The sequence below is a fragment of the Xenopus laevis genome, chromosome 1S, assembly GCF_017654675.1.
Source record: "Xenopus laevis strain J_2021 chromosome 1S, Xenopus_laevis_v10.1, whole genome shotgun sequence".
NCBI lineage: Eukaryota > Metazoa > Chordata > Amphibia > Anura > Pipidae > Xenopus > Xenopus laevis.
The window spans coordinates 173,582,206-173,654,294 of NC_054372.1; the positions used below are offsets into that span (position 1 = coordinate 173,582,206).

The 72,089-nt window shown below is 38.5% G+C and overlaps 1 protein-coding gene across 1 annotated transcript; it reads right to left on the reverse strand.

The window, feature by feature from the left end:
- Positions 1-27,673: 27,673 nt before the first annotated feature.
- tbca.S (tubulin folding cofactor A S homeolog) lies at positions 27,674-49,339 on the reverse strand. The gene is given in 4 exon segments (NM_001091899.1): positions 27,674-27,954; positions 30,492-30,578; positions 33,107-33,212; positions 49,281-49,339. Coding segments are annotated over 4 exon segments (327 nt in total). The 5' UTR covers positions 49,334-49,339; the 3' UTR covers positions 27,674-27,873.
- Positions 49,340-72,089: the final 22,750 nt, after the last annotated feature.

Below are 72,089 nucleotides of genomic sequence, written 5' to 3' on the forward strand. Positions count from 1 at the left end.
TAAATGTATGTGTGTCTGTTTGTATAAATATATGTGTTTGTATGTGTATCTGTATAAATATATATATATATAAAAAAAAAAAAGGTTGAACTCGATGGACATGTGTCTTTTTTCAACCTTACTTACTATGTTACTATGTATATGTGTGTGTTTGTATCTGTATAAATATATATGTATATGTATGTGTATCTGTATAAATATCTATGTGTGTATGTGTATCTGTATAAATATATATGTGTGTATCTGTATAAATATGTTTGTGTGTGTGTATCTGTATAAATATATATGTGTGTGTCTGTATAAATATATGTGTGTATGTGTATCTGTTTAAATATATGTGTTTGTCTGTATAAATATGTGTGTACATATTATATGTATAACAGAAGCAGATATGTTGAATATGTACGTTTGTTGGAAGGGTCGGTGCGACTCCCCTGTGCAGCCTGCAGCCCACTGAAATCCCAATATAATGGAAAGCACAGGCTTATCAATCTGCGTTAGTCGCTTCCCAGAGATTGATAGAGCGCTTCATTTTATGACTTTTCTATTGCTCTTGATTTTTGTAGTAGTATAAACAAACTAAATCATTTCTTCCCAGACAATGGTGGGGACAAACAGCAGCCTCTATCTAGTAATCAGCGATCAGCAAGGAGATGACTGGGAAATCAGTGAGAGTTTGGAATATTACAGGCACTTCCCAGCCTTGCAACTGTAGCACTTATAGCCCAGACACTGGTAGTCTCGCCAGCCAAATCATATTTCATATATAAATTGCTTCTTTTGCTATGGCATCTCTGATGCACTAAATACTCTGGATGAAACTATACAGCACCGCATTAATGTACATTGTTGATTTGTGCATATATACATATTATATCTTAAGATATGTGTCTGTATATATATATATGTGTGTCTGTGTGTGTGTGTAGTTGGGTTCACCACCACACATTTTAATATGATAAAAGGGGGGCCACAGTTTTCTGTATGTTTATATCTGTATATATATATGTATATATGTATATAAACGTATTTTAAATATGAAGTTAAAGGATTAAGCTCACGTCACTTTTATGTACTTTTTAGCACCACTATATTTAAATGCATAGTCATCTGTTGACACAATCACTTTGCACTAATCACTTTGGAGTTATATTTTTAATGTGTGGATACTTATTTGTTGCAATTGCTTGACTGGCTATATATAGCACTTTACTTGGAGGGTGTGGTTGCCTTGAGAAAGGTCTCAGTTGGGACAGAAATGTCACGTTGGCTATACATGCTTTACAAAATACATGTTTTTTTTGATTTAACAATACCCTGTGGTTGCTGGTTGTTTTCTGCAATTATATATATATATAATACATAAAAGCCATGAATATCTTGTAAATTATATCCTTATAAATGGTGAGTTCTGATGCCATCAGTAATAAACGGTGAGTTCTGATGTCATTTCTGTCACATGACTCACTAAAATTTGTGTATTATAATAAATAAAGTACTCCCAGTTGCAAAATATGAGGATATTAGAAGTTACCACGGAGTTCCATGACCTGGTCATGAAACTCCTCGGTAACTTATAATATCCTTATATTTTACAAGAGGGGGTACTTTATTCACTATATATATATATATATATATATATATATATATATATATATATATATATATATATTTATATATATATATATATATTTGTCTCTGTCTGTCTGCCAATCTATCTGTAATATCATATCAGTTGTTTTTCTCACGTGGCCCAGCAAGCCTGATGATGAGGCCAGAAGACATGGAAAGGGCTAACCACAATAACTTCAAATGTTCAAAATGGGAGAAATGTCCTCAAAAAATCACTTTAAAGCAAGCTAAAAAGATTTTCTGTGACGGATGCAGCGATTTTTGCTCCATAAATACGTTTTAGATTGTAACACACATGTAGAGCTGGAACAAAGCAGAAATCACAGAAAATATATTGGCCGGGCCCTAATACAATTTATTTAGGCAGTTTACCTCTCATAAAAAATAGAGATTGAATTTTGTACAAGGGAATCTGCCAGGGACCTGGCTCAAGGAGATCGGATTTTTTTTCTTTCTTTCTATTTTTGTCCAATTTTTAACTAAGCACATATAATGTTTTAAAATGGAAATAAATCAATTTCCTCCCTCACGCTCTGACCCTGAACAAAGCTGAGGAACAGCACAGGGGAGGCTGTTGGCTCAACTGGGAAGGGAGATACAGGACTTGGGTGCTGTTAACTCTTTTTGTTCCTCACTGCTGCACAAGGAGGAAAGTGGCCGTTTGAACTGCAATCTGCAACGATGTAAGAACTACACCTCCCATCATCCCCTACTGACCAGCAAAAAAAAACAGGTTATATGGCTCTACTCAAGCGCTCAGTCCAAACAAATTAGTAAAGGGCTGATTATTTTTTATAATAATAATTTAAAAAAGAATATATATATATATATATATATATATATATATATATATATATATATATATATATATATATATGTCATAGTTGTAAACATATGTTTACTTTATTATTAAAACAATTCATTAACAATTAATATTTAGTTATTAACTCGTTTTATGTTTTCTGTTTATGATAGGGAGACAGTTAGAAGGAAAGCGAGTCTGAGCAACATATAGACAGACTAAGAGCCATGCAGAGAGAGAGGCATACACTATCCACCCTATATCATACAGTGTGCCTGGATACAGTAACCCAGTAACTTATACCAACTAATAAGAAGTTTAATTGGTGACCTGCAAATGCTACCTGCTGGTTGGTTGCTATTGGTTACTGCACCTGAGCAACACTTGCTGCCTTTTAGTACATAAGCCCAGTGGGTGCTAAATGGGAGATGTACAGTAATGTTCTTTTTCATTTTGAACAGTTTATCATCAAAATAAATTAAACAATATTTGTAAAGGATATATATATATATATATATATATATATATATATATATATATATATATATATATATACATCCTTTACAAATATAAATATATATATATATAAAACTGTTGCTATGGGTTACTGCAGTGATGAGAGCAGTGAAGATGTGAGCCTAAGAGGGGTACAGTATGTAAGGAAGGGAGATAGGAAGGGTGGGTGAGTACATTTAAGAGAGTCCCAAAGAGCAAGAGTGACACACATAAGGCAACTATGTTATGAAAAGAAGGATGGGGTATTGTGGGTATAAAATAAACTGGGAATTTATGGGTCAGGACCATTGAATGGGTCCCCATGAGGTTTCATGAATGTGTTCAGAATACAGTATAATACTGTAATATCACTTTCCTGATTCTAAGGCAGTTGTTGTCAAATGAGCTGAATAGCAGAACTACTGGCTCACATCTGTAAAAGGTTCAGACTGTTTATTCAGTTTTATTTGTCTCAAAGGACAATTCCTATCTGCAGCTAACTGTACTGTGTACTGCTATGGGTACAGAAAATATATCAGTAAGAATAGCTTGTTCATCTGTGAGTATGGTCACAGGGAACCACAGAGGGGGTACAGTGGGTATATCAGTAAGGATAGAAGGTAATAGTAGAGAGAGTGGGGGTCATTTATAAACAATGCCAAATTTGCACCTGGGCAGTAACCCATGCCAACCAATCAGTTGATTGCCTTAAGTGTTCAGCTTGCAGCTAGCTGAAAAAAACTAATCACTGATTGGTTGCTATGGGTATCCATCCGCCAGATAAGATAAAGTTATCTGGATCATTTCCATTACAGTTTTGACAATTGTGTTTTTCTGTTTTGCATAGAGGGTTGATCCCAATACCCATTAGTACTGGAAAGAGATTTTAACCCAGGGACTTCTGCTCTGTGAAACCCCAGTATGTGGGTTCCATTGCTGTTGCTCCTATGTATTTTGATCTATCATCTATGATCTATCAAATCTACCATCTATCTGCTATCCGTCAATTGAATCTATCTATCTATCTATCTATCTATCTATCTATCTATTAAATCTATCTTTGTATCTTCTATTTATCTATCTATCTCTCTATATCATATATGTATTATCTATCTATTAAATCTATAATCTATTATCTATCTATTAAATCTATAATCTATCATCTTTCAAATGTATCATCTATCTATCTATCTATCTATCTATCTATCAATCTATCAATCATCTATCTATCTTCCTACTCACATCTCTACACCTAATATTGTCTAGCCTCTATGATTGAGTTATTCGGTACACTTATCATCTATCTATCTATCTATCTATCTATCTATCTATCTATCTATCTATCTATCTATCTATCTATCATCTATCTATCTATTAAATCTATATTTGTATCTTATATTTATCTATCTATCTCTCTATATCATATATGTATTATCTATCTATTAAATCTATAATCTATTATCTATCTATTAAATCTATAATCTATCATCTTTCAAATTTATCATCTATCTATCTATCTATCTATCTATCTATCTATCTATCTATCTATCTTCCTACTCTCATCTCTACACCTAATATTGTCTAGCCTCTATGATTGAGTTATTCGGTACACTTATCATCTATATATCGGTTTACCAGAATTTAGCTGCTGAAAGAAATGCCGTAAAGTACTTGGAATACAGGAATGTAGACAGATAAATGGTGAGATCTAAAATGAGGTGAAATGGTAGAAAAGACTAACAGGGCTGGGGTTGCCAAACACAAACAATCCCATATATCTTGTGGGTGCTGTAAAGCTCCTAGTTAAGGAGGGGATTAATAGAGGGTGCAATGAGGAGAGACAGCAGCAGGTGCCCAGGAGCACCTAACACAAGGCTGTTTTGCGACTGAGGCTGTCTCCCAGCCTGATGCTGTCTCCCAGCCTGATGCTGTCTCCCAGCAGCCTCATGCAGCCAATTACACACACACTCTGATGTGAGACACACATATACTTCCTTTGAACAGGCTCCCAAGTTCGTTGCTTTCCTGATTTCTATTTACACAAGATAAATAATCATATATCAGTTATTCAGTTTGGTGACAAGTCTGGTAATTGGAATAAAGAGGGAACATCTCAACCTTCTTACTCCCCAGCCCCAGATACAGCACTAATAAGACTGCATCAATCTTTCCTCGCAAATAAATAAAATAGACAAACAAACAAATTCTCCTCCAACAAGTTAATGTGGTGCATCTGAGTGGAAAGTAGATATTTTCACGCGTTCTGGAGATGAGGAGTGACTTTTAATAAAATCACAAGGAAAAACAAATGAAATTCTGTTAGCAATTTCATGAGCTGCTCCTTTAGCTCTGCCTAAGCTGCTCATTCCCTCACTCACACACACACGCACACACTCTTTCTCCCTTACACTCTCTTGCTCTCACACACACAGACACACACTCGCAAACTCTTTCACACACACTCTAACACAAACACTCTTACACACTCACCCATGCTCTCTCTCACACATGCAACTTATTTCCACAATCATGTTGCTCTCACATTTTCTCTCTGGCACATTCTGTGTTACGCTCACACAGTGATGTAACTAAACAGAAGACCCTGAGTCTGATGAAGGGCCCAGGAGGTACAGAGGACCCATTGGGACATTGACTGTTAAGCAGTTTCAGTATATGTCTATGAAACATATCAAATTGCTAAAGTTTAAGGGGGCCTGAAAATGAATTTGCTTTGGGGTCCAGTTACGTTAAGTGCAAAAAATCAGTGTTTATTCATATTTGTGCATCCAACGTTTCAGCCCATATTTGGGCCTTTATCAAGGATGATAAAGGCCTGAATACGGGGCAAAGCGTTGGAGGCACAAGTATGAATAAATACAGATTTTTTGCACTAAACATAGGAATGCGGGTCCTTGATAAGTTCTCTCTCTCTCTCTCTCTCTCTCTCTCTCTCTCTCTCTCTCTCTCTCTCTCTATTTATATATAGGTCACAAAAAAATTTCCACCAACCCCATGTGTTTGTGATCAGTACATGCGCAGTACTTCAGTGGAGGGCTGTTAAAGGTTTGATGCCTAGGATGGTACCATCTAAGATTGCCACCTTTTTGGGATGAATTTAGCGGCCAGTGGAGGCAGGCAATGCTAACGGGCAGTGTGTGATGCCAGAGGGGGCGTGGTAATGACTAGGGTGGGTGGAGTTATGACATGATGGACACCTTTAAAGGCATCAGGAAATAGAAAATGTAAATGTCCGCTGCGATTATGGGCAGATCGGGCTACTACATTGCCACTAAATTAGTAATACCGGCAGCAGCTTTGCTGGTAAAATACCGGCTGGATGGCAACCCTAGCTCCAACACCTATAAACACTAGCACACTTACAATTCATTATACACACATACTGTATTTATGCATTCACCCTCACACATGTCCTATACCGTTACGTAACCTTTTATTACACAAGACATAATACAGGCATACAGCACCAGACCAGGCCGGACAGACTCCTTAGGCAACCCTGCCGGTCGAAGCACCCAACAGGTGCACACATGCTTGAAAAGGACCCACGTGCGAAAAGGAAATGCGCGTGTGCAACAAGGCCCTGCAGGCATATAGGATTACACATACTTGCACACATACACAATGACACGCACACAGACACACTTCCTCTTGTCTCTTTAGAACATCACTCAAAGGTAACTGTATTTTTTTTTATTTATTATTGCTTCAACCTGCGTGCACAAGTAGCGCTATAGAAATACAATTATACATTAAAATATAATGTATATACAGAATAAGGTAGGGAGCACCAAACATCACTTGGAGAGACAGTGGATGGTGTGCAGGGTCTGATATATAAGTCATAGGTAAGAGAACAGAAGGAACTGGCCCATATGATTGCACCACCCCATCCCACAATCCAATAACTCAATGAATACAAGAATAAAACATAACTTTTACTACATACATATAAAATGAAAGTCCAGGTAAAGCATTAAAATATGGGTAGGTCATGGAGATGGAAGGACCCTAGGTAGAGGATTGAAAATAGGCTGCTATACTGTCAAGAAAGGGTCTCAGACCTGCCTAAGGAAAGGATTAAAAATATAAAGTTATGTCTTGAGAATGGGTCAGACCCGCCTAATGGGTTAACACCAATGTATCCAGTGCTTAGGGTAGGACTGCATGGCTGTTTTCGGCACGATCCTAAGCGATGCGACAAAACGCCGGCGACAAAGGTGAGTGGATTGTCGGATGATGCTGCGTCTGCATCCGACAAATGTGTCGCGACGGATCAACGCTGTGACTTCATCCGACATTTCTCTTACTTTATTTCCATTGCATGCAATTTGTACCAGCGCGTCAGATCGCACTGAAAATGTCCGTACAGTCCTACCCTGAAACAGACTATCACGATAGTCTGAGGATATTTCTTTCAAGTGCAGTTAATGAACCACCCATTCACCCACACTGCACCCCTCCCAGTTGCATACATGGGACCTGGTTTCTATCCATCAAAAGAGTGCGCTTGAAAGTAATATCCTCAGACTATCGTGATAGTATATTATATTATCACTGCTAATAATAATGTCCATCAATGGGACACAAATATATTTTTAGACTTATAAATATTGACCATGCAATGACAATACTGAGAATGGTTACAGTAATGATGTCTTTATTAGTATTAACAAAATAAATTCTTCTCTTGGCAGTATTCATGACACGGCCATTGTGATCACACTTATATCCTCTGAATGACACGGTATTATTTCTACTAATAACAATAATAATGACAGCGTGAGGGACGTTCCTTCTGTTTGTTTTCCCAATTCCCATTAGGGAAAGGGTTTTTTGTGGGCCCCAGTGCAGCCGCTACCATTCAGGCTACAATTCAGGGACGTCCATCTTCCTTCAATTAGAGAAATCTGAAGAGAAAATCGATCTCCCATCTGCAGAAATGCCAGTTAAACACATTAGAGGGTTGTTGGGTGCGGCGGCGGCGGGAGATACGGTGACAGGCGGGGAATGACAAGGAATAAATTGTTGGATTTGGGAAGGGCCACCCCCCGCGCTGTTGGTCAGTGGATGACGCTCCCCCGCCTGTCAGGCTGCTGCAGGTGTGTGTGTGTGTCTCTCCGGCCGCCAGTTCCCGCCACTGCATCTCCTGCTCTAATTAGCGCTGCTGCCCTCCATGTGGGCTCCATTAAACCGTGATTTAGCCGAAAGAAATATAATTATGGCTGCAAATAAAATAATCAGCATTGAAGAGCGATTTCCTTAATGAGATGGAGCGCTTGCACGTCACGCACTGAAGGGGTCTCATTAAGCGCCAGTAATGAAACAGTTTGGGCGAATAACCGCCAAAATCTCCCCTCACCTACTGCTACTGGGAGACTCTCTCAGGCCTGGGACTCTCAGCACCCAGTCTGCAGCCTCCCAGTTTACACGAGCTATACAGACAGTTATTAGTGCTGCTGCTATCAGGGTTGTCAGGTTTAATTTTCAAAACCAGCTTCAAAACCAGCCCAAAGCTAGCCAAGAGGCACTTCAAAAGTAGCCCAAAATAGCCTAATATGTGGTGTGTGAAAAACATAAATAAATACATTTAGGGTCTGGCCACATGGGGAGATTAGTTGCCAGGCAGCAAATCTCCTCCTCTTCACCGCAAATAATCTCCCTGATCTGCCTTCCGCCAGCTAAATTGAAAATACGCCATTTTCAAATTTTCACTGATTTTCAATTTTTCCATGAAGTAAAATGGGACAGGCTTGTCATCACCAGGGTGTAACTACAGAGGGGGGCCCGGGAGATATAGGGACCCCATAAAGCCCTAATACATATACAATTTCAATACATATTGGTAAAACAGCTCAACCTTTAGATATTTTGGTGGCCAGAAGATTTTTGCTCCAAAATGGTTTGAAATTGAGAAAAGTCACCAGAAAACGTGAGAATGCTTAACAGTGATGGGAGACTGGGGTAGAGAGCCCAAAATCTGGTAACTCCCGGCTTCTATGCAAGTCAGTCCCATTGCATGCTGGGTATTGTAGTCTTACATTAAACTTGGCAGTTGGGTAAACAAAAACTACATTACCCAACATGCGAGACACAGGCTTGGTACATTAGTCCGCACTTAATAAACGCAAGGGGTAACCCTGCATAAAGTTCCTTGTGTGCCAGTGTTTCCCTCACTTTATGCTATATTGGAGGTCGCCGGACTCCTGACACTGGGCACCAGGGGTTCTCGTTATCTTATCTCCAGGAGTGTGCTCTGCCTCATCTTCCTTCTCTTGGTACATTAGAGCAACGAAAAACTTTGGCTGGTTTGCAAAGTACAAACCAGCCAAAGCCCCAAAAAGTAGCCCAAATCCGTACCTTGGCTAGTTTGTACTTTCAAAACCTGCTGGGCTTTAAATTTATAGCCAAATGTGGCTGGAAACCCGCCAACCTGGCAACCCTGGCTGCTATGCACATTATTTTATATACTATTATAATTCCACTTTTAGCGCCCATGTGTCTCTGCAAATAGAACTGCAACATCATTGGCATCAGCAGAGACCCGTGTAGGGTGTTGTTGGGGCCACAGTGCTAACAAAAAGGGGGAGATGTGTGTGTGTCCTAATGTCCTAATATGTACCAGTATGGGATCCATTATCCTGAAAGCACCCAAAAACAGAAAGGCTGCCTCCCATAGACAACATTTTAAATGAAATAATTCAAATGTTATCCGTCCTCTTTAATTATTATTATTATTATAATTATTTTAAACAGTATGGAAAGTCAAATTACAGAAAGATCCCTTATCCAGAAAACCCAAGATCCTGAACATTTCTCTGATGAAGCGCCCAATAGTGTGAAACGCATCAGGAGGGAGTGGCTGACATGAGGTAGGCAGACTGGGCGGGGAGACATTACATTGTGGTGTGTTATGCTAAAGGTTTTGTTTGGATGTATTAATGTGAATTTTTAGGGTAGGACAACATGGAAGATTTCCGCACGATCCGGCGCGTTGTGGAAAAACGCAGACGTCACGTCGGATGCGACAGAAATAAGGTAAGTAATAGGATTGTCGATGGTGCTGCAGAGTTGATCCGACGCGACACAACTGTTGGATGCAGGCGCATCGCGTCTTACTGTTGATGAAATGCACAAATAAATGTTTTAAGTAAGAAACTGTGCATGTTTTAATTTATATGTAACATGTGGTAGTGGACCCATGCACAGGTCTTGCTATTAAGATAGCATATACCCCAAAACCAATTTTTTTCTATGATCCTGAACATTTTGGATAACAGATCCCATACCTGTACTGTACATGTGTGTGCAAAAGCTGACGTGACGCTTCGGTCCTTGAGAAAGGTCCCTAATGGAACCGAAACGTCACATCGGCTTTACATGCACTTTTCAATACATTCGCTTTGATTGCAAGGAATCCCGGCTGGCCTTTTTTACTATATTTGGAATTATCTTACTGTACACCAGGGATCACCAAGAAGCTCAGTGCTGCCCTATCCAATATATGCTGTATATATAATATTCAAAGTAGCAACTTCCTTTTAATATATAACATGCCTTATGGAAACAGTAGTATTTCAGCAGTGACATAAAGTTTATTGGATTAACAGAACATAGGCAATACACATTATAACAAAATTAGGCAGGTGCATACATTTTGGCACCCCAACAGAGATATTACACCTCCTTTTGCAAATGTAACAGCCTCTAGACGCCTCCCTATAGCCTTTGATGAAAAAACAGTCAAAGATGTTTTAAAAATTACAAAAATATTTATTAGGACATAGTGGACAATGGCCTAATGCATTTCGTGCCTGCTGGGGCACTTAGTCATGTACCTATGAGTAAGTGCCCCAACAGGCACGAAACGCATTTGGCCGTTGTCCACTATGTCCTAATAAATATTTTTGTAATTTTTAAACCATCTTTGACTGTAAGAAATTTGCCATTCATACATGGAGATACTTGGACTCAGTTGAGTACAATGGGCACTAATATTCTAAATAACAAAGGGTCAGGGTTTGCGTGAGTGAATAATAAACTCATTATAATCACAAAGCAGTTATGTGAATGTCCCCCCATATACCGTTCCTGCCCGGGTGCAATGTTTTGGCAGCAGTATATTTGCATGGAACGTTTATTGTTTGTGTGCGAGCGAGACTGGAGCCCAGCAATATTTATGAAACCCCTGCTTGCACTTTTATGAATGTTACACACAAGTGACCAAGCTTAGGCTCATGGTACACGGGGTATTTTTTCGGATGAGAGTGGTTAATATTAGCCCTGTGGCTCTCGAAAAGTGCAGTACTAATGTGTGAGAAAAGAGCAGTACTAATGTGTGGCAGGTGTTTCTTATTCAAATGAATGGGAGGTGGCAGGGGTTTATAAGGGAGAATCCCTTCCCCAAGGCTTTTTCCACACTGTTACTATAGGCACCATCTCTCCCTACTATACCTGCTATTCCACAGTCACAGTCCCTTCCCAGAGACTATTATTCCCACTGTTACTATAGGCACCATCTCTCTCTACTATACCTGCTATACCACAGTCACAGTCCCTTCCCAGAGACTATTGTCCCCACTGTTACTATAGGCACCATCTCTCCCTACTATACTTGCTATCCCACAGCCACAGTCCCTACACAGAGACTATTATCCCACTGTTACTATAGGCACCATCTCTCCCTACTATACCTGCTATCCCACAGCTACACTCCCTTCCCAGAGAATATTATCCCACTGTTACTATAGGCACCATCTCTCCCTACTATACCTGCTATCCCACAGTCACAGTCCCTTCCCAGAGACTATTATCCCACTGTTACTATAGGCACCATCTCTCCCTACTATACCTGCTATCCCACAGCTACACTCCCTTCCCAGAGACTATTATCCCACTGTTACTATAGGCACCATCTCTCCCTACTATACCTGCTATCCCACAGCTACACCCCCTTCCCAGAGACTATTATCCCACTGTTACTATAGGCACCATCTCTCCCTACTATACCTGCTATCCCGCAGTCACAGTCCCTTCCCAGAGACTATTATCCCACTGCTACTATAGGCACCATCTCTCCCTACTATACCTGCTATCCCACAGTCACACTCCCTTCCCAGAGACTATTATCCCACTGTTACTATAGGCACCATCTCTCCCTACTATACCTGCTATCCCGCAGTCACAGTCCCTTCCCAGAGACTATTATCCCACTGTTACTTTGACAACTATTAACTCTGGAAACTAGTATAAAACATTAGAAACATATAGCAGAGACATGCTATATGAAGCAGAAACATAACACATCTGTGGGATCACAGGTCCTTCAGGGGACAGGGTTGTCCAGATTTAATTGTACAGGTATGGGATTCATTATCTGGAAATCCGTTATACGGAAAGACCACCTCCCGTAGACTACATTTTATCCAAATATTCCAGATTATTAAATTTTTCTATATAATAAAACAGCACCTTGTACTTGATTCAAACTAAGATATAATTAATCCTTATTGGAAAAAAACAGCCTATTGGGTTTATTTAATGTTTTTCAAGCAGACTTAAGGTATGAAGATCCAAATTCCAGAAAGATCCATTATCCGGAAAACCTCAGGTCCCAAGCATTCTGTATAACAGGTCCCATACCTGTATATTTTTTTTCTGAGGATGCTTTGTTTGTGGTAACTTTGGGAATGTTATTGTTCTTTACTGTATACAAGATATGTATTTATATTAAACTATTGATGATACTTCGGTTTTATCCTTGAAACAATTTCTATGACAATAAGAAATATTTTCTTTACCATAAATCAAAATATTTAACATTTTCCAAGTTTCGATAAAGAAAACAATGGTAATTCTTTAGTGTGTAACTGTTATTCTGCTGGAATATGGGGCACAGTCGATGTGTCTGTCGTGCTGCAGTCAGTATCTAATGCCATTACAAATCACAGACACTAGAGGGCTTATTACCATGTTATAAATTAGGATCTGGCACTAATACAAACAAAGCAGTATATCTTATTTGCCTAAAACAAAGTGAATTTCTATAAAGGATTCTTGTCATTATAACATATGTATCTATAAATACTGTCAGTATTTGTGTGGTGTGGATGATGGAAAACAAGTGCATTGCTCAGAACCAAGACATTAATTTGTTGGGCTGTACCTTGTACTTCTGTACACGGACAGGCAAAAGAAATATATAAACAGTGATTTACAGCAGGAAGATAAATGGTATGGTAAGTCTATATGTAATGTATATGTGCAATAATGTTTATATAAACACTGCAGTGCATATTGCAAATTCCTTCGCATGCACTGTAAGTCAACATACTTTTGGCACACTTAGATATTATTATGCACATATCTCTGGCTTTATTGTCATTATAAACCTTAAGAAACATGAAATGAATTATTGTAAAATACTGTACATGCTATTCTCTAGGGTAACCATATCCTGTTAACCACAAGGCATATTTTGTTGCATTTTGTAGAGAGTAATGATGACAAACCTGAGGTAATCTGTAGGGATTTGCACTTGGCCCGTATCCGTATCTTCCTGCAATTTTTTTTTTAGATCTCTGTCTGTTTCTGTGATCCAGAATGAAGGGAGAAGGCGCACACCCTTAAATCGAACTACGGCGTGCTAATCCATAGGTGACTCCCCATAAGGGTCTCCATAACGAATTGCAAATATTAAGGATAATGGATAGCACACCCGATTTGAAAAGCAAAATTAATTTATTACAAAAAAGAAGAAAAAAATAAGCAAAAATAATATACAAAACATAATTAAAAATGAAAAGGTGAGCCCGACGCGTTTCGACCATAAGGGTCTTCCTCAGGGGCACAAAATAAACAAAAAATCAAAAAGGCAGAATGAGTCTTACTGTCCGTGTCATTTTATAATCCATGCTCTGTACATAAGTTGATGATCCGGCGTCTGACGTCACTTTTCGAGTTTCTGTGATCCATCTGAGATCCCCCTCTTTCTCTGATGCATCTGAGCTTTCTCTTTCCCAGCGATCCATCTGAGATTCCTCTCTTCCTGTGATCCAAGATTCCTCCCTTTCTGCGATACATCTGAGGTCCCTCATTTCCAGCAATACATCTGAGATCTCTTTCTTCCAGTAATCCATTTGCGATCCCTTTCTTCCGTTGTTCCATTTGAGGTCCTTCTTTTCCTGCGCTTGATCTGGGATCCCTGCCTCTTTCTGCAATCCATCTGAGATCCCTTTCTTCCTGTGATTCATCTAAGATCACAGGAAGAGTGATCCATTCTGCAATGCGTCTGAGGTCCCTCTTTTCCAGTAATCCATTTGAGATCCATTTCTTCCTGTGATGCATCTGAGATCGTTCTGTTCTTGCGATGCATCTGAGATCCCTGCATCTGACTGCGCCAATCTTGTACCTGAGGATCTTCTTTTTGTCTTTTGGCATCGGCAAGGTTAAATATATAGAAAGGCAATTATCCATCGTTCAGAGAATATCTAGGAAGACTAAGTGTATTTAGGACAGCAAATAGGCATTCCCCCTAAATCTCACCATAACTGGCCTTCAGTCTAAATACATAGTCAAAATATAGAGAGCTCTATTTCAAAACATATATAAATAAAGAAAATGGACTGTAGAGTGTGCCCAGCTCCACTCATTTTATAAATATGCCCCTCAGGTGACTTCTTCCCTGCTGGTGACTTCTACAGTATTTAATCCCTCTACTCACCCAGTAGACAGAATATGGTTTAATAAATAATTAGTCCAAGTTGGGGGTAACATCAGTAATCGGTATAGGCATCAACATTTCTAAGTATTTGTTGATTAACCAATTATTTTTTTTCATGAGCTCATTTATTTGGATTATGTAACAAACACTATCTGAACTGCCAGAAATAAATATTGAAGAGCTATATGTAAAAAAATAAGCTTGAAGTGATAGTCTGCGTCTGACTTGTTAGAACCATTTCCAGCTCTGCAAAGGATCACAACATCATTCAAGTCTCAGCTTGTTCCATTGTAAAATTATGCATTTTGGGAACTGGAACCCATCTGCTTTTTAGAATTTGTGTACCTTACACTATGGATACCACCAGAATGAGCTTCCGTCATATAGGAGGTATTTTTTTCCCCTTAAAGAGATACTGTTGTGATTTTTTATGGTGTCGTTTTTTCTTACTAAATTACACTGCAAATAATTCACTCTACCAAGAAATATTTTTTTTACTTGATACTTAATATTGATATGTAGGCAGCTGTCTCAGGTCATTTTGCCAGATCATGTGTTTTTATAAAGAGCCAGCAATTCACAATGGAAATGCTTTCAGATAAGCTGTTGTTTCTCCTGCTCAATGTAACTGGAGGAGTCGCAATGGGACTTGGATTATTACTATTGAGTGCTAGTCTCACTGTTATCTTGTGGCAGGGAGCTATTATCTGGTTACCTTTCCATTGTTCAATTGATAGGCTGCTGGAGGGGAGTGATATCACTCCAACTTGCAGTATAGCAGTAAAGAGTGACTGAAGTTTATCAGAGCACAAGTCACATGACTGAGGGCACTTGGAAGACGGCAAATATGCCTAGTTCCATGCCGGATTCCAAAATTAAATATAAAAAAATCTGTTTCAATCACAAAAAATCTATGGTGTTTCTTATTTTTTTGAGCTAAACATGGAATAAACAGGGAAACTGAAGCGACTTCATGTTTGGTTTGGTAGAGGTAGATAATTAGATTCCCAGTGCACAGGTAGGCAGAAGTCCATTGTGCAGGGAGATTATCTGTGCACTGAGATTATCTGTGCATTGGGAATCTAATTGAACACTAGGCAAAAATTATGTTCAGCATAGCCCAATTCATCAAACTCATGTTGAACAAGGGGTGTACTTTACTGCTTTAAGTTCTCTGTAAAAACTACTATTGATAAAAGACACGCTCCCTACTAAAGAAGAGGTCAAGAACAAACTATGATAAATCATGGAATGGAAAAACATCTTTACTACATAACAAAATGGCACGTGTGAAAATGTTTGGACTATACGGTTATACAGACAAGGTTGACTACATATAATTTAATATGTGAATATATTATATATACATATATATTGTTTGTTTGATTATTTAGACATACATAAAAGTATACTTAGCAGATGTAGAAAAAGCAAGGTAACAGCGTCACGCACCATTAAATGGGCAGTGGGACAGAAGAAGCAGTTGGATCTCAGAAGCAAATAATTTGAACTCAATGCATTTATGTTCTGAAATAAAGAGAATAAAGGGGTTAAGGACCTCTCATTTCATTACCACAATAACAATATGCGGAGATGAAACACAAGCAGTGGTACTGACACCATGGCTGGAGAGGAAGAATGCAATTCAGAAGAGGGCTGTGACATGGAGGCCAAAGAAATGTGGAATTTAAATAAGACATTGACGGTTTCCTATGGTATATCCAAAGGATCAGAGAGGTCAAAGATTATTTCTGAGAAATGGCAAAATGTTTGCTTCAGATATAAACAATAAATTGGGCACTTAATATTGTGAAGACGGAACTTGGTACATTGAAGGCTGTAAAATCGGAGAAAATGAAGACTTAAAGAGGTTGTTGGGGGCAGTGATGGTCAATGAGTGTCCGTCTTCCCCTTACAGTCAGATATAACCAATTGCCCACTTAATATTGTCAAGATGGAACTTGGTACATTGAAGGCTGTAAAATCTGAGAAAATAAATACTTGAAGAGGTTGTTGGGGGCAGTGATGGTCAATGATTTTGTGTCTTCCCCCTTACAGTTATATATAACAAAGGGATGCCTCATATTCCTTTCCAAAAGCTTGTTGCATATAAATCACCAGCAAACAATCTTCATTAACAGTATGGTTAACTCAATAACTTATCATTTAAGGGGGCATATAGTAGAGTCCTGCGCGGGTCCACTTTTTGGAACCCGTAGCCGACCCACAACTTACAATCCGCAACCCGAACCCGCTTTCTTACCCGACCCGCAAGTACCTTATCCACAAACCGGACCTGCAGACCATCAAGAATCAGGAAGTGCTGTCATTGTAAACTGGAAGTGACATCATTGGAAGTAGGCGTGATCAGAAAAAAAGGAGTAAACAGGAAGTGCTGTCATTGTTAACCAGAAGTGACATAATCGGAAGTAGGCATGATCAGAAAAATGGAGTAAAAATCTCTATTGAGAAGACCCGCAAACCTGCAGAACCACCGACCTGCGTCTATGCCCGCACCCGGAACCTCTACCCGCAACCCGCAGGTGGGTACCCGACCCGCTCCAGGACTCTAGCATATAGCGCAACTGAAAATCTCCCTTGTATCTTGTAGACTATATAAGGCAGCGGTCAAAAATAATCATCTTTAAACGACCCCTTAATTCAAGCTCCCCAATGCAAGGATACACTGTAGTTCCCCATTGGGTCCACCTAGCTGCTCATTGGTTCCCAGGCTCGTATACAGCCTGGGAAAGCCGTCAAGGGAACAGTTAGGTGGTGCTAGTACACTTTTTAGTGCAATGGCACATTCTTGTTTTTATACAATATGTCTCCTTTAAAGCTGGCCATATCTATGCCAATAATACTATACAAAAAAACATTTCATGCTATTGGTATGTGTATGGCGATCAGCCAAACCTCAACAAAATCCACATACTACAGATATTAGTCAATTTCCAAAATTGGGCAGGTAAGAGAATGTAATCTGCGGATACAGTATGTAGGGAAGTTTATGGTGCTTGTGGCGGCAGATGAGGCGTGGAACCACAGCTGAACAGCCAATCATTCACAGCAATAGGATGGCGGTCATACCGTATTTTAGTTCTCTGACAGATGTATGGTCGTCTTAAGTCTGTTTCACCTTTAGGACTTTTCTTTTTATAGTTGTAGAAGTTTTAAACAATAAGGGGCAGATTTATCAAGGGTCGAATTGAAAATTTAAATTTACGAATTTTTTATGGTGAAATTCTAGGGAGTTATTCAAATTCGATTCGAGTTTTTAAAAAAAAAATTGAATTAGATTTTTGAGATTTATTATACTCTTGCCCTTTAAGAACTCAAATTCGACTTTTCACCACCTAAAACCTGGCAAATTGCTGTTTAAGGCTCCAGACACAGCCTTCCTGACATTCAAGCTTTTTTCGGAGGAAAAACTCGAATCGAATTTTTAAAATTCGAGTTTTCGGGATGATTTAATTCATCCAAGTTTGAAAAATTTGATTTTTTTTAAAAATAAATTTTCAATTGGTTGAATTTCAAATTTATGGGAGTTTGTGTGCACTTAGCACTTTTCTCCCCAGTTGTGTCTGTGTGAATTCCTTAATAAACTGCTATGGTGATTAGTATAATATTCCAAATCTCACCTGCAACAACAATCCTGTAATACATCTCCATACTTAAAAATTAAGCAGGTCCCTACCCATGAAATACACAAGCACTGCCCAACTGCTGCCCGGTTCCTGCCCATGAATTCCTACACAGTTACACTATACAAGTTTCTATATCGTAAAAGGCTGAAAATGCAAGACCTTTGTTTTTCTTTCCCCGATAATTAGTTCAGCTAATACTTTCATTAATTTCAATAAACCCTCTGCCTAAAAAAAGTTCTGGCGCACATTTACAGTAGGAACAAAATTAAAAGAAATTAAATCTTACTTAGGAAAGCATCTGTTATTGTATTAAAACAGTTGCTCAGCTAGACAGTAGGTTATAGCTGACTTGTTACTTCCTGGGCTTTATTTATTATTCATGGTGCATTTTTTCAATAAAGCTCCCGTTGAAGGTACATTACGCCATTATGCAGGAACAGTCATAGAAATTTTATCATAAACAAACAGAACTTATAATTGCTTATTGTTAAACAAATAGAAATACCCAACTTGATTTCCAGGGAATGAGTATCCTCGGAGGAATTATCAGATAGAGGTAGGATTTCTTTTGTTTCTACTTGCATATCTGAACATTCAGCGCTTGAAAATGAACAATCCTGGTTGGAGGAAAGATTATAATTTAAATGGACGATATATTGCAATTCAAGATCATGTGACATAATTCTGTGGGAAAAATCTCAACTAAACTCGATTGCCTTTTTTTTTCAGGATCTGCTTTTTCCCCCATGATTGTGGTGCATATTTATGAAAAATCTCAAGTGGATTATTTGCAATCAAATAAAGTATAGGCAAAAAAAAAAAAACTTGGTCACCTACCCAAAATCAAATTTTTCCATTTGTTTTTAATGAGACTGTAAAATCCGGACTGTTTCATAAATCTCTCGAACATCAACTTGCTTGAAGGCTGAGGATACTCTTTCCATCTGTAACATCTTGACAGCCTTTAGGTAGTGATGGTATCCTGAGTTTTCCTTTTTTCTTTATTAGATAAATCTCAAATATTTTAGAAACTTAATTGTGAATTCATCCCAGATCACTTTTATGCCATGATTTTCTTGGATCGTAGCAAAACACGATCTGGACTTTTAATAAATCAGCTCCTAATTCTTAATTTCAGGTCCATGCATCATTATTAAAGGGCAGGTAAAGTCTAAAATTGAATAAGGCTAGAAATGCTGTATTTTAAGACTTAGAACCTTTTTACTGTATCTACTTTGTGTCAAAGGAAAAACTACTTATTGTGGGCTGCAAGGTGGCTCAATGTGGTTGAACTGATGCCTTGCAGAGCTGGGGGCCTGAGTTGAATTCCAGCCAGGGCACTATCTGCAAGGAGTTGTTATGTTATCCCTGTGTCTGCATGGGAGTACTCCGGGCAGGCAGGTTAAAATTGTTCTTGATAAAAATCACCATAGTGTGTGTAAATGAGATAGGGACCTTAGATTGTAAGCTCCATGGGTACAGGGACTGTTGTGAATGATGTATAATCTCTGTAAGGCTAGGGCCACATTGGGGGTGAAATCAGATAGATGAAATACGCTTACGGATTTCAGCCCTACTGTGGGCAGTAGCCTCCTCTCTCTTCAAAAAAGGAACTAGAGGGGGACGGGCCCTGGCGCAGGACACGCAGTCGGGCCCCCCGCCCCCCTCAGTACACCCGGAACTGGCCGGGTGAACATGCGGCGGGCGGACTGCCGGGGGGCCCTGGCCCGCTCGCACCCCCTGCTCCCCCGGTAGTTCCTCCCCTGTCTCTCTTCCACATTGAATCGGCGGATTTCAGCTCAAAATGCAGGGACTCCTAATCAAAATTACCTGAGTCTGTTCACGTCAAAGCTGGTTAAGCACTTACGATTGCGGAAGAGAGAGGAGGCTACTGCCTGCCCTACGGCAGGCAAGCATATTTCAGGTAGCTGATTTTGGCCCCCGTGTGGCACTAGCATTAAGTCCTATGAAAATGTCAGCACTTTACAAGTTCCAGGAAATAAATAGTGTCACTAGACACTGCATAACCAACTAGTGCTGTGGTTTATGAATGTAGCTAAAGGAGCAAATATCATACTTACCCTTATAGCACAAAATCAAAATTTACACATTTAGAGTATTTCTTAATAATAAAATGACTCGCTAAATGATTTGCAGTGTTTTTAAAAGAAAGTGAAACTATTGGATTTGTCATATTTACTGTACTGTGCAATTAAATGTTTTATACCTTTACCTTGCTTGGTGCAGAAATGTAATGTCGGCATTTTAAATGTTCAAACAATTCAATTTCCTAAATCCATTGTAAAGCTGCTTTCACTGTAATGTCTAAATTATTTATAGAAAGACACAGCCAACCTTCTCCGCAAATATTCCACAATCCTCGCCCCTAGAAGCCAAAAAATTACAGGAAACATTTATATGTTTATTGTGCCATCTGTCAGCAAAGCCTTATTTTCATTTGGACAACAACCAACTTTTGAACCAGATTTTACTTGCCTCCGTATCTCGATGTAAGCATTAGAAGATTCTTTAAAAACAAAGAACTTTATAGTTTTTTCCCAATTTCCTGCAAGCCGGGGACAGTCTGGCTCTCTAATGTGCATTAACAAAGGTAAATGACAAAAGGTAGGGATATTAGCCCGTTATAAGGGAATAGGGTTTCCACTCGGCGTTGGGAAAGGAGAATGAGATAAAATTAAAAGGAAAGGAATAAAAAAAAAAAGTAACATTTCAGTAAAATAAAATTAAAGGTTGAAATATCAGGTTCAACCCATGACTTAACTAATTCACTGGAACCAAAAAACATTTCATATATCCAATATGGCACTTGGACCACACCCTGGACCATCATCTAATTTTCTATAATGCTCTCTTGCAACTGTTTGGCTGCCAATTTTTTTAAGGCCATGCCTACTTTTTTACCACTACCCTTTTCCCACACCCACTCAAGGTCATGGCCACAAACAGACAAGGGGGTCATTTATTAAAGTCAATGTCAAAAACGTCAAGTTTTTTGATTATAAAAAAAAAAACCTCAATTTTTTTCAGGATTTATTATACCCGAGGATGGAAAAAGTCAGAATCTGAAAATCCGGCATCTAAGACCAGCCAAGGTTGTATATAACTCAATGGGAAAAGTCCCAAAGATATCCTTTCGTGCAATAATCCGAAGATTTCGAAGTTTTCGGTACAGAAAATCCAAAAAACTCGTACAATTCGAAGATTTTCACTATTTTTTCGAGTTTTGTATTATATATTGATAAATAAGTGGAAATAACCTGTGCGGATTTGGTCAGAGTATATTTCATAAAATAATGAGGTGAATTCGGAATTTGATAAATAATGATATGTTGTTACACTGCTGCTGCTCTCCGGGACTAATAGTAAATATACCCTTCAGATTATGCGTTCTGCAATCTCATATGTTCACTATTAAAAACCTTTATCTTTGCAAAGAAGCCTCATTTAATCTATTCACTGTCACAGGCAAAGTACTTACGTCTCTTGAATTAACAGCCTTTTTAATAGAGAAGAAAGTTGACCTCAATAGGCGAATAGATGTTTCTGTGCATAGTCAGCCTCAGACTGTAATCAACCTCCATGTAATGCTGGGTAGAATAGCAATAAGATAACTAGACCCCCCATGGGCTCTGGTGCAAAATGTGCACCCCTAACCCAGCTTCCACCGATACTGCCACCCGCTGTAATTTATAGTTAGAATTCAGTGTTTGGGGTTCGTCTGACAAACTGTCTGCAGCCCCTAGACCCAAAAAGAACAATCTTGCTTTCATCAGTCCACAAAATGTTGCTCCATTTCTCTTAAGGCCAGTCAATGTGTTCTTTGGCAACTTCAGCGTCTTTTTTTTTTTTTTTTTTTTTACAACAATGGGACTTTGCAGGGGCTTCTTGCTGTTAGTTTGGCTTCACATAAGCACCTTCTAATTGTAACAGTATCACAGGGAACTTTACACCTTCTTTGATCTTCCGGGTGCTGATCATTGGCCGAATCTTTGCCATTTTGGCTATTCTTCTATCCATTCAAATGGTAGTTTTCCATTTTCTTCCGTGTCTTTCAGGTTTTGGTTGCCATTTTAAAGCATTTGAGATCATTTAGCTGAGCAGCCTATCATTTTCTGCACTTCTTTATACGTTTTCCCCTCTCCAACCAACTTTTTAATCAAAGTACGGTGTAAAATGACTTGTTTCAGACATTGTTCAGAAAAGTTCTTCTGAACAATGTCTAGAACAAGCCATTTTACTCAGATTAGAGAAATGCGCTATAACCAGTATGTACAACATTTGTGCCTTCCTTAAACAAGGGCCGGAATTGACACCTGTTCATTAATTGAACTCCACACTGCTATTATTTGGAACAAGCTATTATTAATTTGAACACTGCTGTTATTTGGAACAAGCCTCAATGAATGATTCAGTGACACGGAAAAGCAGCATGCACAGCATCACTGTTGGGTCTGTTGGTTTTCTATTACACCTACTAGTAAATTAATTGCCATGTAGAAATTTCTACCAAAAACAGCGATTGATCAGGTTAGTGATTACTATTATTCTGAACACAACTGTATACCACCTAAAAATAATCTTACTTACAAAGCACTTGCTCCGCTGTGTTGCTGCTCTCTGCACTGTATTCTGGGTAAAAAGTCCAGCAATCGTTTGTGAGCGCAGCCTCAGCTCAGCCCTGTCCTAGTTGGCTATTCGTTATTCTTTATATCAATATCATTAAATTAGAGCTTCAGTTTACCACGCATAGTGCCTAGTTGTAAAAATAAAAATGTTTCGCTGAACGGTCTAATGGCATCGTGTTTCCCTGCATGTAACCATATGAATAGCATTCTATATTAGGCAGTCATTTAAAATCGTATATACAGGTATGGGACCTGTTATCCAGAATGATAGGGACTTGTGGTTTTCCGGATAACGGATCTTTCTGTAATTTGGATCTTCATACCTTAAGTCTACTACAAAATCATGTAAACATTATATGAACCCAATTGCATATTGGTTTGAATCACATACAAGGTACTGTTTTATTATTACAGAGAAAAGGGAAATTGTTTTTAAAAATTTGGGTTTTTTGGAGATGGCCTTTCCGTAATTTGGGGAATTCTGGATAACAGGTTTCCGGATAACAGATCTCATACCTGTATATAGAATATAGAGAGGTAGTTATAATAATCTGCAGTATTGCTTTGAAGAATAATATTTGATACACAAAAAAAAGAAAACAGAACAGTAATGTGATAGAACTTTGCATTTTAAATAATATAAAAAAACAAACTTTGCTTTGGACTGAACAACAGGATGGAAATCGGGGGATTGGAACAGCATAGTAAATGCTGCTGTGACACAGGCACAATGGAGCGCATTTTCTGAAGACGCCACATTTCATTTTTGCAGTTTAGCGAATAATATCATTTACTGAACCAATTTATTCTCTCTATAAAATGTTACTGATTATTGAGGAATGATGGCTTGCCAAGACGAATCATACTTTAAGACCGTAAGAGGAAAATTCCCATTATTTTGCGTTCCATCGGGCCATCCAGACAAGATCTCCTCTTTGAAAAACGAAGTAACATTTGATCAGACATGAGGATGTCTCTACTAGGTAATAAGGCAGCCCCATGCAACATTCTGCAGCCACAATGCCCTGGCCAAGGAGGAAACCTAAATGATTGCAGATTCAATGACCTGCATCCATCGATGGGATATGGAATTGTGTTTGAGATTTAGAAACCAAACATTTGTTTAGCAATAAGAATAAGGTACATCACCTCTTCTTCCTTGAAACTTGACATCAGAAAACCTCGCAATGTTCAGTCTTCAGAGTCCGAAGGGCATCATGGCTGTTGCAGAACCAGGTCAGGGTAAAATGGTGGGATTATAGACTATTCGCGACATGAATACTGTTATTAGGGATGCACCAAATCCACTATTTGGAATTCCGCCAAATCCTCGAATCCTTCGTGAAAGATTCAGCCAAATACCGAACCGGATCCTAATTTGCATATGCAAATTACAGGCAGGAAAGGAAAAAGTGAAAAAAATGTTTTTACTTCCTTGTTTTGTGATGAAAAGTCACATGATTTCCCTTCCTACCACTAATTTGCATATGCAAATTAGGATTCGGTTCAGCCAGGCACAAGGATTTGGCCGAATCCAAATTCTGCTGAAAAAGGCTAAATCCTCAACCGAATCCTGAATTTGGTGCATCCCTAGTTGTTACATAGTAAAGCAATATGCCCTTTGCACTTTTATCAATGATATGTTCCAGCCAGTTAGTCCCTGTCCTTGGATAACGGATCTTTCCGTAATTTGGATCTTCATACCTTAAGTCTACTAGAAAATCAGTTGAATATTAAATAAACCCACTAGGTTAGTTTTGCCTCCAATAAGGATTAATTATATCTTAGTTTGAATCAAGTACAAGGTAATATTTTATTATTACAGAGAAAAAAAAAGGAAATAATTTTTTAAAATTTGGATTATTTGGATAAAATGGAGTCTATAGGAGACGGCCTTCCCATAATTAGGAGCTTTCTGGATAACAGTTTTCCAGATAATGGGTCCCATACCTGTACTATTTGTCGGACATAATTTTTTTACGATTTCTGTCTGTAATTAATGGCCAGAACATCATCTAATACTACTTGTTTTAATCTGAATGGTTAGTTGTAAATTGTTAGACTGAAACTAACGATCGTTAGTTGCACAAAGAATGAAATGTGCATGTCTATGCCCAGCTTTACCCCTATCTCATTGGGGCTAGGGTGTTATTTATGGACTAAAGTTGTAACCCGTCGTACTAGATTTACACATCTCCAGAAATCTCTCCAGATATTTATCTCCAATTTTAGTAAACATGCCCCTTAGTATCTTTCTCAGATAGATTTTTGTATCTTTGTCAGATACATCGGATGCAAGTTAGTCTACATGGTCTAGGGCAGCATTATTCTTTTAAATAATACTAATGGATCATCTTAACGGGTGCCAAACCTTTGCACATGCCAAGTTCTGTAATTATACATTCAGATTTGCAGAAATATGCCATGCTTACGTGTGTTCCTAGGATGTGTTAACTTCTTTTCAGAAAAATCAACAAAATGTGATTTGGCAAGGGCTGGCCAAACAATTAAACATGACAACTAATATATAATGATAAATATATTTGCAATATATAATGCAGTTGGGCATCTGCCTGTTCATCCGAATCCCGAACCAGAGGGATTAATATGAATTTGTTACTCCCTTTGCTGCTAGAACAACCTTTACTCTTCTGGGAAGGCTTTGCACTAGATGTGGAATTATTGTTTGTTTTACCAAAGGATTAGTAAGGGGACATTGGGGATCAGGCCTGGCTTGCAATAGGTATTCCAACGTATCCCACAGTTATACAATCGCAGTGATGTCAAGTCGAGTTCTTCCCCTCCCATTTCAGCCAAACAATTCAGTATGGGGCATAGTTTGCACACAGAAGAAATTGCTAGGCAGAAACAGGTACATTTGCAACTCAGTAGAAAGCACAGAATTGTTAAGAATAGCACTGCATGATATGCATCTGTGTGATCAGTTATGGCTGTAGCGTAAGGGGTGTCCACTTAAGGACCAGTAACATACATTTTTTTAACTTTTAACTTTTTTTAACTTTTAAATTGCTAATTGCTAAGAAATAACTTACCGAAACTCCGCTTGTGCTCCTCTTCAGAAAGCGATCGGGTGATCCATTGTGCGACGCGCGATTTTTCCTCCTTGCCTTCCTTATAGGAGATAGCCAGGGAGGAGTAATCGAGTGCCCCACGATAGATCGCCTAATCGCTTTCTGAAGAGGAGCGCAAGCGGAGTTTCAGTAAGTTATTTCTTAATAAAGATTCTAATCACCCTTTCCAATTAGAAGAAAAAAGAGGTTACGCCTAAATATTTGGAAAGGGTTTTGTTACAGTGAGAGCTGTGAAGATGTGGAATTCTCTCCCTGAATCAGTGGTACAGGCTGATACATTAGATAGCTTTAAGAAGGGGTTGGATGGTGTTTAGCAAGTGAGGGAATACAGGGTTATGGGAGATAGCTCATAGTACAAGTTGATCCAGGGACTGGTCCCATTGCCATTTTGGAGTCTGGAAGGAATTTTTCCCCCTCTGAGGTAAATTGGAGAGGCTTCAGATGGGGGTTTTTTTTTTTTTTGCCTTCCTCTGGATCAACTGGCAGTTAAGCAGGTTAAAAAAAGTAAAAAGGTTGGACTTGATGGACGTGTGTCTTTTTTCAACCTAACTTACTATTTTACTATGTTACTTAGCGATTTAAAAGTTTAATTTATCTTTGTGGGGTTTTTTTCGTTCTAAAAATTAAAATATAAAATTGATGTTACTGATCCTTTAAATTGGGTTGAAAAAAAGGAAAATTAAAGGCAGTGCATATTCATGCATCCACCCACTCATGTTGGCCTATCTATACACTCAAGTATTTAAAATATATATCCCAATATCTATAATAACGGTCACATAATATTGGTTATGCTATGTCCAAAAGCCCAGTCCAAATAGATTAGAGTGCACATACTTTACTAATGCGAGGTCTACTTTTAGTGATGATGTCCTGTTATGATCTACAGCCATAAAAGCATTTTTAGCATTTTTTTTTTTCATGGAAAATATTATATAGATTTTTTGAGAAAATGTATATTTCTATTTCTTATTAACGTTATAGATATTGAATGAAACAGGAAGATGATTAAGACAAGCTGTTTTTTTGGCAATGTCTAGAGATCTACTGATCACCAGCTAAGGGTCTACTGGTAGATTCCAATCTACTTTTTGGGCACCCCTGCTTTACGATGTATGTATTTGCGACTCCCACCAATATAATTATTAAGCTCATGGAAGCACAGATTATATAGTGAATAAAGTACCCCCTCTTGTAAAATATAAGGATATTATAAGTTACCGAGGAGTTTCATGACCATATAAAAACACGAGGCCGAAGGCTGAGTGCTTTTATACAGGTCATGGAACTCCGAGGTAACTTATAATATCCTCATATTTTACAACTCGGGGTACTTTATTAATTATAACACACAAATTTTAGTGAGTCATGTGACAGAAATTACATCACTACTCACCGTTTATAACTGATGACATCAGAACTCACCGTTTATAAGGATATAATTTACAATTTTACATTATAAGACTATAATAAATGGTATGTGTTAAATATCCACTAATTGTGTGTGTGGAATAAAGAGATACAAATATTTATTGTCGAAATAATAGACTATTTGTGATACTGCCATTTATCACCCACAACACTTTCACTGTGTAGAAAACGACAAAGACACACACATATAGATGATAAGATAAAGAACTTTATTTTCTAAATCATTACAACTACAGAATTAGGAATTTAGCAGAGTCTCACATTTTAAGCTTAGCCAACCAAATCTGACAAATTAAGGTTTCCAATATTCATATGTATATATATATATATATATATATATATAGGTGTGGAATGCTGTCAAGGCATAAAAACAAGTGGCCAAAAGTTCTCATGCTTCTAACTTCACCGAATCCAACATGGAACGTGCATCCTTGTATTCCTCCTTCTCTTCCAGTTCTTTTTCATTTTCCTAAACACAACAACCAGTTAATTTTTTATTGAATTAGCAAAGCAAAAACACTAGTTAGACAAAGCAGTAATCATTAGCAAACACGTGAGGCGTAAGTACTATTAGCGAACATTTTTATTCGGTTTTACAACCATATTTAGGACTATTAACGTATAGTTCAAATTTAAAAACTTTTTGTTTGGTCTGTATTCTTAAGGGTAGAGACACGCTCAGATTCGGAGAGATTAGTCGCCCAGCGACAAATCTCCTCTTCTTTAGGGCGACTAATCTCCCCAAACTGCCTCCCGCTGGCTAGAATGTAAATCGCCAGCGGGATGGCAATCGGATCGCTTTGTTTTCCGAAATTGCTTCACGAGGAAACTTCAGATGACTTCAGAAAACAAAGCGCTCTGAGTGCCATCCCGTTGGCGATTTAGATTCTAGCCGGCGGGAGGCAGTTCGGGGGGGGGGGGGGAGGTTAGTCGCCGAGAAGAAGACGCGATTTATCACCGGGCGACTAAATCTTCCTGAATATTCGCGTCTGCCCTTACCCATATGCAGTTATTTCGTTTTTTTTATTCAGCAGTTCTCTAGTTTGGTATTTTAGTAGCTAGAGTCTTGTTTACCCTTTCAACCAGACAGTGGATTGAAAGATTGGATTATGATTAGGAGAGGGCATGAATAGCAGAAAAGACAGTAAAAATCTGTAACAATACAACTCTAGGCTCACAGAGGTCAGTGACTCCCATTTGAAAGTTGAAGGCAGAAGAAGCAAATCATTTAAAAGCTATAAAAAAAGTTTCTAGGAATAAGACATTCAATGATATACTAAAAGTTTACTTAAAGGTGAACTAAACCTTTAGGGTTAGTTCACATGAGGAGATTCGGGGAGATTTTTACTGCCTCTTCCTCTGTCTCCCCGAACTGCCTCCGCGTGTCTTCCCATTTTATTTATTCATGAGGCAACTTCGGAAAACACAGCGCCACGTGTGCTTTAGCGCAGGCGATTTTTCATCATATCGGATGAGGAGACACGTGAAGGCAGTTCGGGGAGATTGACGCCCAGACGAAGAGCCGAATCTCCTCGTGTGAAGTAAGCCTAAAATTGAATCATAATTCAAGGGCGGAGGACACTGTCACCTACTCATAATAACATATTAGAGGCGCTAGCACCACCATAGTTCAATGTAGGTATAGGTCAACCATATCAAGACCTCTGCAAAACATTAGCCTGAGTAAAAAAAACAAAAACACTCCCATTGTTAAAAGATAGCAGTTGTCCAGACACAGAACCATAGTAACACTGTAGTGCAGGGGTCCCCAATATTTTTTACCCATAGGCCACATTCAAATGTGAAAATAAATTGGGGAGCAACATAAGCATGAAATGTTCCGGGGTGTGCAAATAAAGGTTGTAACTGGCTATTTGGTAGCCCCTATGTGGACTGAGCCTACAGGAGACTCTGTTTTGCAGTACACCTGGTTATTATGCAACCAAAACTTGCCCCCAAGCCTGGAATTGAAAAATAAGCCCCAGATCTGAAGCCACTGGGAGCAACATCCAAGGGTTTGATGAGCCATAGGTTGTTCATTAGCCACTGGTTGGGATCACTGCTGTAGTGCCTCAAACACAAAAAGGTGACTGTCTTTGAGTGGCCCAATTAAAGCCCTGATCTCAAGCCAATGGACAATATGAGGCACTATTTGAAAACTAAAGAGCCCAAGTACCAAACTAAACAAACCTGCCTGTAAAGGCCCCCATACACGGGCCGACTCTGTCGGCAGCTTATTGGCCAGTGTGTGGGGCCCTTTGACGGGCGTCCCTGATCAATATTTGGGCAAAAGTTGGCCAGATGCCGATCGGGCAGGGTAAAAAGTCCCGTTGGACTGCGGCCGCATCTGTTTGTTGATATGGTCCCGTGATCCAACCACTAGTATTGCCTACATTCTGATCCGATTGTTGGGCCCTAAGCTCCTTTAGAAGAGTCAGCTGCCATACCGCTGTAATATTATATTCTGTGTATAATATAAGGCAAAATGCATATCTTCTTACTATAGAAATATATATATATATATCTCTATATATATATATATATATATATATATATATATCTCTATATATATATATATCTATATCTATCTATCTATCTATCTATCTATCTATCTATATCTATCTATCTATCTATCTATCTATCTATCTATCTATATATATATATATACACACACACACACATATTGGACCTGTTATCCAAATGCTCTGGACCCTGGACCTGGGGTTTCCGGATAATGGATCTTTCTGTAATTTGGTTCTTCATAACTTAAGTCTACTAGAAAATCATGTAAACATTAAATAAACCCAATAACCTGGTTTTGCTTCAAACAAGGGTTATTTATATCTCCGTTTGGATCCAGTACAAGGTAATGTTTTATTATTATTACAGAGAAAAAGGAAATTATTTTTTAAAATTTGGCTTTCTGGATACGGGATCCGATATGTTTTTGTATATACATACACACATATGCACATTAAGAAGTATTCAGTAGGGAGGTGCTCTCACCAGAAGTTGTGTAAGGTCAGCATAAGCGGCTTCTAATCTGCGATGGCAATCTGGGATCATCATTCGGGATTCCTGTAAAACCTCGATCTGAAAGACAATATTTACAAATTAAAATCTATATAAAATCACGAAAAAAAAAAACGCTAAAATGCCCCAAATGTATTTGTGAATTAAATCTTTCTTTGCCATGCTAGGGAATTAGGATAAGCAAACGCTTGAGCAACAACTCTAGATCTGTCCCCTCCTTCATATACAAAAATAACTGCTTAGGAGAATAATCTTTATACTCCAGTCTTTGTTAAAAGTTTATTCAAATTAAAAGCGTTTCTTCTGCTTCTTCAGCCCCCTTCAGGCCCGTTGGCATCAGCTGGCCTCACACAGATCTCCTGCTTCTCGCAGGTAATAAAGAAATACTATGCTGAGATCATATCACATCGAGATAATTACCACAGGAGGAAAAAAAAACTGATTGAGTATATTGATCACATTGCGAGGCCGCTGCAGGGGGGGGAGCTACGTGAGAGAGGAAGATGAAGGAAATGAAAAGAAGAAACAGCAGGCCTCTATTTGGATGCTTATCATGCATAAAAAGTTATTACTTATCTCTGCACTTCATTTTGGAAGAGATGATATTCTCACCATGCGCCTGGGAGTAAAATTACTAAACTGGCACCCCACCGGATGGGAACATATTTCCTGCCTACACACTCTTAAATATCGTTTTGTGCAAATCCCAAGGTAAACAGGTATTTTATATATATATTTAAAGTTATGCGACATCTCTTAACCCCTTAGCTGCTAGGTGGAAGAAATACATAACATTCATAACGGGAAAAAAAACAAAGACATTGCCAAAGTGAAATAAGTAAACGATAAAGTCAAATTTTCCATGAATGCGGATAGTGCCATCAGCTGCCGTTGTGGTGTGCTGACTAGTAACTACTAACCCACTGGTTATGACAAGATGATGGCATGTACATTAAACTAGGCTGCATGTGGCAATTGCACTGGGTGTCAGACTAACAACCCCATCTTCTCTCTAAAATGTACCTTCTCTTCTTAAGGTGGCTATACACGGAGAGATCCGCTCGTTTGGCAATGTCGCCAAACAAGCGGATCTCTCTCCGATATGCCCACCTTGAGGTGGGCAATATTGAACTGATCCGATCATGGGCCCTAGGGCCCAACGATCGGATCCTAACAAATGGGAACGGGCGGTAGGATTGCTGGGCCGCATCAACGAACAGATGCGGCCGCGATCCGACGGGATTTTTAGTCCCATCCGATCGAGATGTGGCCGACTTTCGGCCACATCTCGATCGGGGAAGCCCGTTGGGGGGCCCCATTCACGGGCCAATAAGCTGCCGACTCGGTCTGTCGGCAGCTTTTATTGGCCCGTGTATGGCCAACTTTACTCCCTGACATGTAAAAACACTGTAGCATAGACATAGTTTAAAAACAATCTAGGTCAGCAAATAAATTTCTCATCCCAAATCTCACCCTCAGGCTGGGCTTCAAGCATCATTTATCAGAGCAAATTGGCACCTGCCCCAAATCTCACCCTAGCTGGCCTTTAAAGGGGATGTAAAAGCAAAAAATTCAATCCCATTTTTACTTTATTTAGTTAAAAAGAAACTTATCTCCAATATACTTTAATTAAAAAATGTGAACCGTTTTTAAAATAAACCTGACTGTATGCAGTGAAATTCCCCCTTCGTTTTTACTTGCTCTGACTGCTGTGGATAGGAAACGGTCCCTAACTGCTCTTACATTAAAACGATCATACTTTCAAACAGCAGGGGGGAACCCCCCCCACCTTAGTTCCTAGCTGTACTCACTCCAGCCTTTATACATTACATTTTTGGCTAACAAACTATATAAGTAACATTATTAATTTAGCACAGCCTATCTTTTTATCTAGTTTTTATTTTTACACTGAATAATTTCTTTAAAGGGATCCTGTCATCGGAAAACACATCAGTTAATAGTGCTACTCCAGCAGATTTCTGCACTGAAATCCATTTCTCAAAAGAGCAAACAGATTTTTTTATATTCAATTTTGAAATCTGACATGGGGCTAGACATATTGTGAATTTCCCAGCTGCCCCAAGTCATGTGACTTGTGCCTGCACTTTAGGAGAGAAATGCTTTCTGGCAGGCTGCTGTTTTTCCTTCTCAATGTAACTGAATGTGTCTCAGTGGGACATGGGTTTTTATTATTGAGTGTCGTTCTTAGATCTACCAGGCAGCTGTTATCTTGTGTTAGGGAGCAGCTATCTGGTTACCTTCCCATTGTTCTTTTGTTTGGCTGCTGGGGGGGGGGAGGGGGTGATTATATATATATATATATATATATATAAAAACTTGCAGTACAGCAGTAAAGAGTGATTGAAGTTTATCAGAGCACAAGTCACATGACTTGGGGCAGTTGGGAAATAACTTTTGGGGTGCAGAAGATTTGATTACTGAATAATTACATTTGATTAGAAATCATCTTGCAGTGCAAGGTACATTTTTCTATACAACCCCAGATTGTCTAGCAAGTGTTAAACATTTCCTCTTCATTTAAAAGAAAAATTAATGTACTAGTTATAATAGCCCCACCAGATACTTGCCTGTTTTTTTATGACATATTCATCTCCCCCTTCACTTTTCATTCGCTCAATCTTCTCTTCCTGCTGTATGGCTTCTTTCTCATACATAATTTTTTCTTTGGCAAGACTGGTAAGAGAAGAAACATTATTAGCTGTGATATTCAGATAAACCTAAAAGATTATCTCCACCGTGGATTGTGTAATATTTTTATTAGGAACCAGATAACCAATATAATCAGAAAACTCCAAATTACGAAAAGGTCGTCTCCCATAGACTCCATTATAATCAAATAATCCAAATGATTAAAAATGATTTCCTTTTTCTCTGTAATAATAAAACAGTAACTTGTACTTGATCCAAACTAAGATATAATTAATCCTTATTGGAAGCAGAACCAGCCTATTGGGTTTATTTAATGTTTACATGATTTTCTAGTAGACTTAAGATATGAAGATCCAAATTATGGAAAGATCCATTATCCAGGTCCTGAGCATTCTGGATGACAGGTCCCATACCTGTACTTTACCTCATTTTGTCCAAATAGCACCTGAGTATTAAAAAAGGGGACGGGGGTAACTAAGGTGCTTTTAAAACTTAGTATGATGTAGAGAGTGATATTCTGAGACTATTTGCAATTGCTTTTGGGGTTTTTTGTGTGTGGATTTTGGAGTTATTTAGTTTTTTTATTCAGCAGCCATTCAGTTTGCAATCTCAGCAATCTGGTTGCTAGGGCCCTAATTACCCTAGCAACCATGCATTGATTTGAATAAGAGGCTGGAATATGAATAGGAATAGGAGAGGGCTTGAAAAGAAAAGATTAATAAAAAAAAAAAGTAGTAGTGACCCTCATTTGAAAACTGGAAAGTATGAATAAGAAAGCAAATAATTTTAAAAAACTTTTTAAAAATGAATGCCCCTTGAAAAGTTGCTTAGAACTAGCCATTCTATAACATACTAAAAGTTAACGCAAAAGTGATTCACCCCTTTAATGCATTTCAAGCTGAAAAAAATATAAGCGATAAAGAAAATGCCCCCATAGCAGATAAAATCAGATGCAGGATATTAATATACAGGGTAATACTATACAAGCATAGCACATGGACCATAAAGGCACGTATGTCGCGGTCTTTCCAAAACATCTCATATGAAATATGTAAACACCTGGGAATGAGCACAGTGAGAGATTTGATAAGACTGTAGAGAAGGTGACAGATAAGACCTATAAGTGAATGTGGGACCTGACATAACCAGCAGACAATTTGAGATAAAAAGTATTTCATGCCCTGTTAAATCAATCCCATTTTTTTTCTATCAATGTCACATCACAAGCCACAAACCACCTCAAAACCAACAAAGATGTTTCAGAGAGGGACAAATAAAAAATAAAATTCTAATAGTGGCCTGACAGCTGATACATTGCTCCAGGCACAATGTCCACGTCTTATTGAGCAGCGCTGACATATGTGTTATTTACACTTGCCTTGGCTCATTCAAAAAGTTCAGAGTCATCTTTTCAGAGAAAGAAATTCCTACTTTCTCGTTCCCTTGCACATCACACACACAACTCCCAGTCTCATGAAGTTGGCTAGCGTTATATGAACAGAGAAGCAGATATGGAATCCATTATACAATAGTCATCGATATCCTGTAAGTTATATCATAATACACAAAAGCCATGAATATCTTGTAAATGATATCCTTATAAACGGTGAGTTCTGATGTCATCAGTGATGTCATCAGTTATAAACGGTGAGTTCTGATGTCATTTCGGTCACATGACTCACTGAAATGTGTGTATTATAATAAATAAAGTACCCCCTGTTGCAAAATATGAGGATATTAAAAGCAACCTCGGAGTTCCATGACCTGTTTAAAAACACTCTGCCTTCGGCCTCATGTTTTTATATGGTCATGAAACTCCTTGGTAACTTATATCCTTATAATTTACAAGCGGGGGTAAATGGAATTTAGTGAGGTAATTTCTGTCACATGACACACTGAAACTTGTGCATTATAATTAAAGGGGTGGTTCACATTTAAGTTAACTTTTAGTATGTTATAGAATGGCTAATTCTAGCAACTTTTCAATTGGGCTTTATTTTTTTATAGTTTCTCTTTCCAGCTTTCAAATGGGGGTCACTGACCCCCATCTAAAAGCAAATGCTCTGTAAGGCTACACATTTATTGTTATTGCTACTCTTTATTACTCATCTTTCCTCTTATTCATTTTCCAGTCTCTTATTCAAAGCAATGCATGGTTACTAGGGTAATTTGGACCCTAGCAACCAGATTGCTGAAATTGCAATCTGGTGACCTGCTCAAAAAAAGCTAAATAACTCAAAAACCACATATAATCAGAATATCACTCTCTACAACAGTGGTCCTCACCCAGTAGCTCGTGAGCAACATGTTGCTCACCAACCCCTTGGATGTTACTCTCAGTGGCCTCCAATCAGGGGCTTATTTTTGAATTCCTGGTTTGGAGGCAAGTTTTAATTGCATAAAAAACAGGTGTACTACTGTCAAACAGAGTCTCATGTAGGCTACCAGTCCATATAGGGGCTACCAAACAGCCAATAGCTGACCATATTTGACATTCCCATGGACTTTTTCATGATTGTGTTGCTCTCCAACTCTTTTTTTACATTTAATTGTGGCTCACGAGTAAAAAGGGTTGGGGACCCCTGCTCTACATCATACTAAAAGTTAACTCAAAAGGTGAACAACCCCTTTAATAATGTATCCCCTGTATATGACAGCAGCCCTCCTGCTTTTATATGGTCACAGAACTCCTTGTGACTAATAATATCCTTATATTTTAGAGTAGGGGTTACATTATTAATTTTATATCACATAAATAAGCATATCTACACAAACGTCTTAAGAGTTGGTGCGAATTATATCGGTATGAATCATCCTCTCATAGCATATAAACAAGCAGCCCATTCTGTAGTGGGTGCTTGATACCGTATATACTCGCGTATAAGCCGAGTTTTTCAGCACCCAAAATGTGCTGAAAAACTCGACCTCGGCTTATACGCGGGTCAGCTAAATCCCTGCACATACCGTAGCCAATCCCTCCACACACCTCCCTTTCCCATAGCGCATCAGGACTGTCTGTGACTGACTGTCACGATCGCCGCCCGGAGCAGGTCCAGGAGCTCCGGGCGGCGCGTCCTTCCCTGCCGCCCATGGCCGCCACGTGGCCTGAAATTCTTTTTTTGATGCAGAGTGATATTTTCAGTCAATTTGCAATTGATTTACATTTTTTTATTATTTGTGGTTTTTGAGTGATTTCGTTTTTTATTTAGCAGCTTTCTAGTTTGCAATTTTGGCAATCTGGTTGCTAAGGTCCAGATTGCCCTAGCAACCATGCATTGCTTTGATGAAAGATGAGTAATAAAAAGTAGCAACAACAATAAGTTTGTAGCCTTACAGCACGTTTGGTTTTTAGATGGAGTCAGTGATCCCCATTTGAAAGCCGTAAATAGTCAATAGAAAAAGCATATATAACTATATATATATGTAAAAAAAACAAAAAAAAAAAACGATAGTCATTTAAAAGGTTACTTAGAATTAGCCATTCTATAACATACTAAAGGTTATGTTAAAGAGTGAATCACCCCTTTCACATAAACACACAGCTTTTTGTGCTAATTATTACTTTAGATAGATAGATAGATAGATAGATAGATAGATAGATAGATAGATAGATAGATGATAGATTAGATAGATAGATAGATAGATAGATAGATAGATGATAGATAGATAGAGATAGATAGGTAGATAGATTAGATAGATAGATAGATAGATAGATAGATAGATAGATACTGTAGACTGAGATAGATAGATAGATATAGATAGATATAGATAGATACTGTAGACTGAGATAGGTAGATAGATAGAGAGATGATAGATAGATAGATAGATAGATAGATAGATAGATAGATAGATAGATAGATAGATAGATAGATAGATAGATAGATAGATAGATATCTGACAAAGAGTTTGGGTCTAGGTTGATAAGGCATGCAATAGTGATAACAAGGTATATTACGGTTATTTATATGTTAGTAGAGTACACAGTGTTGAACATTTCCTACATATAATCATAGATATTTGCCAAGCACAGAAAACTGTATAAACCAAGTCTGGAATCATGTGTCAAAGCACATAATAAATGCACACAGAATATACACTGATAAATAAGTAAAAACTGAATTATATATTTAAAAAATAGGAAAGAAATGTTATATTGCGTAATTCAAAATGTTGCCCACTGCAATCACAAATGTGTGGGGGAACATGGGGAAGGTGCAAGCAGAGAGCAGGAGGGCCCAGGCATTCAGAGGGATATCTGCTGCACAGCAAACAACTGTTGTACATATTATTAACTAGCAGCAAATTTTTGCAACAACAATAAATTCAGCCATTTGTAATCCAGCTGCGTGCTTATTAGCCACGAACCATAGCCGCACCACTCATTCCTGTTCATTCTGCTAATCTACACGCTTTACTCCATTTATTTGCCATTTTGCTGCAGCGCCTTTACAAAATACAACACTGCCCCTTCTGAGATTAATTGATCATCAATTTAATCCTAATTTGGACCAAGTCAGGTGGTAAATGGAGCATTTTTGCTTGATTGTTAGTGAAATGTGTGCAAGCACATTGATAAATTTTGATTATTTATCAATTACCACCAAATGAACTAAATCTATTGAATAAATTCTAACCTGATTGCTATAATAGAGTTTGAAAATATCACTATTGATAATGATCCTCGCTAATAGTCTTTTCCGGCTGCAGTTCCCGGGTTGTAGGCAAGACAACAAAGAATTCATTTTTCATAACATCAGCAAGCGTATGCCTCGGCAGTCCTTCATTAATCAGTTACATTATGGGGCTGCTCCTCTGTAATGTGTGTTGCTTTGCTCAGAAAGCCTACAACACTTTGTCATATTTTATGTCAATTACCAGTCATTTTAATATCCTTCCATCAAGGCATCTTGTAATAGTTAACATATGCTACAGTAAGTGTCTTAAGACTCCTCGAGATGAGTTATAACGCGGATATGGTCGGGATTCACAATGCCTTCGTCGGAATGCGAATAACAAAACGGCGGTCTAATGAGAAAAATGTCCCTTGATCTTAATTTCTGATTGTGCCAAGTCACTTAGAGGCAGGGTGGAGCAGGGCTCCTTTTAAACGAATCTGCCAGTGTGTTTTCCCAAAGTTAATGGAAAAGCCGCTCTCTGGAAAATGGAAAAAAGAATTAAAGCCGACACACATTCAGCTGCCCTAATACTGTATTTTTGAGGCATGTAGCCGGTAGCAGTTCAAATGACAAAACTAAATTACTGTTGTCATTTTATTAAGGGGATCCGCTGTGCAAGAAGCTAACTCAAATGTGCAAAACTGTATAAAAGCCATGCACGGTGTTCTTAACTTCCAGAGAGAAGGAGGAAAGCAGGGGCAATGATTCATTTTTTCTTAGTCTCTGACTGCGGGTCTCGCCCAAGGTCACACTTGTGGAAGATGTACGCCCAACGCCATTGAAAAAAAAAAATATATATATTATAAATGATATAGAATAGAGGCCACTGTTCACTGAATTGCTGAGGAAGAGAATGGGATGCCACCGACTTCAACGGATTTCTTTATTACGGGCGGGAAATTAATCATAATCTAGCTTTTCAGCTTTGAATAGGCAGGTGGTTAAGCTGTAAACTGATTGCGTAAAAGCAAAAGATCAACGTGCAGCATATAAGTTAATGAACAGCCTCTCGTTTTCATTAGGTAAGATGACCTCATCAAGGAACATCGGCACAATCGTTTGATGGAAACACCTTGAGCATTTCTGATGTTGTAAAAGTTCGAGATCTAGGTCAGTGAATAAAAATAAAGTATGAGCAAAGTGGCAGCTTGGTTGTGGCATCTATTTATGTTCCTTGATGTGGGCAGCTCAGAGGAGAAGGAGGCTCTGGCCTCAACAACTCTCCACTGGCACCCAGACAAGTGGTTATCCTCATGAATTCCTTCTGCAATCTGAAGACTCATGGGTCTCCTTATTTTTTATACTAATGTATAAAAAAAAGTTAAAATCCTACAAAATAGCCATGCCTTTGCCTGGCACTTCATTAGCATACTGAAATAAGAAGCTTTCTAAATACATTCAATTAAATATTCTGCATAGTTTCTAAAATATGTTCACTATCCCAATTTCTCTTCATTCTGTCTTCATGCAGCAGTTGGGTGTCACATATTCATTAACAGTTAGATCTAATATATCTTATAGAGGGGCTTCCTTTCCTAGCAGATGTATTAGAGCTCACTCAAATAACCGATTCCAGTACAAACAAAATCGAACAAATTTTGCATGTAGAGAGACATGATGTCTTGTGATTTTAATAGAGTGAGATCTAATAAATCTCCTAAGCTAAAGGAGCCCCCCTATAAGATATATTGGAGCTAACTGTCAACGAATATCTGACACCCAAGTCCTGCATGAAGAAATAATGAAGAGCAACACATGTTGAGAGAGGAATAGTGAAAATGAACTTGATTATTTCAGAAATGATACATATTTTTTAATTGATTGAATTTAGAAAATGGCTTATTTCAGTATGTGGAAGCTTATATTAATTTTTCATTTTCCCCTTAAAGAAACTGGGGTGGGTGCTGGGCACTTTGTAGGTTACTACATACTGTAAAAGCATTTCCATTCAGGAACTGCCATATTCATCCTTGGATATGCCTTTGAGGGCCACCTTACTGTAATAATGCACCAAAAAGAACCCCCCCCCCCCCCAGAAGGCTAAGCAGACTATTTGGACACTCTCTCATTTATAGCTTTGGGTCAATACATTAATATTTGGTTGAACTTACACAGCCGTTAGCCACTTGTTGGTAATCACCCTGTGTGATAATGGCAGTAGTGTTCTTGACAAATATAAGAATAGGGTTAATTAATAGGTTCCAGTTTGATGTGTTCACATATAATTAAGACTACAGTAGAACCCCCATGTTACATGTTTTCAGGAAACCAGAAAAAAAATGGTGTAAAACCTGGGAAAATGTAAAAACCAGGGAAATGTATTATGCATTATATATTGGGGGGACTACAGCAAAACAGTGTAGAATGCAGAATAAACTTCAGGTTATGTAAAAGGAGCTTTCACTGTAATTTTAAAATTAGACGAAGCCAATATATTTCAGAAGCCTAACATACTTCTCATACCAGCAGATTTACATAGTTCACATATTATCCAATCATGGCTCCAACTGTCCACAACTCATCTATGCCGGTTTCCTCTTCCACAAATGAATAATATTGTTGTGTGTGCAAACTGAGCAGTTTCTTGTAGTACAGGTATGGGACCCTTTATCCGGAAACCTGTTATCCAGAAAGTTCTAAATTACCGAAAGTGGACTCCATTTTATACAAATAATTAACATTTTTAAAAATGATTTCCTTTTTCTCTGTAGTAATAAAACAGCACCTTGTACTTGATCCAAACTTAAGATATAATTAATCCTTATTCAAAGCAAAACCAGCCTATTGGGTTTATTTAATGTTTCCATGATTTTCTAGTAGACTTAAGGTATAAAGATCCAAATTATGGGAAGATCCAGTATCTGCAGGGATGCACCGGTTCGAGATTCAGCCTTTTTCAGCAGGATTTGCCATATGCAAATTAGGGGCAGGGAGGAAAATCGTGTGACTTTTTGTCACAAAACAAGGAAGTAAAATGTTTTCCTTTTCCAACCCTAATTTGCATATTAGGGAATCCCAATTCAGAATCTTTCGCGAAAGATTTGGGGGTTTGGCCGAATCCAAAATAGTGGATTCGGTGCATCCCTAGTTATCTGGAAACCCCAAGGTCCAGAGCATTCTGGATAACAGGTCCCATACCCGTACCTCGTTTAGATATGTATGGCTGCAAGTTGGTCATATTAATTGTCCACGAGTAGCAGCTCCAAATAACAAGACAAAATACCAAACTAGAGTGAAAAGCAACAATGACGAAGCAGACGCACTAGCAAATAGGCACTGACATAATAATCTGAATAAGTGCCAATTCACATGACGAATTCAAGCAAAACAAAATACCAAAAGGACTTAACAGGCCACAGCTCAGATATGGAAGCAACATATAAAAATGAACATTCTAAGTAAAACTAAAAAATAGTAGAAGAAACGATTTGAATAAATAGTTGAAGGTACGGTCGCTTTTTTATTAAATATTTTGTTGAGCATACAAAACCTCAAACACAGGTTCTAATGAAAGGCCAAATTGACATTAAGATTACAGTACCTTAGTAAATATACATATATTTTATATAACGTGTTATCTAAATCCATTCTTGTTATCTAAACCCATCACTGGGCAGTAGACTTATGTCAATGCTTTACACCAGGGATCCCCAACCTTTTAAACCTGTGAGCAACATGCAGAAGTAAAAGGAGTTGGGGAGCAACACCAGCATGAAAAATGTTCTTGGGGTACCAAATAAGTGCTGTGATTGGCCATTTGGTAGCCCCTATGTGGATTGTAAACTTACATTGAGGCTCTGTTTGGCAGTGTACCTGGTTTTTATACAACCAAAACTTGCTGGAATTCAAAAATAAGCACCTGCTTTGAGGCCACTGGGAGCAACATCCAAGGGGTTGGAGAGCAACATGTTGCTCACGAGCTACTGGTTGGGGATCACTGCTTTACACTAATACTGCATACGTACGTCTTGCTTAGAATATGAGCCAGAAGTAATATGGGAATATGAACAGATGTGGAGTGCTGGTTACTGTAACCCTTTCACTTTGCCATGCAACTATAGAGAACAGAGCATTTATTTCTCTTTCAAGACACTTCATGGAATCACATCAGCCAAAAGGATGAAGAAACCAAACAATCTTTTGCACGATGAAGAATAATAAGCTATACCAAGATTAAATTTGCACAGAGAACAATATATTTCAAGCTGAGCCCTTGTCTAATCATCACTTAAAGCCAAAATGTATTACAATAACCCACATTACAAGCACGTTAGGATGCATGCTTAACAGATTTTGCACCTCTTCAAACGCAGGTACTTTATTAAAGACGTGCTGTTCTAAGATGCCGTGTGGTCTCCTTTCAATTTGTTAATGTGCTAAAAGATATTCTTGAAATGTTTCAGGCATGATTTTTCTATTATGAACGCATGCTGGCAGCATTCCTACAATTATATACACGTCCAGACTGTACACAACGTTGGTTTTAAAACCAAACCTTTATCGGTCAACTTCCTTCCCACTTTTGAAATGTCTTTGTATGCAACGTTCCTTTACTAAAATAATAAAATCAATTTCCTATCCTTTGCTAGAACAGTGCTTTGTTTCTCTATAAAATATTTGTACGAACAATACTCAATACGTTATGCTGCAGAATCATGAAAACAGGAGCTGCAGATTCTGGACTAATCTCAGTTCTTACAAAGTCAGGTAGCCACAAGAGACCCTTACTGAAGTGTGGATTCCAGGGGTCACAGAAGTTAGTGGGGTGCAGGCCTGAGCTGGAACTGCCAGTGAAATCAGCTCTACCTCCACGAATGCAGCACTGCGGCCTCTCTTCATTCAATAGGATATTCACAGACAACACCATCACTTGATAAAGGACCGATGGTGGTCTGAAATGTTGCAGAGTGTCTGGGTCAGAGACACATTCAAATAAAGGCGTTTTGAATGAAATAATTTTTCACTGATGGTGCCATATGTGAATATCCTAATAGGTAAACAGGTGGAGGTGGCCATTGTGTGACTTGCACCAGTTTGAAGTAGGGGATTTAGAGTGAATTGGAGCATAAAGGATGTAGAGCTAGTTGTTTACAGGCAAGAACATTGCCCCGGCAGCAACCCTATCCATGCCTAGCTAGGATCTATCCTGGATAAAATAGTTATTGATGCAGAGGAGAAATACCAGTATCCCATTCCATCACTACGCTTGAAATGCAGCTTCATAATGGCAACAATTGTTTAAAGCAATGATTCTGTAAATCTCTCTCTCTCTCTCTCAGGACATTTTCTGCCAATAGAGATGTGAACTGCACATTACTGTATCTGATGTAGATAAATGGCACTTTAGATGCCCAGGCTGCTTCGGGCGACTAACCTCCCCGAATGGCTTCCACCTGCTAAAATTAGTAATCGCCTGCAGCATGACACTCGCAGCGGTACATTTTCCGAAGTCACCGGATTTCCTCATGAGGCAACTTGGGGAAAACTTCTCATTCTAGCAGGCGGAAGACAGGGGGAAACCGTTCGGGGGGCGACTAAATCTCCAGGTGTGACCTTACCCTCAGAATTGATACAATATCTGCTAATATTGCACAGATACTGCTGAGAAATGTATCAACTCATTGTATCAACTAAATGTAGCAAATTGTTCAGATGTGGATCAATGAGCTGGCCTTAACAGGAACCTTAAACTTCAATTTTGGGAAATCAGGAAAAAATAAAAAATGGAAAGCAATTGGGAAAAGTCTTTGTTTATGGTGAAGAATCTGAAAACAACTCAACTGAAAGTGTTTGGAAGGTGAACAACCCCTTTAACTGATAAAAACAGTCATATGAAAAAGTTCGTTAATTCGTTAGAGTTTTGTTTATCGTTGGCTGAGCTTTTAAAATATAATGTCTTGTTGGAATATCCAACCCCTGCGTAACATCAACTTTATGACTGATGCTTGAACATTATCCTGAAGAATTTTGTTGATATTGGGTTCAATTCATCTGACCCTCGACTTTAACAAGGGCCCCAGTCCCTGAACTAGTCACAAAGCCCCACAGCATGATGGAACCTCCACCAAATTTGACAGTAGGTAGCAGGTATTTTTCTTGGAATGCAGTATTCTTCTTCCGCCATGCAAAGTGATTTTTGTTATGAACAAACACAGTTTTTGTTGCAAAATGACTGTGGCTTGTCTAAATGAGCTTTTGCATACAACAAGCGACTGTTTGTGGTGTAGAAAGGGCTTCTTTCTTATCACCCTGCCATACAGATGTTCTTTGTGCAAATTGAGCTGAATAGTAGAACGATGTACAGATATACCATCTGCAGCAAGACTTTCTTGCAGGTCTTTGGAGGTGATCTTTGGGTTGTTTGTAACCATTCTCACAATCCTCCGCATATTCCGCTCCTGTATTTTTCTTGGCCTGCCAGACCTGGGTTTTACAGCAACTGTGCCTGTGGCCTTCCATTTCCTGATTACATTCCTTACAGTTGAAACTGACAGTTTAAACCTCTGAGATAGCTTTTCAGATATTTTGAGAGTTGCTTTGAGGATCCCATGCTGTCACTCTTCAGGAGAGTCAAACAGAAGCACAATTTGCAATTGGCCACCTTAAATACCCTTTCACATGATTGGACACACCTGCCTATGAAGTTCAATGCTTAACGAGCTAATTCAACCAATTTGGTGTTGCCAGTAATCAGTATTGAACAGTAAGGGCTCTTACACATGAGCGTTTTTACCTGCGCTCCCCTGAGACGCAACATGCTGCATTTTTCCTGCGTTCGGCGCCTACACACGCCTGTGTGAGTACAGCCCCATTTGAAATAATGAAATGCGTCTATTCCAGCGCAGGTAAAAACGCTCATGTGTAAGAGCCCTTACATGCATTCAAACTAGCAAAATGACAAATTTTTGCACAGCCAGTTTTTCACAATTTCATGCAACTGAATTGCTTCATTAAAAATCTTTTTTCAGAAAACACCCCAGTACTCAGATGTTCCTGGAAAATGAAACACATACCATTTTTTTTGTTGAAAATGGACTAAATTATAATGCAGGCTGAGAGGGGTTCCTAAAAGTTTTCATTAACAAGGGAAGGAGGAATAAATGTGATATATATATATATATAACAACCCAATTTGTAAACAACAAATTTTTAAGCGTTTCTAATCAAAAGAGATCAAGCATGCTATACATGGCCCAAGCAGGCATTAAAAATAAGGTATCAATATATCCACATAAAAGCTAACAATGCCTGATATTAGACAACCGAATATATTCAAACTGTGCACACAGTTATTTCTGTCTGAGAAGTATGATATTTACAGATATCTGCTAAAACAGCAGCTTTTAAAAATGCTTCAGAACATTTGCTGCATTCTCCTAGACTTCCCCTAACATACACCCAATATACATATGTAATCTGAAAATTAAATATAATATGTGTATCAGATGGGTATTAGTACACAGTACTGCTGCTGAGCTGCACATTAATACTTAAGTGCTTTCCACTGCTTAAAGCCATCAAACACATTCTGATGAATTCATGAAGCAACAGTATTGATAACAGTGTTCGTTCATTAAAATTTTCCTGACAAGAAAAGTTTTGAAAAGCACGAAAAAGATACAACTACATGTATGGGATCTATTATCCGCAAACACATTATACAGAAAGCTCCAAATTATAGAAAGACCATCTCCCATAGACACCATTTTATCCAAATTTGTAAAAATTATTTCCTTTTTCTCTAATAATAAAACAGTACCATGTACTTGATCCAAACTAAGATATAATTAATCCTTATTGGAAGCAAAACAATCCTATTGGGTTTATTTAGGGGGTGATTTATCAACGATTTTTGCCACAATTCAAATTTTAATGGGATATTTTCTAGTTGTCCTAGGCAAGATTCAAGCTATTGTCGGGTAGTTTTTGGACCTTGTAAACAAATCCTAATTTTTCAAGTTTTTTTTCATGACTGTATTCAATTTAGGTTTTTATTTTCTTTTTTTTCTAATAAAGTGAGTTTATTCGAAGTAGAAAAAAAGTTTAAAACCTCACAGATTTGATAAATAAGTCCATTAAATGTTTACATGAATTTTAAGTAGTCTTAAAGGATAAACAAACCCGTAACATAAAAAACCCCTACCCTTTGTAGACCCCCCTCCTACCCCCCAGCCTAGGTGGTACCCGGGCCAAATGCCCCAAGCTTTTTACTTACCCCTCGGTACAGATTCTGTCTCCCGCAGTTCACAGCAGCCATCTTCTTTTCTTCGTTAAACTTCGGAAGCAGACCTTTGTTTCCGGCGCATGCGCAGTTCGGGACCGGGACCGGAAAAATACTCTAATATACTAATAAATGAAGGTCTGCTTCTGAAGGTTTAAAGAAGAAAAGAAGATGGCTGCCATGAACTGCGGGGGATAGACAGATACAATGATTTTACAACATACCATTTCACTACCTTCCCAGGTTTTCACTATATAATATTTACATCGGCAAAACTACACATGATTTGTGCAAATGGTTCACAATTTTGCAGTGGCTAAAAAAAAAAAGGTTTGTTTGAGAGGAGGGAAAAGAAATCAATACATGATCCCCATAGGTTCAGATGTAAAATTCTTTAATCAAGGCTTGTAGATTTGTAATTATGGTATGTCAGCTACATTTAAACAAGAGTGTTAAAAGATTGTTAAAGTTAAACTAACACAATTGCAATGTGAATTGTCTTAGTCTCATTCTAACCTACTGGTGTCACTTTCATTTAATCAGAAGGAAACAATAGGACAGTGTCAGTGCTGTTTTGGCATGCCCCTAGCACTCTTTATTCACTTTAAATTGCAATCCATTATTAGCTCCAAATGAATAGAAAAAGACATATTTAAGGATGCTTTATGCAATTAATGAGATCGAGGCAAAGAAAACCAAAGCAACAAGATGTCTTCCCTCTTGCTTTAAGAGGAGCTCTTTGTTCTTTAAATTTCAAGCATATGGTCAAAGTCAAGTATAAAAACACATTATCTGTTCAGGCAGATTCTTCTTTGGAAGAAATAAATTTATTTTTAAATAAAGACATTAGGTGCAAGATCTGGTGTCCTGTTGTATTTCTCTATCAAAAGCAGGTCTGCACTCCTCTACTCCATCTCTGCTCACCCACAGCCAGCTAGCAGGCTCTTAAATTGCTAATTATAAATTAGGAATAGGAGAGGAACTTGGGTGTAATATACCTCCTTCAATCCATTTCCCAGTTCCCATAAACCACCTCACCTCTGCTTTAGCACAAACAGTTGCCAATGGTCCCCCATGTTTCCCAAGAAAAAAAATATATCACCAGGTGATAGTCCTGGAAAATAAATATGTGCCTCCCAAACCTCTTCCATTTTAAAATAGTTTTTACGAATTTGACAGGACTGCAAAAACAACTCTAGGACCAACCAACTTCTGTAAAAAGAAATCAATAAAATTCTCAAGGTCAAGCAATGTGGGGGCTAAATGATGGACCTCAATCATTGCAATGCAAACCATAAGGACTAACAGTTTATTTGCCAATTAGGTCAAAAGTTACAATACTGCCTTTCACGCACCTATGGCCAGAAGGAGTCCTTGCCAGAGAAAATCAAAATCCTCAAACGTTTTTAGTTAAAGGGGTTGATCACCTTTGAGTTATCTTTTAGTGTGATGTAGAGAGGGATATTCTGAGACAATTTGCAATTGGTTTTAATTTTTTATTATTTGTGGTTTTTGAGTTATTTAGCTTTATATTCAGCAGCTCTCCAGTTTGCAGTTTCAGCCATCTGGATTCCCCTAGCAACCATGCACAGATTTGAATAAGTGACTGGAATATAAATAGGAGAGGTCTGAATAGAAAGAGGAGTAATAAAAAGTAGCAATAAGAATATGTAGTCTTACAGAGCATTTGTTTTTTAGATGGGGGTCAGTGACCCCTATTTGGAAGCTGGAAAGATTTGGAAGAAAAAGGCAAATAATTCTAGAAAATAAGTAATGAAGATCAATTGGAAAGTTGCTAAGAATTGATCATTCTATAATACTGTATACTAAAAGTAACTTGAAGGTGAACCACCCCTTTAAGGGTTGAATTCTCTTTTAAAGGAACGGTTTTCCCGTGAGTAGGCATGACATGCAGGTTTAATATAAAGTGATTACCACCTTCTCCAGTTACAGCCTATGTAATATTTATGTAAAGCAAGACCAGTAGCAGCACTGCAGCCCCCTACCTGTGAGTGGCCTATTTGCCAAAATTGCATACCCTTAGCCAGGGGGCCATCAGGGGGGGACAAGCATCCCGGGCATGAAGGGGGCCCGGCAGTGCTGCAGTTTAGAAAGAGCCGGGCCCCCCTTGCCAGTGCCGAAGATCTTGCGGCCAGCTAAACAGCCGAAAATTCAGAAGTGCCGAAAAGCCGAATTCTTGAAGCGGCAAAAAGACCCGAAGCCGCTAAAATAGCTGAAGCCGAAGTCCCAAAGCAGCGAAAAGACCCGTAGTCATGCAAGGAGGCGAAGTTGAAGTACTGAAGCCACGAGTTCAATTCTACTGAACACCAATTTGTGTTTTTTTAATCCCCTGGCCACCAAAGTATTATTTTAATATTCTATAGGCCTCTGCCACCAATGTTTTTTTTTAAAAAAAATTTTTTGGGGCCCCAATTTTTTTTTTTTACTTGTAAGGGGGGCCATCAATAGCTTTTTAGAACTTGTGTGTAGGGAGGGTGGGGTTACTTTTTCAGTGCTGATATCTGTGTGGTCTTTTAACTGTGATGAGGTGTGGGCGGGGTCTGGGGCAGGGCTTGGGCGCCAGGGTGGGTGGGGCCCTGAAAAGGTGGGTTTGGGCACAAGGAGGGTGGGGCCCCCGAAAATGTTGTTGTACAGGGCCCCGTGATTTCTAATGGCAGCCCTGTCCTTAGCACCCAAACTGACAGTTTCTGCCCCTATGTGTAACCTCCCTTAAAGGAGAACTAGTCTTGATCACCAGCTAAAGATCTACCGTTACCTGGTGGCTCATTTCATTGTGCTAATTCCAGGGCTATGTTTGAAATGGCTTTTGGCTACATTTTGTGATTGACTTTGGCCATTAAACCCCTAGGTTCTGTGATGTGCGTGTGCTTCAGGAAACCCAGTGTAACGCTGCTTATACATTTATACATTTCTGCTCATAACATCCATCCTTTATCTCCCATTAAGTACAGACCATTTTGTCAGAATCTGGCAGGATTTGATACAAAACCGCTGCACTACGCAGTCTCTGTATTTTCAACCTACGACAAAGTAACAGGCCCTCCAATAAGCCACACCCAATCTTATTCAGACTGACACTATACAAGATAGAGACTAGGCCCAAACTCTCTAACCAAGTGACTTCTTCCCGCACATCAGATCACAATCACAGAGCCGGTCTCCCCGCCACCTTACCGTTTTACCACGCCGGTTTTGATCTTTATTTGCCTCAAGCGTGGATCGGCCATGTTACCGGAGGATAGTGACAGAATGAACAGTGACGTCACTAAACAGGGACAATGAGCGCGCGCCGCTGAGAGGAAGCAGCAAGCGCGGAGACGCAGGTCGCCGTTGCCTGGGAGACAGATCACGTGACTCACAGGGGCTTGAAAGGCTGCGTCTTTTCATTTTTCGAGCTGTATATTATCGCGCATATTGCAGCATGCGTTCTTTCCTTTTTGCAAACTGGCTTTTTACTAGATGTGTAGAATTCAAGTGATGCAGCATATTAACACTTTACAGATTCGACTCACGTGTTGTATTAAATTGTAATGCTTATAGCATTCTAAACAATGTGACCATGGGCGACCGCAGAAAATGTTCCAGGGGGATCAAGGGAGAAAACATTATTGGTTATACCCATATTTGGGTTTCCACACAAACCTAACAACAGCTTTTCTATAAATATATAAAGTAGTAACTGATGCCCATGTAAATAGGGTTGCGGGGTTCAAAGGACAAGTTTTGACGCTAAAGGGGGCAGGGCCATGATGCGCTATTGGCTGGGCGGGTCGTGATGTGGGGGCGGAGCCAATGCACGTGTTTGGCAAGAAGCCCAGGAAAAACGGTTAGTTTTGAGCAGGCTGGGGGCAGGCCACGGCCTTTTTTTCGGTGTATTACATTGCCGGTAAATTTGTAATCCCGGCCTTGGCTGGTGTTATACCGGCTAGGCCAGTAAAATACCGGCCGGGTGGCAACACTACATGTAAATAAGGATGCCACCTAGGGTTGCCACCTGGCCAGTATTTTACCAGTCTGACCGGTACAAATGATGCTTGACCCTATTGACCAGGATGAATATAAATACATATTCATTACAAATGTCACCCTTCACTGACATGGACATTTGCAGAAAATATTCCAGGGGGGGTCAAGGAAGAAAACATTACACAAATTACTTGTATCCGTATTTTGGCTTCAACACAAACCTAACAACAGTTTTTCTATAAATATATAAAGTAGTAACTGTTGCACATGTATAGCATTGTCATTCTATTAGTGACACAAACTCCTTGTTTGCCAGGACAGTACTTGGTATTTTCTACTTTCTTAACAAAATTACTAGCCAGTGGTTTCTAGAATGTTATTCCCTCTAGAGTACTAGTGTCAGCTGCATATATACTGTACAGTGAAGCCTCCACATGGCTGAGTCCTAACCAGTGGAGCTGGCTCTTCTGTGCTGCGCCATACGCTGGTGTAACTGTTGTTTGGTTTCGCCCACATACAAATCAGAGCATTCCTCACTGCACTGCATACACTATATTACTTTTCTTGTGCTTTGGGGTTGAGTCTTTTAGGTGAACTAATTGATGCCTCAGTGTGTTGCTGGGTTTAAAGCAGATATGGATGTGGTGTTTATTAAAAATCCTTCAATGTTTTTTTAACACCCCAGCTACATATAGGAGGACCAAATTCTTTCTCCTGTCCTGGTTTCCACCTTTACCGGTAGTCTTGGTGTTATTGCTTCTCTTTCTACAGGATTTCACTAAGGCCCAATCTGGATACCCACATGTCTTCAGGACCCCTCTGAGATGTCCCTTCTCTTTCAGCTTAGCCTCTGTGCTGGTGGGGATCTTGTCTGCTCTGTGATGTAGAGTTTTGATGACCCCCCTGCTTTTTATATAGTGGATGGTGGGAGCAGGTCTGGTCTGTGTGGGTAGGTTTCCTGTAGACCTATATTTCTAGCTTTACACCCTCTCTGACCAAGGAGTCCAAAAAAGCCAAACTGTGTTATCTTGCACATCTTCTCATGTACACCTGATGTTGTGGTCCACTGTGTTAGAGCAACATTCCAGAGTATATATTTCCAAAAAAAGATCTTATTTATAAATTATTCTGAGTTGAGAAAGCCAGTTGGATTACTGGTGAAAGTCTTCAAGAAAAAAAAACACAGCAAGTCCAGTTGATTTGACTTATTTCTACAGATATACCAAGACCTGGATGAATGAGAATATTCACAAACAGCAGGAAGAGGTTGTGCAGAACGAAATGTCACTAGCTTAGAATCCATGTTTCTACATTCTATTTCAATCTAGGGAAATGCTGCTTTGTTCCCCAAGTGGCAGAGGGGTTAAAAGATAAGTGTCATCCAAAAATAAACAATGAGGTCGATGCAGAACAGGAGAGGGTGGGTGAGGTGCAAAAATATATAATAATATTATAGATATTTCTATCTATACAGATATATAGAGTGAGGCAGAGGGTTATTAGCGATGGAGAGGTGAGTGTGGGGGTAACTCAGCAGAATGAGAAAGGAAAGAGTAAAAGAGGACAGTGAATAGAGTGAGGCCATGGAGAGGTGGGGGATACAATGGAGCAGCAGAGCAAGGAAATGTAGGGGTTTATGTGCACTGTGAATGGTTGTAGGAAAAAACCCACTGCCAACATGTACCTATAAGATTCAATAATGAATGTAGTTACACAGCTATACACAGGTTCATTATAGTCTCTATAACACACACAGGGTTTGTCAGACCTTCTTACACACAGTTGCCCTTACACAAATTAACACTAACAGCTAATTTACACAGGGATGGGAAAGTTCCCCCCTTGCCCCTAACTGTAGATGCTCATGAATGTGACATGTGTACTACATAGAAGTGTGAAACTGGTAGGCGTGGTCAGTTATGTGGTGATTGTGGTATGAGAGCAATGGGCAGGCTTCTTTTACATGAAAATATCATATACATCTAATAATGGAGATACAGAGTAGACACCCTGCACACTGACTCCACAAACCCCTAGTTACATAGGCTTACTAGATGACTTGAAAAATCAGGGACATGTTAAATAAATGCCATGCTATAGGGCTGTACTGATTGCATTTAAATTAAATTGGAATCAGAGATATTCAATGACAACTGGGGACCCAGTCAGGGGTGCTTCGCCAATGAGGCAAATTGAGGCTGTCGCCTCAGGCGGCAGCGCCCCACTAAGTACTAGGGGCAGCAAAAATGCTGCTCCTGGTACTTTAAGAGTGAATTTCCGGGGGAGGGGGGGCAGCAGCAACTGCTTCTGCCTCAGGCGGCGGATGGGCCAGGATCGCCCCTGGACCCAGTTTTAACAAATATTGCTTATACAGCCTAAATTGCACAGTCATTCAATGGGTGCAAATTTAAATATGTAAGGTACATGAGCGTATACATGCTATTAGCAACTTGCAGCAACCTCTTTATGCCTGATCGGCATTCTCTGATGAATTGTGAACATGGAAGATTAAAAGCTCTTTTTTTTTTGTCTGGTGCTGCTCTAGGCACCGGAAGTGCCCCCATCAGAGCATGTGCATTATGTATGTGTTTTAATGAGCATGCACTGAAGTGACGCAGAGCAATCAACTATCCCCAATTTTATTGGGAGGTACCAGATTTTTGGCTCTGTCCCCCTGTCTCCCATCACTGTGATGCATTCCCCTAATTTCTGATGATTTCTAATTTGCGGCAAAAATCTGGTGTGCCCATGCGCAGAAAATTTCATTGATTTTAGTGGAGCATCAGTGCGGCAGGCTATCAGTTGACCAGGGCCAGAACTAGGGGTAGGCAGAAGAAGCACGCACCTAGGGCGCCAAGTTGGAGGGGCGCTAGACATGGTAACTCTTCTGCCCCCACCAGCAGCAGCAATTCTTGTATGCTGGCTTCTGGTATTCAGGCTGCGTGCTCCTCCATGCATGCACACGTTCTCCCACGCATGCGCCCACACACATGAGCACGTACACGTCTCCAGCGTGTGCGCTAGTTCATGCATGTGCTTATTCGCGCGGGCGATTGAGGAGGAGGTGACATAGTTGGCTGGGTTGCCTAGGGCGCCCAGCTGACTTGGCCCAGCACTGCAATTCACCATCATATTTCACACATAGAGAGACTAGCTTCCCAGTCTCCTCCCACTATATCCAAGGCTGCAACATTCTGACATCCTTCAAAAGCAATTAAGTTTAAAAATTTAACACAGCTTATACAAATACATAACATATCCTCCCCCTCCCCTATTATGCTTCAAAACCTGGAAACCTTATAAAGTACATAGTCAGGCAGATGCCTAGGTAGGTTGCTTGTGCTGGCTCAACTTCGGAAGATTTCAGTGGCCCCTTCAACAGGGGGTTGACTTGCCTGATGGGTTTTCTTGTGGTTGTGGCTGAGCAACCACATTGGGTGTATCATTCCAGAAGTGCCAGTTAGAGGCAGTGCCCCACACCTGTTACGGCTCAAAAGCCCGTACTACCCTGCTCACATGCCAAGTAGATCCATCCTGCAATTTGTAGGTGACTGGTCCCAACTGACTGTGAATCTGAATGGGGTCAGACAATATGGGATAAAATTTTAAACTGGTTGAGGGTTTTCTTATTCTCACCCATTGCCCAACATTAAAGGAGAATTCAACCCCTAGGTGCAAAAATCCCTCCCCCTCCCCTTATTTGTATTGGCAATGGTACACGGAGAGATTTGTTGCCCGCATTAAAAATTTCACTACCACTGAAGACAAATCTTCCTGAAATGCCTTGGCCTTTACTAGTATTGTAATCACCTCAAGTAAATGACATTGTTGCAGTGATTTGGCTTAATTGCAAGGAAATGCCTGCTTTGGCATTGTCCCATGAGTAAGCCACAACGCGGCAATGAATTTAATTTACTTGCCGCAATTACAATGTTAGCCGAGGACAGTAGCAAATTTTTAACATTGGTGACATATCCCCATGTTATTGGCTTTTATGTCATTTCTATTGAAAGTAGTATCTTTCTGTTTACAGCTTTGCACTCCTGACAGAGGGGGTAGGGTGACAAAAGTTAGACTCCCCTCAGTTATTGTATTCATTTACTCTATGCCCCTGTTAGCAGAAAATTGCTTCTTCTCAGCAAGGAGCAAGCCACTAACTCCCCAGGCCCGGGCACTTTTCTGCTAATGGGTATAAGGTAAGTGAATATAATCACTGGAGGGTGACTAAAACTTTTGGTACCCCCCAGTGATATCCACCTTCTCTTTAAGAAGAGCAGGAGAAAAGAAAACACAAATACTCTATTCCTGTGACTACATTTCTAAATAGTGATGGGCGAATTTGGGCTGAAAATTTAGAATTTCCCGCGAAATTTGCGAAACGGCGAAAAATTCATGAGACAGCACCAGTATCTTGTTTTTGATCCTGGCGTCCATTTTTTTTCTATGCTGGGTGCCAAACATGCCCCGGCGTCCAAAAAAACGGACGCCAGTGTCTTTTTTTTATGCGCGTGAATTTTCGCTGGCGAATTTTCACGGCTGTTTCATTAATTTATTCGGCGGCGGCGAATTGTGGGAATTCGCCGCAAATTCGCGCCTGCCGAAGAAAAAACTCCCATCACTATTTCTAAATAACTTTTTAAACCATTGTAATTTGTAAAATGAATGTATACAATAGAATCCAGATTTCACATCCCCAGATCTAAAGTTTTCCCAGAATCAATGGCATTTTTATGGGGCCCACATTTGCAAATTGCTTTTTTTATGTTCCTAGATTTTGTTTTCCTGAAATGATGCAGCTTTGCTGCGGTCCCCCGGCAAATGTAAATTCATGGTTCTATTTGAAAGTTTCATAGAAATGCATTTTATTTCATTCTGCTCATCGGGTTTTTGGGTTGAGGAGACTTTAGGAATTTAGGATGATACTGTCTATATTAGATTACACACTCATGTGGTTATAAAGCCATCCACCCCATGATGATGATTATTAGAGCTGAACAGGATTCTAGTTGAGTTATGGCAATAATTTCAGAGACACTTTACTTCTGATGTTCTCTACTTTTCATAGGGCTACACAGGATCACATGTAACTGTGGCCAAAAAGTTGAGATCCCAGGTGACATAGACATGTGAAGTTTGTAGCAAGTCGGTATTATGCTCAGCATTATCTAAACAAATTTTTTTTTTTGCATAAACAGCTTTAAGAAATAAGTGGATATGATAACTGATTTGTTTAGCTCGCAAGATTCCTTCATTTATATTTGTATTTCATTACAACGGCATAGTTTCTCATTAAATATTCTTTAATTTCAGTACCTAATGGGAACACTGCTGTAAATTAGGCTTCTAAACTTAATGGGAATTACCCACTTAGGGCAACTTTGAATTGTAATGTTTGGACGAGAGGCATGGGTACCATCCGTGTGTCTTACGCATGATTTCTTGGCCATCATTTGCATTTCTTAAAGGTAATATTAAGTTATTAAACTGCTATTTAAATATCTCCGTTTTACAATAGCACTTCACAGTAATAGAAAAGCTCAAGAGCCAAGCTTTTAATGACAGTAAGTGAAAGGCAAATGTCATGGGCATAGTGAATAAAATTAGAATGAGGATTGTTTAATAAGCTTAAGCTGCTTTCTTACAACGAATATCACCTACAAAAGTGCAAAAGTCAATTAAAGTAGCTGCTCATTTATACTAGTTTTTTTCACTGTTTCTGTTACACATAGATGTAGTTTAATAAGGTCAATCCAACAAAAATTTAAGCTACCACTGAAGAATGAGTTTTTCTTTTATCATTCTCTGGTTGTTCTGGGCTCATACAATTCAGCTGTTACATCAGGGTAACACATTCACACAACACATTGGAATATAATAAATATTGTCTACAGTGTCAGTAACACAAATACAGTTATGAACATAAAAAAAATATATATATATATATATATATATATATATATATATATATATATATATTATAAATGTTATTTTAAATTTTATATATATATATATATATATATATATATATATATATATATATATATATATATATATAATTTAGTACCTGTGTAAAATGTATAATGAAGCAATAGAATTCTTAATGAGTCAGATGAAAATTGAGTGTAGGACTGGCCAGATATCGGATGACTTTGACGTAGTTGGCCAGCTTAAATATATTGCAATATATGGACAAACAATCCCTGTTGTGTTTAAAAGGTAAGACATTTTTAGTAGCGGTATGCACAAAATGTCTCAATGGCTTAAATATATTGCAATATACGGACAAACAATCCCTGTTTTGTTTAAAGGGTAAGGAACATATAGAGAAACAAGAGATGAGATGTAGTTAGGTGCAGAGGAATGAAGGGCTTTGAAGGTTATGAGGAGTAGTTTATAAGTTATTCTTTGTTTTATAGGAAGCCATGATAAGGACTTCAGCAGCGGAGGGGCCTGTACCCTTTTGGATGAGAGGAGGATAATTCTGGCAGCAGTGTTTAATTCAGACTGTAGAGGGGAGAGATGGGAGTTAGGGAGGCCAGTTAGTAGAATATAATTATTGAAAAGATCCGAACTCCATTTCTTGCAAAGTTCAAATTATTTTTATTGTGTACAAAAAAAAGGATTTTTGTACACAATAAAAAGAATTTGAACTTTGCAAGAAATGGAGTGCGGGTCTTTTCAATAATTATATACATAAGACTTTGTACCTTGCACCCGAATTAAATTGAACAATTCCGGTTTGAGTGCGGCTGCTACAAGTGGACTATATATATATATATATATAGATATATATAGATATATATATCTATATATATATATATATATATATATATATAGATAGATAGATAGATAGATAGATAGATAGATAGATATAGATATATATATATATATAGTATATAGTATATAAAAAACAGGTAGGGAGAGTCAAATCAAATCCCATCTGGACCACAGTTACTGAACACCAAAGCATTGTTACCAGGCCTGGATTTGTTGATCTGCAGTGTAGTCAGACAGTTACATGGTTTATCTCACTACTGTTGTATCCCCAGCGTAACTATTCAGTAATGCTCCAAGGGACATTGAAGTCCATATTCTGGCTGGTGTCGCCTAGGTCATACTAACCCCTCTACTTCTACTTGATGGAAGACAGAACTGCTCCTGCTCACAAGCTCTGACTACCTTATACTCCTGCAGTGTACTATGACAAAATCAGGTTTGGAGGGACATTGGGAAAAACCTGATGGGCCCCAGCCCTTGTGGACCCCTGCCAAACCAGGCGTGCTCCTTGCTGGACTTTTAGGCGCCGCACCCCAGCCGCAAGTAACTTTGAATATAAGGAAGCCCTGGTGGGCCTGGTGTACCCCAGTCCATCACTGGACAGCAGGGCCAGAACTAAGGGTAGGCAGAAGAAGCACCTGACTAGGGTGCAACAATGTGGGGGCACTGGACAGGTACCTGTTAAAAGGTCTTCTGCCTACCACTAGTCTGGGTTCGCTCCCCTGCTGCTCTCGCCTCCCTCCTCTCTCCTCCAGTCACCTGTATCACTCTCCCCTCCCTCTGCCACCTACCTCCCTCCTACCCTTACACTTCGTTACTCTCCCCTTCCCTCCCTTCTCTTCTTATGGAGCACTCACACGCGCACCCAAGAGGGGACCCCTTTCGGCTGGCCTGGCCCTGCTGGACAGAATGCTAAGCCGTTTTTTAAAGAAGAAATTTTGTGCCAGTGCATTATATTCCTCTAAATATAGAAGGAATGTGCTTGAAAATGTAGTATTTCGTGAAAAAATCCTACTAGTGCCACCCTTCTGTCCACTTCCTGCTGCCTCCTTTCCCAGGCTGTGCAGGGGAACTGAGTGGCACTCAGCACAATGCACTATAGAATAGGAACTAATAAGCAGTTAGAGGGACCTGCTATGGAACTGAAGCCTGTCTTTGCTCATGTGACTGCAGGGCTGTAATTGGCCCACCCTTCATTTGAAACAAGGACATTGACTGTAGCAGATCTATAGGGCATGCCAAGAAAGGAGCCATTTTTAAAGTTAGTGATTATTTTTAGCCCAGAGTGAAAACAGCACCATATTTTATTCATTATTGCCTACAAGATATGGGTGGATTTTAACTTATAATTTATGGATCATTTAAATTATCCTATCAGCTTAATAGAATCGACAGGAAATTAAATCAGGAAAGATCAACTGATATGTCATATAAACAGGGGTGTAAATGCATAGGAAGCAGACCCTGCAGCTGCAGGGGGGCAGGAGGAATAGGGGACCCCATGATGCCCAAATAATGAGTGATTTCAACATATATTATTAAATCTCTGGATATGTTGGAGGCCCTAAAATTAATTTGCTGTTGGGGAGAGGGGGTAAAATCTAGTTACTCCACTGCATATAAAATAAATAAATTCACAACAGATTGTTTTAATTTTTTATGGAATCATCATTGCAGTGATGGCTTCCACTGATCATTACTAATCAGTAAGAACCATGGGTAAATTTGCCCCCTAAGGCCCAGCAATTCTTTATCAAAAACGCAACTAAGGAATTGAATTAGACTACAATGAAGTAGCCTCTGGTGCTGACAGAATGTAACGAGCCCTAAATGTTCTATGTTGCTGCAACACAAATTTTTTTTAGGTTGGCACCTCCCATTTTTTATACAAAAGTGTTTAGAGACACATTTTAAACTTTTTTTAAGGCACTGGCTTGGATATGCTAAAACCCCTGCAGAATCCTGCAGAATAACTTTGCTACAATACAAAAATAGTGATTGTGGGAGTTCTCTCAAAGATTAATTAAAATATAGTTATACTAAAATGACTAAATGGCATAGTGTCTCAGTGTGTAGCATTTCTGCTTAATAGCTGAGTTTTAGTTTGCCCTGGGCAAGGAGTTTTGATGTCTTTTCTGTTTCTACTAGGTTTTTACAGCATACTCCCGTCCGCACTTCAAAAACATAAAGGCAGGTTAATTGTTTCCTGGATGCAATATTTTTTGTGTACAATAGACTGCTGGTATGCTCTCATACAGTAATTTCATATAGTGGTGTGTGCAAAATTACCTTTTATAGGCATTTTTAAAACTGTAGAGAGTGGTGGGTGGATCCTTGCTGATATGTTATGTTTGTCCACAATTTTTTTGTGTGCTCAAGAGATTGTTGTGTAAGATGGTTTCCAAACTTGTGTGGATCAAGTTTTTCATCCATGCTCCCTTAAAGGAGTGGCCCGTCTTTGTGATTTGTTAAATTATATAGTTTTTGAATTATTTGCCCTCCTCTTCTATATCATTCTAGCTTTCAAATGGCGGTTACTGACCCTGACACCCAAAATGATTGCTCTGTGAAGCTGCAATTTATTATTATTGTATCTTTATATTGCTTATTTTTCTATTACTTCCCTCTTTTATTCATATTCTAGTCTCTCATTCAAACCGCTGCCTAGTTGCTATGGTAAACAAAACCCTAGCAACCAGATAGCTGGAAGAGCTGCTGAACAAACTCCACTAAATACCTGAAAAACTCCAAAAAGCTAAAAAAAAAAAAATTACAAATTGTCTCTGAACATTAATATAGCATATCTAAAGTGACATGTGAGCTGACCTGATTGCCTTATTCTAATATAGCTGTTTGAGACAAGGCATTGATGTTCAGGTCCTTTACTTTGAATGAAGCTGCATTCTAGAGACATCAAAATTCACGTTTCGTGGGACAAATTCACCCACTATCTAAGATTTTAGATGTTTAGATGTAAGTTTTTGGAATATACATAGAAAATACAAAATAATGGGACAATATTATGGGGCTATTTATAATCTGCATACCATTCCTGGCTAAGGAAGTTCAATTATGTTTTCTATGGCAGAGATAGAAGTAAATGTATAGCCTGCCTAGTCATATTTCTTACTCTGATTAAAATCTTTTTGACTGTGGGAGATTCTTTACATTCTGATAAACCTTTAATTTCAGGTGGAGTAATGGTAGTTTTCTTCCCAAACTATCCTAAATCATAACAACTTCACCCAAACGAAAAGACTGGCACTGATAATATAATAATACTTTATATGAAGGCACAAGGCAAAATGGCTTGTCCACTCTCCCATAAGCTTTTTGCTGCTGATTCCATTCCAATCAAAGTAGATCCAGAGATCTATAGACTATTACTTCCAGGGAGGTTAAGGTTGTAGGAAAACCTGGCCTTTGCTGACCTGAAGTCTCCTTAACATGCTTGCTTTAAGTTATTGACACCTTTGTTATCTACTCCCATCTTCTTATTGATTGGAACAAGTCAAATACATTTTCAGTAAATTATAAGCTTCTGAGTCTAACAGTTGTGCCCATTAAACAGAGATATGCAAATTGATTGTTCTTTCCTGCACTTATCTGTACTAGCACCAATGCTCCAGTTTGTCACTTGCACCTACTTTGTTACATGAGATACATAAAAGCTTCTAGTTTACTCTAGTGCAAGGGATCTAAACCAGGTGGAAAATACAGGATTTCTTGGCCCTTAATGTCTATATTAATTACTAGTAGGCCAGTCTAATAGTTCACCCAGTGTGTTGCTACAACATATATCGTTGTTGTAGGGAATGGTTATACAGTATTCTTTGGACCTTGTTGGGATCTCCATACCTTGAGACTACTAAAAAAACATGTAAACATAAATTTAAGCCAATAGGATTGTTTTGCCTCAAATAAGGATTAATTATATCTTAGTTAGGATCAAGTATAAGGTTCTGGTTTATTATTACAAAGAAAATGGATATTGTATTTTAAAATCTGAATTATTTGATTAACATGGAGTCTATGGAAGTCTTCTGCATTCCTGTAATTTGAATCTTCCTGGATACGGGTTTCCGGGTAACGGATCCCATACCTGTACAACATTGTTATTGGCTATAGGCTCATTCCAGGCAGGCCTACTCCACCACATTTAAAGCAGAAGAAACAAATGGCGACAGTTGACGAGAACAACAATTGGAAAACAACCAACTATGGTTGTGCGTCAAGAGGGGTTTCATGAACAAACATTAATTCTTAGTTACATTTTTGATAAAAGAATATCTATCTCTTATTTGAGATTCTTTAGTATTCACCTGTGTTTTCAAATATAGAATGCTGTTGCAAAGATATTATTCATATTAATGTAGGGCAAACACTGGGAAAGTGACAGTGTGAAACCCTGTTTTGGTTTTGGTTGCTCCTGAATGATCTCTTTAGATACAATAAAAGCTAACTCAACTCATCTCCATGACACTAGCAACATCTGTCACATTCTAGACCCATCCTCTTGTGGATCAGTCATCCATGCCCCTGTATTATCAAGCCTTGATTATCTGAACTCCTCTTTCTTTAACTTACTTAGCAGTTTTTTAGCCTATTTGAAGTAAAGCGAAGGGTTAAGGACCTTTATGGTACAAATGGATCATTATTTCATATACATTCTATGCACTTTTTCTCCATTACAATGGATGGAAATGTTATAGCAATGTAATGCACCTATCTGTGAAAGCTATGAATAAACACAGAGATTTAGATGTCAAATAAATTTATGGAGCAAATATGTTTCATTCATTTTTGGTTTTCTTATTTTTATTGAGATATAATCAACTAGAAACTCAGCCAGGCAGTAGGACAATCCATATTACTGACTGGACTAGAGACGTCACTGATACATGTTTCCCCAGCCTAACAATGTTCCCCTGGTACAATTAACTTCTGCTGTTAAATGTTGCTTGTTTGGCATGCACAGTTTTTGCAGCAGGAAAAGTGTTTGGTAGAGAGCACTAGTGAACAATTAATTAACTATTATAAGAACATGGAATTAAATAACAATTTGTGAAACAGTTTTAACACATGAACTCTATTTTTAAATATGAGGCTGCAATTAACAAAGAGTTTGGACAATGCAAGAAGGCCAGGACCAGAATAATTGAGCCTTATATAACTTTATCAATATCCTGCTAACTGTGTAGCTCATAGCTAAAAACCGAGGGTGCCTTGCCAATTCCCCCTGTGACTCCAGTCACTAATAGATCCCTGGTTGGTGGACAGAACATGCACATTTGAACTTAGCCAGTAGCAGAGATGATTGGGGTCCCTGAAGGGGGGAAACTGCCAGCCACTCCAAGGTTTTAGAGAGATTTGTCCATTAAGAGTTCAAATTAATTTAGTATTATAAAAATGCTAAACAATATTACTATTGAAACTATTTATTTTATGTGCTATAGACTGCTAGCACCCCATGTACCACCCTTTTGACCCCTATGCTCTATTTCCTCCAAGTGTGATGTAATTGGTTGACATTTTCCTCAGTACTGTAACACCATTCTGTGGCTGAATATCTTGTTAATTATATCCTTATAATACACAAAAGCCATGAATATCTTGTAAATTATATTCTTATAAACGGTGAGTTCTGATGTCATCAGTTATAAACGATGAGTTCTGATGTCATTTCTGTCACGTGACTCACTGAAACTTGTGTATTATGATAAATAAAGTACCCCCAGTTGCCTTCGGCCTCGTGTTTTTATATGGTCATGAAACTCCTCGGTAACTTATTATATCCTTATATTTTAATAGAGGGGGTACTTTATTCACTATATAATACACAAAAGCCATGAATATCTTGTAAATTATATCCTTATAAATGGTGAGTTCTCATGTCATCAGTTATAAACGGTGAGTTCTGATGTCATTTCTGGCACATCACTCACTGAAACTTGTGTATTATAATAAATAATAAATGTATTTATTATTTATTATAAATAATAAATATATATTATTTATTTATTATAATAAATAATAAATAAAGAACCCCCAGTTGCAAAATATGAGTTTATTAGAAGTTACCTCGGAGTTCCATGACCTGTATAAAAACACTCGGCCTTCAGCCTCGTGTTTTTATATGGTCATGAAACTCCTCAGTAACTTATAAAATCCTCATATTTTACAAGAGAGGGTACTTTATTCACTATATAAACTCTGCTTAGTGATGGCATTAATTACATTATACATTAGTCATTAGTTATATTATACATTGTGCATGTAAGTTTTACATTTATATATTAGAACAACTCCAGTGCTACCAAATATTACATAACTGTACACTATACTGTACCCAGAGGTATAAAACGGATTGCACTTGTGTTATACTTTACTCTATAGTTTTGCACTATACACATGTACATGATCTAATATTCAGAAAACTCAGAAATACAGGACGATCTCCCATAGACTCCAGTTTAATTCCTTTTTCCATATAGTAATAAAATAGAAACTTGTACTGGATTCCAACTAAAATATAATTAATCCTCACTGAAGGCAAAACAATCCTATTGGGTATAATAAATGTTTAAATTAGGGATGCACCGAATCCAGGATTCGGTTCGGGATTTGGCCTTTTTCAGCAGGATTCGGATTCGGCCGAATCCTTCTGCCTGGCCGAACCGAATCCGAATTTGTATATGCAAATTAGGGGTGGAGAGGGAAATTGTGTGACTTTTTGTCACAAAACAAGGAAGATAAAAATGTTTTCCCCTTCCCATCCCTAACTTGCATATGCAAATTAGGATTTGGTTCGGTATTCGGCCGAATCCTTCGTGAAGGATTTGGTTGTTCGGCTGAATCCAAAATAGTGGATTCAGTGCATCCCTAGTTTAAATGATTTTTTAGTAGACTTAAGGTATGGAAATATATATTCTGGAAAGACCTCCTTATCCTGAAAACCCCAGGCCCCATGCATTCTGGATAACAGGTTCCATACCTGTATATGTTATACTAAACTATACTGTACAATATATATTTAAATGATTTCTTTCTGAAATGCAAGTGTTTCTTGTATTGTATTGTATCTGGTGGTTTCCCATTACTGAGAGGATTTGGTATCTCAACAAACAGCTTGTCTAAATCACTCTCCTATTTCATGCTTTTTATTCAGATATTTATTCTGTTAACATTACTTACGAAATAGTCGTTTCTTAAATATAGCAATATATATCGAATTCTCTCATAAATCAATATAATATTTAAGTAATATTTTCAATGGAAATATGCTTTTATAGATGTAGATCATAATGGGACAACATCACTAAGGGGGTCAGACCTGCCAGTGATCCGAAATCCGAAAAATTCTGAGTTTTCAGAAAAAAAGCCAGAAAAAAACGTACGATTCGGGTTTTTGCGCGAATTTTCCCCGATCCAAGCACATGAAGCATTTTTAATAATAAATAAGGTCAAATCATGGATTTTAGTTTGGTCAGACTTTTTTTTAAATAAACCCCTAAAAGTAAACCCTGCATTAGTAAAGTATGGGCACTCCTGCGTTAGAGTGCTAATAGAAACACTTTACAAACTCAGGGCAAGTCCAGTAACATTATAAACTAGAGGTACCAACCTTCTAAAACCACATTGTTATTGTTTAACCTACTACTAACAACGATTATTTTTCCCCCCTGATTTTTGCTTTGGAAATTATTGAATAATAGTCAAGTTGTGTGTATAGGGAAAGGAGTTTGAAGAGACACAGAACATGAACTTGTGGGGGAATCATTGAGTGTATTGACTCAAATCTGTCAAGGTCAATTATACGTGAGGATTCGAAATTACTTTATGGGGAAGCGTATTGATTCTTGTGTAAGCAAGTGCACACTCATGCATAGCATGCAGCCGCTGCAGCCAAGGGTTTTGCCTTTCTGTTGGATCATTCCGTTTTTATTTTACTGAGGCAGACATAGGCCGAGGAGGCCTAGCATGTTTATGTGATATGGATATCTCATGCAAATATGCCTGCAGACTGCAGCTTTATAAAGCTGTTTTAAAAAACAAATTTGCTTTAAACAGGTCAGCTTTCAAATGAGAGTCACTGACCCCAGCAGCCAAAAACTTGCTTTGCAAGGCTACAATTTTATTGTTATTGTTACTTTTTATATCTTTTATTTTTATATAATTTTTCTCTCCTATTAATATTCCTGCCTCATTCACACCGCTGCCTGATTAAAACTACTAAACAAAAGTATCATTTAAAAACCACAAAAATAAAAAAATAATTAAGACCAATGCATTTTTTTCTAAGATTATCAGTGTTTGCATTAAACTAATATAAAGGAAAACTGTGGGGGCTATTAATTAAAATTTGAATTTTTCCCATTATAGTTGAAATGAAAACTCCCAACCAAGATCTGAATTGATTCACTAACAATTTGGGTCAACAATTGAACATAGGGGATAAGTCTCAACAAATTCATGTGACAATTCAAATCATTCCACTTTTTTTCGAATTGTCAACGGCAAACACAAATGTATTGGATTATGAAACGAAAACCACAAGTTTGCATGTGAAAACGTTTCTCCCCCTAGCGTGTCATTGATTCTCATGCAAAGCAGGGATCAATGTTTGTGTTTGTGAGCATAAAGTAAACAATGTATTTACAATCTTGCTTTATGCACATATACTGCTGACTGATTCTAGCTAATTTGCTTGCTTGTGGTCTTGGGCTGAGTGCAGGAGTGTTGTGTTCTAAAATATATTTTTTACTTGACTCAATGTTTTATTCTGAACTGCTCAATGGGTAGAAATAAAGTAGAATCATTAGCACTGAGCATCACACAAAAGGTCTCTCCAATAAGAAAATGTATTAGGCTTTGTCCTTATATTATGGCTTCAAAATATAGCAGGCAGTGATGGGCGAATTTCTCCTGTTTGGCTTCCCCGAAAAATTTGCTAATTTAGCGCAAAATTCGCGAAACAGAGAAAAATTTGTGAAAAAAAATCATGAAAATCGAAATTAACACCCGTGTCCAATTTTAGATGCGCGTTCGAAAAATCACTCGTATCAATTTTGTTGCTGGCGTTAAAAGTCAATGGGTGTCCGAATAGTGTTGATGTGCAGCAATTTTGACGCGAGCGATTTTCAGACGCGCGGACAAAATATTCGACACAGGCAAATTTTTACCGGAGATTTGCGAATTTATTCGCCCGCGGCGAAATGTGGAAATTCGTGACAGCTGAATTTATTCGCCCACCACTAATAGCAGCATTCATGGGTAATATGCTACAAGGATGCTGATCAAACATCGAATTTTTACATTTTCTAGTTTTTTACAAGTTGAAAAAATTTAAAAATTTCAGGTGCTTATGTATTAAGAAACTCGAAATGCGAAAAGACAAATCAAATGCAGGGAAATCACAATCTACCCATATTTTCAATGTCTGCCAAGTTTTTAAATAATCTCAAAAAAATTGAAACATAGCTTAAATTTTACTAATACAACTCCCATTGCTTCTGCGTGAACATGAGTTGTTTTGCATTTAATAAATCTTGGAAATTTAAAATTTTTAATTTTCCTTAAAAAAATCAAATTGCCGTAAAAATCGTTATCCATATGTTCATGCATCTGCCCCTATGTGTTGAATGTCATACACTTTCCACTTGGACATGAATAGGAGCAGTAATGTAGATCCAGATATTCGGCACAGGAAACATGCAGACCTTTTTAAAAATTAAAAATTCTATATTTCACTGAGAGAACAGACAACTACAGTTACTTATTAAAGACAGTTAATTCGGAACACTTTTACTGTATGTGTTGCTATCAATTTAACACAAAGATTTTCCTTCGATCGCAAGTGTGTGATTGAAAGGATCCATGTGCCATTGCTCATAATGTTAGCATCTGTCGGACACTGTGACATATTGCTGCCTCTGCATTCCTGGGTGCTAATCATTCCCCTGTACCATAAGCCACACACATTTTATTGACAATAATGTATAGTGCTCACACACAATTCCAGGTCTATTGATTGCCGGGATTTTTTTTCCCCAAGAAAATCTCTATGATAAAATTGTCCCTTGTGTCATTGTTTAGTGCAACCATTAGCCTGACACTGCATCCTATTTCTGTGTCCCTGGTTCCAGTGATAAATGATCCTCATTTCATAGTTTGCCTGCAATAAAATCATTTTATTCTGTTTGGTAAACCAAATCATCCAAGGTCTGACTAATAGGCAACAGACATGTTAAAACATCTGCATCCTTCCTCAGTTTAGTTTGGCTATGTCTAATAAAGATAAAGAGAATGATTGACAGCTCACAATTTGTTTTTAAAAAAAATAATTGTTAAAAGTAGGTGTTAGTACGATACTTATTAATAAAGAGGAAGGGGAACAAGGAATCAAACCTTCTCTCCTTTTGTATAATGTCCCAAGCTGGTGTAATCAAGGGTGTAATTTGATTGTAAAGAAAAGAAAAGCCAACCCTCCTTTTTGATTACACCGTTAATATAGTTATCACACCTATAACAATTTTAAATTCATATTACCAATTTAGGGGTTCAATTTATCAACCAATTAAAAAAGTGACTAGCGCTTATCATATACTAAAGTGCAAGTGCTAAAATCAACACAAAATATGATTTGTGTTATTTGGTGCCAAATATGAAAACAATGAAAGTGACTTTGTGCTTTTACCAATTCATTTCAAACTCTAACTTATACACATTAAGTGTGTAATGCATAAATAATTAAAAGTATCTTAAGTTGATGTATGTTAACAAAAAACACCTTGATAGCAAAAACGAGAATGCAGAAATTCTGGGATATCTCCTCACCTCTTTCTATTTTCCTTTTCAAATCTATGCAATCAAGGCGATTTTTTAATATACACCAGTTTAGGATACTTTCAATTATTTATGCACTACTTACTTTATTGATTAGTTGGCTTTTAAGATAAACTAGTAAAAGCACTAAGTCACAATATTGTTTCTATGATATGTGGCGCCAAACAGCACAAATCATAATTAGTATTGATTTTCGCCACTTTTTTTAATTGGTTGATGAATTTAACCCTTAATTTGGTAATATGAACTTGAAATTGTCATAGGTGTGATAGCTATATTAAAGTGGACGTGTCATCCAGACAAAAATCTGTATAATAAAAGTCCTTTTCAAATTAAACATGAAATGCAGTTTCTATTTTTTATTAAAGCATTCATAGCAGTTGTAAGCTCATTTAAAAATCTCAGCTGTCAATCAAATATTGTCTGCCCCTCCTCTATGCCAGTGCCATAGAGGCGGGGCAGACAATTACTTTCACTTTCCATTCAGCACTTCCTAGATGTCACTGCTCTCCCCACATTCCCCCGTTCTCTTAACCATTTAATTGTGTAGCCAGGACATGGGGATGGACATCAGGTCCCCCATTCTGGTGCACAAACAAGATTCTGAGATGATACAAGACTTGCCTTAATAACAGTGTCCACAAAATGGCTCCTGCCTGCTTGTAATAATCATGAATTCCCAGACTGAAGGAAACAAGATTCAAATAATTTATATAGTGTAATTAAAGTTCATTTTGCTTGACTAATGTGATAAAATAGGATTTGGAATGGTTTTTTTTTGGGTGACGGGTCCCCTTTAATGGTTTAATCAAAAAGGAGGGTTGGCTTTTCTTTTTCTTTACAGTACAACAGTTATGTGTGTTATGATATATGCAAGCTTACATTCCACATCAACGCCCTTAAGCATGAGTCCTACACTGGCTATTAGTATTCTAACGGTGGCCATACACAGGGAGATCAACTCGTTTGGCGATGTCACCAAATGAGTGTATCTCTACCCGATATGCCCACATTGAAGTGGACGATATCAGGGAGAGATACGCCCTCAGAATGGAGGCCCATATGTCCTCCATTCTGATACGATCGTTGGTCCCTAGGTGTAGGACTCATGCTTAAGGACTCTTGCTTTAAATGAGCATATCTCTACCCGATATGCCCACATTGAAGTGGGCAATATCAGGGAGAGATAAGCCCTCAGAATGGAGGCCCATATGGCCTCCATTCTGATCCCTAGGGCCCAACGATCGGATCAGAATGGAGGCCATAAGGGTGGTTGGATTGCGGGACTGCATCAACGAAAAGATGCTGGTGTGATCCGATGGGATTTTAACCTGCCCAATCGGCATCTGGCAGATATCGATCGGGGATGCCCGTCGATACACAGGCCAATAAGCTGCGTACTCAGTCAGCTTTTATCGTCCCGTGTATGGGGGTCTAAAGTCTGTATTCCATTTAAAACCATTAGTCCCCCAGCAAACAGTGTGACTGAGTAGTAAGACCATGTTGCAGTTACCCTTAACTCAGAGTTTCTTTTGAGAAAGCAGTTTTTAAGCACCAGCTAATTAACCTATACCTGTAAGTAGTTGTTTGTTCTGAAGGCTGAATGGCAACTAGAAGTAATATTTGGCTAAAATTTATACCCGAAACACAGAAAGAAATCGCCAGTGCTCGGTCCAACCAACACTATGGCTTTTCCAGCTGCTAGAAGCACCCTTGTGCTACCGCTCAGTCTAACCCACGTTCTGGAGTTGACCAGTTCCTACAAATGAAATAAAGCTATTATTTGTACACAAAGAGATGGAAAATGATTGCTGGCGCACAAATAATGGCTTTTTATCATTTCTAGCACCTAGTCAACTCCAGAATGTGGGTTAGCACAAGGGTGCTTCTAGCAGCTAGTCATTGTCACAGTATGAGTTTGACTGAGCGCTGCAGTTTCTTGCTGTGTTTCGTGTACAGATGTACTGTACATGCTTTTAGCCATTCCATTGATGTTAGGTAGAATTGTGGAAAAAGCATACAGTAAGAATTATTTATTTCTATGATCTTATTCTACGCAGTTTTAATAGGATCTTGACACATTCCTACCAAATGGAATCATGTCGCTTGATATATGAACTGGCTGGAGCGGTTTTGCGTCAAAACTCTCAGACTCAACATGGACCACATGCCATTGTACTCACAGCAAGTAGCTGATTCCCAAAATGTGGACTGGTGGGCCTAGGGTGCTTGAGATGATTCCCACTGAATGAAGATTATTCCATTATTCCATCTTGTTGCCAATATGTTTAGGATGAAGCTTTACACAAAAGTATAAATATGGTAGGCTGTAAAGGCCATAATTGCAGAGATACCAATTTTTGTACTTGATGCTCATGGACTCATTAGAATAGGAAGGGTGCAATAAATGGCTCAAAATGCATGAAACAGGAAAATGTGGGAATTTCAAATCAGGGTTTGACAGTTTATTAAATGGGGGTACCATGGAATCCAGAATGTAACCTCTCTTGCCATTTGTCATTGATAAAAGATACAAAGTGTGGTCAGGTTTACAGATGGTGCTAATATCCGAGTTGAGACAGAAATGATGGGATAATATTTACAATATACTAAACATTTTTAGTCATTGTTTTTGATTGTGCTGTAATCATTAGCATTAGCATTATTACCCCCTAATTCTTATGAATGTTAATAGTTCATTTACTAACATGAAAGGCCAATTTGCATGTGCGGCTTTTTAACAATGGTTACTGTTTAATACAGTGTATTTAGATTAATGAAGCAAATTACTACAGCCTTATTTAAGACCATAGATCAATGTGCAAAGTGCAGTTTTCACATGCAAAGTGCAATTTACCCACAATGAAGCATTTTTCCCCAGAATTCAGCCACACATCAAGGTGCCTCACAAAAAATCAAATGTAGCGTGCTATTGCACATGAGTTTTTTTATGAATAGCACAAGAGTTGCAGGTAGCATTTTGAGAGTAGGGACGGCGTCAATTCTGGTGTGCCAACATCAGTCATCAGTTTGACATTTGCTTGGAGGAAGCCTGTTGAGATTATTGCAAACCTGAAATTGTCACCATGTCAAGGGTAGCAGTGATTCCAGGGTTGTGTACTCTCATTGAGTGCACTTTTGCATGATTCATCTTTCTAGGTTATACACAACACAACTACGCAGAAGTGCAAGAAGTGTATTTGTAACTTTAATTACATTATCTTCATGTTGGGCTATAGCATGCATTGTATATAAGTGTTCTCAGCTACAGGTAAGAAATGTTTGCTGTAGCATTAAGGCCTTTAAACAATTGTGTATTGAATTTTGTATTGAATTGTGTATTGGGTAACAGACTGTAAAATGACTACCGAAGATCATGGTCTCTTTATTGTATTGGGCAGTAACTACCTGAATGTTCTTAGGCAGCATTGCATTGTGCTGTGCTTTTTTTCCCCTGCTTCATTAGGAATAATAAACAGACAATGCTTCTCCAAGTGCGTATCTAAATGCAATTTGGGAAAATAAATAAATAAAATCAACTGTCATTAGCTCCAGTTTCACTTAGAGGAAGAGGAGGTCAAATAAGAAATGGCGTCAATTAGAAATGAAGCCGGAACGACCTAATGATGTTGGATTTCACATTTTTCTATGCCTTAATGCAATTCATTATAAACCAAACTGACTTCAATAAGCTGCAGATATTAGCTTATCTAATACAGTTTTAGTTTCTACCTGCTCCCTGACCCTTAGAGTAACTGCGCTGTCACCAGTCAAGTCCACAGCCACTGGGATTCCATATAATTGAACGCTGCACAAGCTAAGCTGTGGATTTTTTTTCCCCCTCCAGGTCTATGGTTGGATTTTCTTTCCCCTGGTTGTTGATTATTAGTATTTTCCTAGTATTCCAAACTAATAAGTGCCACTATCAGGCAGTTGGAAGCTCTCAGAGGCTGCAGATTTGCTGCTTGGTGCCTTAATTGATATTGAACGAGCTGCTGGTAGACGGGAACGGGGCCACTGCTGGATAATTTGCAGTTTAATCAGCGTTTGTAATGAGAGCTGCTGATTAGGGCTGTTGGAAATAAAAGAGAGTTACAAGGAACGTCTGTCAGAGTCCGGTGATAATTCTGGACTAATTGTGGTGATTAGAGTAAACTGGATGACTTTGGGCTTTGCTAATGCAAAGAGAAACGTGCACAATTCAGCCAGGGACCCCTTGGGTATATGATCCTTCACCACTCACACAGATACGCACAAAAAATCCTCTGATCTTTACATAAACTGATAAGGAAGACTAAAGAAGCAGAAACACATATTGGACAAGTTAACTTCTTCCTTGCTGTGACCCCTGTCTGCTTCCATTCACTCTTCTTTTCAGTCTTCGACTGTCTTGTA